Below are 72,089 nucleotides of genomic sequence, written 5' to 3'. Positions count from 1 at the left end.
TTTCCTGTTGGATTTGGGTGCCAGGATTCACACAAGCCCTCCTCTTATTCTCAACTCCTCCCCCCCCAAAGCTCTATCTGGGACCTGTGAACATGGCATTTAAAGTTTTTAGTGGTCCCAGCTAGTAGAAACAGTCCAAAAGCTGTTTGCCAGGTCTGTATGCAGCAGAAGGTAACGCTCCAAACCCTGGCTCTTGTGGCCACCCTGAGGCAAGGCAAAGGATGTGCCCAACCTAAATCCAAGCCACAGCAGCTTGCTTTAAGTGTGGCAAGCAGGACCACTGGTCCCGGCAGGGCCCCTGCCAGCGGCTGCCCACTGAGCCCTGCCCTGACTGCAAACAGCCCAGTCTCTAGCAGAGTGATTGCCCCCTTTGGGCAACAGGTGTTTCCTCAGTGCCTCTACGTGGAGGACAAGCCGCCTGAATGGGAAGGCCAATCCAGCCAGGTGGGTGCATCCCTCAAACTCCTAGCACACGGCCTGGACTCGGAGAATCCAGGGTATGCTGCAACAAGTGGGTAAGTCCATCTCATTTTTTGTGGACACAGGGGCTACCTTCTCTGTTTTGCCATCACACTCTGGGCCTCTAGTTCCCTCACCGGTTTCGGTTATGGGAATGGATGGGACCTTCCTTTCTCCTTCTTACGCCACTCCTGACATGCAGTTCTGCCTCAAGCTTGCCTCCTTACAGGACCACTGGCAGTCGGAACCACTGGACTCCATCTCCAGCTCACCAAAAGGCTGGACTCTACAAATTCCCCTATTACTCCTGTTTTTTAAAAATCCTTACAGTACCGCATCCGTGAAGTCACGGTCAAACAGATGTTCTTCCTGACACCCCTCAAAGCCACCACCTTTTGATCTCCCCCTTCCCATGATGCCCCTATTCAGCAGGAAGTAGCCAGATGAATAAACGGCGCCCTTTTTTCTATTTAACACAAAAAGGTCAGAATGTAAGGTCAGTGGATAATGGGAAAGGTCAGACCCGCAAACTTTGGCTAGGACTGCCCACAACCAAGCACACCAAAAAAGGCTTTGCAGGAACCCTTTGGAATAAAGGGACCATTTAGGCCCTGTCCGGTTGGCTCAGTGGTAGAGTGTCGGCCTGGTGTGCAGGAGTCTCGGGTTTGATTCCTGGCCAGGGCACACAGGAGAAGCACCCATCTGCTTCTCCACTTCTCCCCCTCTCCTTCCTCTCTGTCTCTCTCTTCCCCTCCTGCAGCCAGGGCTCCATTGGAGCAAAGTTGGCCTGGGTGCTGAGGATGGCTCCTTGGCCTCTGCCCCAGGTGCTAGAGTGGCTCTGATTACAACAGAGCAATGCCCCAGATGGGCAGAGCATCGCCCCCTGGTGGGCATGCTGGGTGGATCCTGGTTGGCGCATGCAGGAGTCTGCCTGACTGCTTCCCTGTTTTCAACTTTAGAAAAATACAAAAAAATAAAATAAAATAAAAGCGACCATCTGCCAGCCAGTGAGATTTCACTATGTCATATTAGCCCAGCTTCCCTAGAGGACCCCTTTAAATTTGCCCACACGGTCTCTCCATGTGCGGTTTTCCTGACCTCCATCTTCCAGGCCAGTGAATATCATCTGAGAAATGCTCTGTACTGAATAAAGCCTTTTACTATTCCACATTTTGTGGCTCCAACCCCCTCCTTCCTTCTCGGTGGGAAAAATATTTTACAATAATAATTATTTTAAACTCTGTATCTGGCAGTTTATTTCCATCTCTTTTCTTTTTCTGGAGGTTTCTCTTGTTCATTTATTTGGATTGCACTTTTTTGTCTCTCCATTTTGTCTGTGTATATCCTCCTCATTTGGGTATGTTGTTTGTGAAGCTAGCTAAGTCTAGGGTTGGTATTGTCTGCTTCCAATTTTCAGTTGTGTTTTTTCTAGGTCTTCTTGTGTTGGCATCAGCTGTTGTTTGTAATTTGCTGTGGGCTACTTATCTGCTATCACTGTCCCTTTTGCTGTTTGTGTCAGCATTTTTTATGTCTTAGCTAGGTCTGGTGTGAGGAGCCCTTCTTTAAACTTCCACTCTAACAAAGGCTGTTAGGTCCTGAACTGATACTTTTTGGCCACTGAATGTGCCTGCTTTTGTACGTCCCTGTCAGAGTCCTGGTGCAGATCAGTGGGGATTACTGCCTATGACTGGCTCTTATAAACCGATTTAGAGCTACAGGCAATCCAGATCTTGTGACTGCCTCTGCTGGGCCCAGGTGCCATTGTAAATGTCAGGTGCACTCCTAGATTGGCATTTATCTACTCTTGGCCCCTGGGGAAGTTCCTTTAAAAGTTCAAGTTCGGCCCTGGCCGTTTGGCTCAGCGGTAGAGCGTCAGCCTGGTGTACGGGGGACCTGGGTTCGATTCCCGGCCAGGGCACATAGGAGAAGCGCCCATTTGCTTCTCAATCCCCCCCCTTCCTCTCTGTCTCTCTCTTCCCCTCCTGCAGTCAAGGCTCCATTGGAGCGGGGATGGCCTGGGCGCTGGAATGGCTCCTTGGCCTCTGCCCCAGGCGCTAGAGTGGCTCTGGTCGCAGCACAGCGACCCAGGAGGGGCAGAGCATCGCCTCCTGGTGGGCAGAGCGTCGCCCCTGGTGGGCGTGCCGGGTGGATCCTGATCGGGCGCATGCGGGAGTCTGACTGTCTCTCCCCGTTTCCAGCTTCAGAAAAGTACAAAAAAAAAAAAAAAGTTCAAGTTCCCCTGAGATCGCATTCTGTTGCCTCTTATTGCTAGCTAGTTGTTGGGCTCAGTACTATAATTCAGTGATTAGTTACGGTATTAGATGTGGCCTGCTCCTTAGCCTCATGTGTCACTTTATCCAGACTTTATTTTTTTATTTTGGGTTTTTTTTTCAGCACTCAGTACGGTGTAGTCACAGGACTGATGTAGTCACCAGTTGGTGTGGCCCCTGTGCTTTGTTGTGTGGTCCATGGCCCGCTGTCACTGTTGCTGCCTGTGGCATTTGGGCTCTGGCTGCTGCCACCAGCCTGCCTCCATGGCCACCATGGCCTCTGTTGCCACTGAGGGTGGGCCTGCACCGTGGGCAAGTTTGCACATGGGCTTCGGCCCCTGCAGCGTCTGCAGCATCCTCCTTTGCTAGTGGACTTGTGTCTGCCCATTCAGACTGCTTCTGGGGCTGCCCCAGCCCATGCTGCTGCTGAGGACAGGTTTGCTCAGACCTCGTCAGTAGCCACTGTAGGAGGACCTGCACATACCCGCTCCGACCACCCCTGAGGTCTCCTGGCTTCTGCTGCTGCTAAGGGCATGCTCACGCCATGGGCGGGTTTGTGCACCAGCCTGGACCTTCGCAGCAGTTGCTGCGGCTTCTGGTCTTGCTGGTGGGCTTGCGCATGCCCATACCGACTTCATCCACAGTCACTTGTACCTCCGCTGTTGCCAAGGGTGGGCCCAAGCTGTAGGCAGGACTGTGTGCGAGCCCGGACCTCTACAGCAGCCACCGCGGTTTCCTCCTCCATAGGCAGCTTGCACACACTCACTCTGATTACCCTGGCTTCCACAGTCTCACCCTGGCTTCTGCAGCCATACCTTGCCGCATCTGGCTCACCTGCCCCCAGTGAGCACTCAGCAGCACAGGGGGTCGTGTAGCTCTAAAATAGCTTGGTTTCTAAGGGACAAAGCAGCAGCCCAAACAGAACATTGCCTGGTAGGGAGCTTACTTTGTGGATCCAGTTGAAATGCATGCCAGAGTTTGTCTCTGCATTCTTGCTGCTCAGTTAATTTAAAAAAAAAAAGTGGTGAAAGTGGGCAGCCTTGTTTTGTTTTTAATTTTAGAAAAAATAGGCCTAATTTTTCACCAAATAATACTGCTCACAAAAATTAGGGGATATTTCAAAGTGAACATAAAGCAATAAAAAAAAGCCCTTAGTTTTTTTGTTTTTTTTTTTTGACAATTTTAACAGGGTGATAATGATTAATTAGGGTACATAAATTTAGAGAAAACTACTCTACCCTCACCCAATGTCAGATTGTTTCATGTCATCCTCTGCTTGGTTTTCTTTTGCACCTCCCCCTCTTACATAGCCTCCCTCTTCTTTTGCCTTCCCCTGGTAACCACCACACTGTTGTCCATGTTAATGAGACTCATTTTTATGTCCCACCTATGTATGAAATCATACAGTTATTAGTTTTTTCTGTTTTATTTCACTCAGTATAATGTTATCGAAGTCCATCCATATTGTGTAAATGAGCCTATGACATTATTTATGGCTGAATAGTATTCCATAATATATATGTACCACATCTTCCTTATTCAATCACTGTTGAAGGCTTTTTTGGTTGTTTCCATGTTTGGCCACTGTGAACAATGCTGCAATGAACATGGGTCTGCATGTGTCTTTCCATACCACTGTTTTTTTAGTTTTGGGGGTATATACCCAGTAGAGGGATTGCTGCATCCTATAATAATTCTGTTCTTAATTCTTTGAGGAATCATACTTTCTTCCATAATGGTTGTACTACTTTACATTCTCACCAACAGTGAATGAAGATTTTTTTTTTCTGCATAGCGTCTCCAACACTTGCTGTTACCTATCTTGTTGATAATAGCTGATCTAACAGGTGTGAGTGGTATCTAATTGTAGTTTTGATTTGCAAATGCTCTAATAGCTAATGAAGATGAACATCTTTTCATATATCTGTTGGCCATTTGTATTTCTTCTTGGGAGAAGTGTCTGTTTATGTCCTCTTCCCACTTTTTATTGGATTGTTTCCTTGTTTTTTGTTGAGTTTTATGAGTTCTTTGTATATTTTGGATATTAGGCCCTTATCTGAGCTGTATTTTGACAGTACCATTTCCCATTTAGTTGGCTGTATGTTTTGTTGTCAGTTTTTCTTGCTGTGCACAAAGCTTCTTAGTCTGATATAGTTCCATTCATTTATCTTTGCCTTCACATCTCTTGCCTTTGGAGTCAAATGCATAAAGTGCTCTTTATAACCAAGGTCCATGAGTTTAGTACCTCTGTTTTCTTTGTAATTTATTGGTTTGAGTTTTATATTTAGTTCTTTGATACATTTTGAATTAATTTTAGCCCAAGGGGACAAACTATAGTCGAGTTTTATTCTTTTGCTTTACACTTTTCCCAGCACCATTTATTGAACAGGCTTTTTTTCTCTATTGTGTGTTGTTTGTCCCTTTATCAAAGATTACTTGACCATATATATGTGGTTTTATTTTTGGATTTGATTCTGTTACATTGGTCTGAGTGTCTTTTTTTCTGTCAGTACCATGTTGTTTTGATTATCGTGGCTTTATAATAAAATCTAAAGTCAGATATTGTAATATCCTCAGCTTTGTTATTTTACCTTAGGATTGCTTTGACTACTCAAGGTTTCTTATAGTTCCATATAAATCTAATGATTTTTTGTTCCATTTCTTTAAAAAATGACATTGGAATTTTAATGGGAATTGCATTAATTTTTTTTTTTTTTTTTACAGACAGGGAGAATCAGAGAGAGGATAGGGACAGACAGGAACGGAGAGAGAAGAGAAGCATCAATAATTAGTTTTTTGTTGTGACACCTTAGTTGCTCATTGATTGCTTTCTCATATGTGCCTTGACCTTGAGGCAATAGCAGACCGAGTGACCCCTTTCTCAAACCATCAACCTTGGGTCCAAGCTGGTGACCTTTGCTCAAAGCAGATGAGGCTGCACTCAAACTGGCAACCTTGGAATCTCGAACCTGGGTCCTCTGTAGCTCAGTCCGATGCTCTATCCACTGTGCCACTGCTTGGTCAGGAATTGCATTAAATTTATATATTGCTTTGGGTAATATGGTCATTTTGATTAAATTTTTTCTTCCTATTCAAAAAGAAGTTATATTTTTTATTATTGTAACCTTTTTGATTTCCCTGGACAATGCTTTGTAGTTTTTATTATATATGTCCTTTACATTTTGTATATGTTTACTTCTAGGTATTTTACTTTATTTGTTGCAACTATAAAGGGGATTATATTTTTGAGTTTGTTTTCTGATGTTTCATTGTGGTATATAGGAAGGCAAACAATTTCTGTATCTTAATTTTGTATCCTGCGACCTTAGTGTATTGATTTATTGTTTCTAATAGTCTTTTTATGGAGTCTTTGGGGCTTTTTATGTATAAGGTCATATCATCTGCAAAAGCAAAACCTTTACTTTTTTCCCCCCCAATATGAATGCCTTTTTTTTTTCTCTTGTCTGATTGCTCTGGCTAGAACTTCCAGCCCTATGTTGAATAAGAGTGGAGAGAGTGAACAACCTTGTCTTGTTCCTGTTTTGAGAAAAAGTCCTCAGTTTTATGTCATTTAATAGGATGTTAGCTGATTGTTTCTCATAAGTGGCCTTTATTAATGTTGAGATATTTTCTTCTATATTCATTTTTTTGAGTGTTTTAAACATAAAATGGTGTATTTTTTTTTATCAAATGTCTTTTCTCCATCTATTGATAAGACCATATGGTTTTTGTTTTTTATTTGTTGATGTGTTGTGTTATGTTAACCACTTTACGTATATTGAACCATCCTTGTGATTCTGGGATGATTCCCACTTGATCATCATGAATTATTTTTTTAATGTATTGTATTTTGTTTAGTATTTTAGCATCTGCATTCATTAGGGATATTGGTCTGTAGTTTTTTTTCTGTGTGTTGTTCTTACCAGGTTTTGGTAGGAGGGTTATGCTGTCCTCATAAAATGTGTTTGACAGTATTGCCTCTTCTTCAATTTTTTGGAAAACTTTGAGTAGAATAGGAAACAAGTCTTTGAATGCTTGATACAATTCACTAGTATAGCCGTCTGGCCCTCAGCTTTTGGGGGGGTAGGTTTTTGATAGTTGTTTTTATTTCCTCCCTGATTATGGGTCTCTTTAGGCTTTCTGTTTCTTTATGACTCAGTCTAGGAAAATTGTATTGTTTTAGGAATTTATCCATTTCTTCTAGAATGTTAAATTTGGTGGCATAGTTTTTCATAGATTTCTACAATAAGTTGTTGTATATTTATGGTATCTGTGGTGATTTCTCCTCTTTCATTTTGGATTTTGTTTATATGAGTCCTTTCACTTTTTTTCTTAGTGAGTCTTGCCAAGGGTTTGTCAATCTTTTTGATCTTTTCAAAGATCAAAAGAACCAGCTACTTGTTTTATTGATTTTTTGTATAATTTTTGTTCTCTATTTTATTTATTTTTGTCCTGGTTTTTATTATTTCCTTTTTTCTGCTGTTTTGGGTTGCCTTTGTTCTTCTTGTTCTACTTCCTTAAGATGTAAAGTTAAGTTCTCTCTTGTTTGTTCATATAGGCCTATAGTGATATGAACTTTCCTCTTATTACTGCTTTTGCTGCATCCCAGAGATTCTGATATGTTGTATTGTCATTTTTGTTTGTCTCTGTATTTATTTCTACTTTGACCCACTCATTTTTTAGAAGTTTGTTGTTTAATTTTTACATTTTTGTGGGTTTGTTTATTTCCTTTTTTGCAGTTAAATTCTAGTTTCAAAGCTTTATGGTTAGAGAATATGCTTGGTATTATTTCAATCTTTCTGAATTTGATGATGTTATTTTTGTGGCTCAAGATATGGTCAATTCTGGGAATGTTCCATGTACACTGGAGAAAAATGTATACTTTGGCACTTTGGGATGAACTGGCTTGTAGATATCTATTATATTCAATTGTCCTAGTTTTTGTTTAAGGTTGATATTTCCTTATTGATTTTCTGTTTGGATGAATGATCTAGAGACATCAGTGGTATATAGAGGTCTCCAAGTATTATTGTATTTTTGTTGGTTTTATTTTTAGGTCATTTAGTAGATGTCATATATTTTGGTGCTTCTTGGTTTGGTGCATAAATATTAAGAAGTGTATATCTTCTTGATTTAATGCTCCCTTTATTATTTTGAAATGACTGTTTTTGTCTCTGATTACCTTTGCTGTCTTGTATCAGTATTGTTAGATATAAGTATGGCTACACCTGCTTTTCTTTGGATATTATTTGCTTGGAGAATCATTTCCCAATTTTTCACATTGAATTTGTTTTTATCCTTGTAACTTAGCTGTGTTTCTTGAAGGCAGCATACAGTTGGATATTCTGTTTAATCCATTCAGCTACTCTGTTTCTTTTTATTGGTGAGTTCAATTCATTTACATTTATTGTAATTATTGACACTTGAGTTTTTTTTCTATTGCCATTTAATATATTGCTTTCTGATAGCTTTGCATCTTGTTTGGTTCTTCTTTGTTTTTCTATCATTTGGGGGTTTTTTTTTTTTGGTCTTATTCCATATTTTTTTCATCTGCGTCTTCTTTTTTTTTTTTTTTTTGTATTTTTCTGAAGCTGGAAACAGGGAGAGACAGTCAGACAGACTCCCACATGTGCCCGACCGGGATCCACCAGGCACGCCCACCAGGGGCGATGCTCTGCCCACCAGAGGGTGATGCTCTGCCCCTCCGGGGCGTCGTGCTCTGCCCACCAGAGGGCGATGCTCTGCCCCTCCGGGGCGTCGCTGTGCTGCGACCAGAGCCACTCTAGCGCCTGGGGCAGAGGCCAAGGAACTATCTCCAGTGCGCGGGCCATCTTTGCTCCAATGGAGCCTTGGTTGCGGGAGGGGAAGAGAGAGACAGAGAGGAAGGGGGGTGGAGAAGCAAATGGGCACTTCTCCTATGTGCCCTGGCCGGGAATTGAACCTGGGTCCCCCGCACGCCAGGCCAACACTCTACCGCTGAGCCAACCGACCAGGGCCTGTGTCTTCTTTTTTTAAGCAATGTGTTTCTGTGGTGGTTTTTTTAGGTGTAGTTACCATTGAGTAATAGCAAGGATATATATTATATTTTTTGTAGTACATTATCTCACAAGTGCTTCTGCACACCATCCCCCTTTGCTACTATTGATCTTTTTCCTCTCCCCTTTTTTGTTCTTGTTGTCATAGATTAATCTTGTTTTTATTGTGATCTTAATGGAGCTTTTACTTGTAGTTTTGTTTTGTTTTGTTCTTTGTATCTGGTTGGATAACACCCTTTAGAATTTCTGAAGTTGGGGGTTTTTGGTGATAAATTTTCTTATCTTTTCTGTATCTGTGAATGGTTTTATTTCTTCTTTATATTTGAAGGATAGCTTTGATGGATATAATATTCTCGCTGGAAGTTCTCTTTCAGAACTCCACTCTCTTCTGGCTTGTAGAGTTTCTGCTGAGAAATCTGATGATCTAATGAGCTTTTCTTCATATGTTGTATTCTTATTTTCTATGGATGCCTTGAGAATTTTTTTTTTTGTTATTGGTTTGTGCCAATTTTATTAAGATATGCCTTGGAGTAGGTTTGTTAGGGTTAAGATAACTCAGTAACGCCCTTTGCTTCTTGAATTCAAGGCTCTAATTCTTATCATATGCTTGGAAACTTCTCATCTATTATTTGTTTAAATATGTTCTTCATTCCATTTTCTTTCTTTTTTTATTCTAATATACATATTATTCTTATGTTGCTTGTTTTGATAGAATCAGACAATTCCTGTAGAACTTTCTCATTTTTTTAAATTTGTGAGTCTCTCTCCTCTTCTCTCTGTAATGTTTCTAGTTGCCTGTCTTCTTTGTCACTAATTCTATTCTTTATCTGGGCTGTTCTGTTAGTTAAGCTAGTTTTCTTCTTTTTCAGCTCATAAATAGAGTTTTACTCTCTGTTTGATTCATTTTTATAGTTTTAGTTTCCTTGGTGATTTATTGTTTTTGTTTATTGAATTGTTTTTTGAGCTCTTTAACTTGCCTTTTTGTGCTTTCTTGTATTTCCCTGAGTGTTTTTAGAACTTCAATTTTAAATTTTCTGTCATTAAAGTCCAAGGTATCCAAGCAACTGAAACTTTTCTATAATTTTTTCTTATTTATCTGAACTACATCTTTGTCTTTTCTGTCCATGATATTTGATTATTTTTTTCTTAATGGCATTTGAGAGTGATATTGTTAATAACACTAAGATAATTAAAAAGACAAAATTTGAAAAAATACAGTAAAAAAATGATAATACTGTTGTGCTTAGTGGAAGAAAAAATACATCGAATAGAGTGCCAGAATTGTGAAATGAGAATGAGATAAAAAATGAAGTAAAAAACACACAAAATGTCACAAAGAAAATTTTTGAATCCAGAATAAAATATTTTGTTTGTAAATGATGATTGAAATAGAAAGTGAAAGAGAACAAAAGAAAAATAGAGAAAAGAGTTAAGGTTTTTGGAATGTAATTCTCATAAAAAAACAAGAATAAAAAATGTAACACCTATAGGTGTTATGAAGTTAAAATGAATAGGAAAGAATAAAATGGAAAGAGGATAAAATGACTAAAGTGGAAAGAAAATATAAAAAATACAAAAAGTGGGAAAAAGTTATTAAAAACGTAATTTTTGCCCTTATGACATTCTTGAGTAGAGGTTTGCAATTGATGTGTCACTATGGCTAGGCCTCATTCCCATTGGTAGTTAAGGCTTGTTAGTGTTTGAAGGCTGTGACAATGGGAGAGTCAGTTTTCCTGGTGCCTCTCCTCACGTCACTTTTTCCTGAGCCAGCAGCCTGGGCACCCAGCAGTTAAGTTGTCTTAGCCACTGCTTGCAGAGCAAGAGGCTCTATGAGCTTCCGTTTTTTCTCCAACTCTGCTCAAAGTACAGTCTGGGAAAGCTGTGCCAACCAGAGCCACCAGTGTAAGCAGGCAGAGCATGGAGACAGTTGCTTTTCAGGTGCCTTACTAAGGTCCTGTGGGCACATCTAGTATGCCTCAGTGCTCCACGGGTCTAATATTCACAGGCTTTTCTCCCTTGTGCCTTGTTTGGAAGCCCACAGGCCAGCCCTCACAACTTCCTCAGTGCTCTCTGATGTCTGCTCTGTGGAAATGTTCTTTGTAACCTGTATTGGCTGGTGAAGGCACCCCACCCTGATAGGTTCAGGCCTAGGGAACTCGGCCCTTGAACACTTCTCGTGCTATTGTTTGGGGAGCCGAGACCACACAGAAATTCTGTCTACAGCCCACAGAGATGTCCATTGCTGATAGTCTCCGGCTCAGCCCCTCTGTTCACGAACACACATGCCGACATTAGAGGTGACAGATGGAGCAACTCACACATCACCCATGATCGCAGACCAGGAGTGAACAAAGTCCAAAGTTGCTCTGGTGCCGGCCTCCGCAGGCAACCAGCTCAGCCACCTCTACCAGAATCTGCCACTCATGCTAGCTCTGCATCTGCAATCTCAGGCTCAGCCACCAGCGCACTCTCTCCTCAGCTTGATTGTCTGCCCTAGCCCAGATTCTTCCCTTACCCCCAGCTCTCCTTTCCTCTCAGTTCTAAGTGAAAGCAACCCTTCCTCAGGTCAGTGAGAAAAGTGGAATACTTCATTCTTCATCTAATTTACTTCAGAGTGGATTATATCTTCAGCCACCTTTTTGCCTAATCGTACCTTTTTTGGTGTTTGTGTATTTCAGATGATCCTGAGATTGTTTTTCTGTTTCTAGTTGTTGAATTTGTTGAAATTTCAAGGGGACATATCAGGAGCACCCCTCACCATTTCTCTAACGTCACTCCCAGTTTTTTTTTTAATTAAAGAAGAACATCAGAAAAGCAAACAAGTCAAAGAAAGTTTTTTAATTATGCAAATGAGATGCAAAGCCAAGTTTTATTTCATTGGTGAAAATGCATTATACAAAAAGCTAAAAGTAGTAGAATATCTTCATATCCCCTGACCCCCTAATTTTTGTGAGCAGGGTATTTAATACTAACTAATAGATTGTTATATATGCATTTATTATGCTGATATACTTTCCTTCTGTTCCAATTTTATTGAGTATTTTAAATGTAAAGGGATATTGTATCTTATTGAATTCCTTTTCTGCATCTGTTGATAGGTTCATATGATTTTTGTTCTTTGTTCTTTTGATGTGGTGTATGATGTTGATTGATTTCCATATGTTGATCTATGCTTGTGCTCCAAGAATGAATCCCACCTGATTATTATGTATTATTTTTAATATGTTATTGCATTCTACTTGCTAGTATTTTGGTTAGGATTTTTGTATCTGTACAAAATTTTATTAGAGATATTCATCTTAATTTAATTTTTTTGTGTGTTGTGTTTGCCAGATTTTGGTATCAAGATAATGTTGGCCTTATAAAATGATTAGGGTATATTTGCTTTTTCTCATTTTGGAAGACTTTGACAAGTATAGGAACCGAATTTTCCATGATAGAAGATACAATTCACTAGTTTAGCCAACTGGTCCTGGATTTTTATGCTTTGGGAGGCCTTTGATAGTTGTTTCTATTTTTTCCCTGTCTGTAAATCAGTTCAGGTTTTCCACTTGTTCATGACTCAATCTAAAAAGTTGGGGTAGTTCCAGAAATTTATCTAATTTTCTCTAGGTTGTTAAATTTGGTTGCATATAAATATTCATGGTATTCTACTATAATCCTGGGTATATTTATGATGTCTGGGGTAATTTCTCCTCTTTCACCTTGGATTTTGTTTATATGAATTTTTTCTTTTTTCTTAGTGAGTCTATTCAGAGGTTTGTTGATGTTACTCATCTTTTCAAAGAACCAGTTTTTGTTGTATTAATTTTTTTATAATTTTTTTGTTCTCTGATTAATTTAGTTCTCTAACTTTTACTATTTCCGTTCTTCTTCTGACTTAGGGTTGTTTTTGTTCTTTCTGTAATTTCTTAAGATCTGATATTGGGTTGTTTACTTGGTATCTCTGTGGTTTCTTGATACAAGCCTTCAATGATTTTACTGCATTCCAGGAATTTTGATATGTCATGTTGTCATTTTTTTTTGTCAGTATATATCATTTGAGCTTTGCTTTTATTTCTCCTTTGACTCAGTTATTTTTTAAAAGTATGTTATTTAATCTCCATATTTTTGTGGGTTGAAAAAAATTTTTTTTATTCTATTTTATTTTATTTTTTGCAGTTGAATAGTAATTTCAAAACCTTATGCTCAGAAAGCTTGGTATAATTTTAATCTCCCTGATTTTGTTGATGTTAGTTTTGTGGCCCAGTGTAAGGCCAGTAGCCATAGCCACCATCACAGCTGCCTGGCTCATGCAGGTTCACATTAGATTCGGATAGATTATAATGAAACAATGGAGCCAAGAAATGGTGGGCCATTTTCTTTATTTCTAGTTTTGCACTCAACAAGCAAGTAAAAACAAACACACAGGCACCAAAACCCATTTACACATTCTACAGTTCCACAACCGGGAGAATCTTTTCCGAGTTTTTCTAGAATCAAAGGCCTCACCAGCTTTATTCACCTCTGTTACCCATCATCTTCTCTTTGTATCCCACCATCTTGACTACCTCTCTTCCCTGCAACAACATGGTCTCCTCCAAAATGGCCTCATAGCTTCTCCTTTTAAAACTTTTTGGTGGGACAACACATTTTTCAGCACACATTAGCATAACCAAACCTCTTCCCAAGCATGAACTAGTCTTTCTCTGCTATTTTTTCCAGAAGTGTCATTATAACATTCCTGTCACTTAAAAAGCAGTACATTCTCACAGTGTGCATAACAGAACATACTTTGCCAAAAGTCTAGAATTTACTGCACCACATTAAATTATTTTCAAATAAAGTCTCTTCTACTTATCTTAACAAGTTATCTCAGTATACCAAAACATTTGGGATTTGCAGTGACATGCTGCTGTTTGGTTCAAACACAGTATCATCCTTTGAGGTACAAAAAAGAGGAGGAACAAAAATGCAGAATGTATCCCAAGAAAATTGTTGAGAAAAGCTAAGGTTAAAGGTGCAGATGTTTACCTGTAGCTTAAGAGTACTTTTTTTACACTTGCTGAGATTTCAAGACATCGTAAGAAATAACTTTTCATAAACACTTATTAAGGAATTATGTGACAATAATTAACCACTTGATCTCATCTTTGCTGTTACAAATGTATTATAATGGTATAAGCATTTCCACTTAAAAGGGATTAAACTAAAATTGAAAAAATTCAAGTAACAGGGGTAAGCCATACCTCTAGTAAAGAGAAAACAGATTTAGTTTTTTATATTTATTTTATTTTTAAATTAAAAAAATTTTTTTGTTTAGTGAGAGGAGGGGAGGCAGAGACAGACACCTGCATGCACACCTATGGGGATCTTTCCAGCAAGCCCACTAGAGGGCAGACCCATCTGGAACCCTTGCTCCATTACAACTGGAGCCATTTTTTAGTGCTGAGGTGGATGGAGGTCATAGAGCCATCCTTAGCGCTTGGTGCCAACTTGTTCTAATTGAGCCATAGCTGAAGGAGGTAATGGAAAGAGAAGGAGAGAGAAAAGCAAAAGGTGGAGGAGAGAAGAAGCAGATGGGCACTTCTGTGTACCATGACTGGGAATGGAACCCTGTACATCCACATGCTGGGCCAACACTCTACCACTGAACCAACTGACCAACGTCAGAGATTTAATTTTATAATACTACATTTATGAGGCAATAAAGTGTAAGTATATTTGAAATAATAAGGGAATGCTAGAAAAGAATATGTTATATATATATTAATATACTTGGAACATATGTATTAGAAATAGGAAAGCACTAATTAACTGATGGAGATGAGTGATGTCTAACTGAATATTTGTAGTTATATCTGGAAAAATGCTGATAAAGAAGTGGATAAAAGTGTGGCTGAGCATGTAAAAGTGCTTTTACCTAGAACTAATAGACTATGTTACAAACATAAAAATTGTCTTAGCTATAATTAAAATGTAATGTTCGGCAGTGAATGTTTAATATAACACTGAATTAAAACAGCAACCAAAAAAAATCAATTTATCTCTTATGTTTACCTGATAATTACTATGAATTTGGCTCAAAATTTCAAAATGTAAAACTACATTATTCCATTAAAAAAATAACCATAGGCCCTGGCCATTTGGCTCAGTGGTAGAGCGTCGGCCTGGCGTGCGGAAGTCCCGGGTTTGATTCCCGGCCAGGGCACACAGGAGAGGCACCCATCTACTTCTCCACCCCACCCCCTCTCCTTCCTCTCTGTCTCTTCCCCTCCCACAGCCAAGGCTCTATGGGAACAAAAGATGGTCCGGGCGCTGGGATGGCTCCTTGGCCTCTGCCCCAGGCACTAGAGTGGCTCTGGTCATGACAGAGTGATGCCCGGATAGGCAGAGCATCGCCCCCTGGTGGGCATGCCAGGTGGATCCCGGTCGGGCGCATGCGGGAGTCTGACTGCCTCCCTGTTTCCAGCTTCAGAAAAATACAAAAAAAAAAAAGGTTAAAAAAAAAATATATTTTTTTCTGGAGAAATTTTGTAAAAGAGCTCTGTCAAAACTGGTTAATCAAAAAATATGTTCATTGCATCTGATTTGTATTTGTGTTTATGTAAAAAAATAATATAATTTAGTTTGATACTGTAAGTGGGTCAACTATTGTATAAAAGGTAATGGCTATTATTTACCTTTTTAAATCTTATGCTTTAGACCTTGAAAAAATTTCAGGCATCTTATTGGCTTCATTGACATATGATAAATTACTTTTCTCTTTAGTTTTCTAAGCTTTATCTAAATATGCATATATTTTCTACCCTCTAAACTAAATTGTGTAATATTTTATTGGTGTGGAGATGATATCCTAAGCATATACATGATGTATTTAACATTAGGTCAATTATTAATTTTATTAAGTGAGAGTGGGGAGGCTGACAGAAATGACTCCCACATGCACCCCAACTGGGATCCACCTAGCAAGCCCCCTACAGGATGATGCTCTATCTGTGACCACTGCTCTGTTGCTCAGCAATCAAGCTATTTCAGTGCCTGAGGCAAGGCCATGGAGTCATTATCGGCAGCCAGAGCCAACTTACTTGAGCCATTAGAGCCATAGCTGCAGGAGGGGAGGAGAGAAAAAGAGAGAAAAAAAGAGGAGGAGTGGCAAAGCAGATAGTTGCTTCTCCTGTGTGTCCTGTCCAGGAATCAAACCTGGGACATTTATACACTGGGCCAATGTTATATCACTGAGCCAACTGGCCAGGGTCAATTAATAAATTATAAAATTTTATCTTTTTCTTACTAGTTTATGTTTATGTTTGCTTAAATGTAACTGAAAATTAATTTTTAAATTTTTAAAGTGACACTTATTTTGACCTGTTGCTGTTGTTTCCTGCACTTACTATATGCATGTACTGTGGAAACTGCTTTAAATATTTTTAATTGAATCATAACTTAAAAACAATGAAATGATTACGCTTTCTTAAAAAAAATGTGGCTACATGCTCAGCAAAGGCATCAAGATCATTTCTGGTTACAATGTAAAAATGGGACCTAGATAATAGCAAGGGGATATTTCTATCAGGCCAGTGACTGGGTGTGGTATTAAGTTTTGACACTGGCCCCATTGTTGGCAATACCAGGCAGTGTGGAGAATACACCTAGAGTTATAAGCATGTCCCCAAGTGCAAGGGTCAGTCTAATATAGGATAAAACTGGCTATCTGTAAAAATCAGAGACTCAAATTGTAATCTACTATACTGGAAAAGCCTCTCCTCAGCAAGGGAGTTGTCAGCTTTATTTATTGTGTACCAATCACTACAGTTACATTAAACAAAATCTTGGGGACTCGAGCCCATTATTTGGGTGCAGTTAGTAGTGTATTTTTGCTGCTCTATACAAAGCGCAGTGGGAACCCACATGTATACATTACAGTAGTCATTCAGTTAAGTCCAGTCCATACCGCATGATGCAGAGATGGTTATGGTGGAGGAGAGGTCTTTTTGACTACATGTGCATTCCTTAACCCACAAGCTTAAACATATGCCTATGAGTCTTGTTGAATGTAGGCTCAGTGGCACTCCATTGACTAAGTCAGGTACACTCAGTGCAGTTTGCAAAGTAGATCTGCTAGGGAAGGCCTTCAGCAGTGGATGAAGATTTAGAGCATACACAGCATTTGCTTTGATTCTGGACTTCCATGAAACAACCCTCATAATGTGAAAATGAGTCAAAGGCACCTAAATAAAAGTGGCAAGACAAATGAGGTGGAATAATGCATAGAACATCTTTGTTATCTGGCAGGATGCACTGTTGTGTGATCCTGCATCAAAAGCATTACATTCTGTTAAGCCTGGCTAAACTGATAATCTGGCCTATGTTTGCCTCCATCCCTATTTTCAGGAAAAGAAAAATAAGATAATTACTGATATGACATCCAGAGGCAATGGGTAGGTATTATGTCTGAAAATAGGATTACTACACCTGACGGTGGTGGGCCATATCCCTAAAATAATTGGCTGTAAGTACAGGTTGCTCTAATCCCTATCATTAGGGTAGAGGGAAGAATTGCTTGAGGGTAATTTTATTGCCCAACCCTAAATTAAGATGAATCACCTCAAGGAAACATCCTGAGATTCTGGTAAAAAATATTTTGTTGCCCGTTATGGCTTGAGGTCTGGGCTTGCACAAATATGAAGACAAAAATGGTGTCTACTTTATAAAACTGAGATTCATGAACCTATATAGATACAGTGAAGTGGTGGGGAACCTAATGAGACAGAGTGAAAGGAGTAAAGAAGAACAAATATATGGTGATGGAAAATGATTTGACTTTAGGTGATGAATATATAACATAATCAACAGTTTAAATACAATACAAATGTTTACCAGAAACCTATGTACTCTTATTGATCAATGTCACTCCATTAAATTTAATTTTATTAAAAAAATTAATATAAATAAATAGAAAATTATATCTTAAAAAAACTGCCTTCCTCAGTTGGATTAGTAACCTTTGTAGGTTTGCCCATCCTCCCCATGTCTCCTCATTAAGCACCTGAAAGGCATTTGCTAGTCATTAGTTTGGTTGATTTAAGGATTAGCCCAGACAGGTTGCCTTATTCTCTTCCTTCCTCTTAAAAAAAAATCTATATCTATAGTTATACCTTCTATCTATCTATCTATCTATCTATCTATCTATCTATCTATCATCTATCTATCTATCTAATCTATCTATCATCTATCTATGTATCTATCATCATCTATCTATTATATATACAAAAGTGCAAGTGAAAATAAATTTATCCTTTAGTGCCACCTACTAGATAATAAGAGAAAGACTACTTATCCATATACCAGAGAACTGAAACTAATACACAGATACCTAGACATAGAAGAAATTTATCAAATATTTGAATAACCAAGGTAATGAGTCACCTCAGAAAGAAAATTTAAAATCTCCACAAATTCAACTTAGACACAGAAATACATGGCTTAAATTCCAGAAAATTTAAAGTTGCATTTCTGACAAAATTTGAGAAAATACAAGGAAAAAGATAGTTTATGAATTCAGAAGTAAAATAACAACAAAAAGAGTATTTTACCAAATAGATTTAAACTTTAAAAAAGCCAAATAGAAAATTTTGAAATAAAGAACTCAATAAAAGAAATAAAGAATTGAGGCCCTGGCATGTTGGCTCAGTGGTTGAGTGGAGGCCCAGCCTGTGGAAGTCCTGGGATTGATTCCTGGCCAGGGCACATAGGAGAAGCGCCCATCTGCTGCTCCAACTTTACCCTCTCCTTCATCTCTATCTCTCTCTTACCCTCCTGCAGCCAAGGCTTCATTGGAGCAAAGTTGGCTGTGGCACTGATGATGGCTCCATGGCCTCTGCCTCGGGTGCTATAATGGCTCCAGCCGCAATGAAGCAATGCCCTAGATGGGCAGAGCATCGCCCTCTGGTGGGCATACTGGTTGGATCCCAGTTAGGAGCATGTGGGAGTCTGTCTGACTGCCTCCCTGCAAAAATAAGGGGGGGGGGGTGAATTAAAATAATTTACATAGGTAATACAGCTGAACTGATAAGAAAAAGAATTAGTGATATGAAAGATAAAAATTAGAAATAATGCAGTGGAAAAAGAGAGTTTTAAAAAATTTTTTTTTAGATTTTATTCATTTTTACTGGAGAAAGAGAGAGAGAGAGAGAGAAGAGGGGAGGAGCAGGAAGCATCAACTCCCATATGTGCCTTGACCAGGCAAGCCCAGGGTTTCGAACCGGCGACCTCAGCATTCCAGGTCGACACTTTATCCACTGTGCCACCACAGGTCCGGCGAGAGTTAAAAAAAATTGAAATAACTCTACAAAAAATATATGACTATCCAAAAGAACAGTATTAAAAAAATAGGTATACCAGAAGTAGAAGAAAGAGAGAAGGTAACAGTGAGCCTTTTTGAACATATAATAACTTTCCAAACCTGAAAGAGCTTGATTCAATAAGAAGCACATAGAACACCAAATTATCTTAATCCAAAAAATTCCTCTCCAAGGCATATTTTATTAAAACTGTCAAAAAGTACTGATAAAAAAAGAATTCTCAGACCTCACCAGTTTGCATACTCAAAGTATTGTTCCAAATGGACAAGGTTGCAGGTACAGTCCTGATTCAGACCATACCATGAAAGGAACTAAAGTCTGTTGATGAGTGGGACATAAAAAATGAATGCTTTCTTTCCTCCTCTGCTTTTTCTCTTAAAAAAAATTTTTTTTAATTTAATATGATGTCAGAGTAATGGTAGCATGAGAGATACTTCTGATCTCTCCCCTTGAAATTTTAACAAATTATGCAACTATACTACAGTGAAGGAATACCAGCTGGGCATGCATGTGTGCCTGAACAACCCACACACCCAAAGGTGGGGAAGGTTGAAAAGGAGATAAAAAGATAAAACCCATTTTTGGGCTCCCCAGAGAAGGCTGAAATGACTGGTTTTCTCTTTCTCTATTGGCACAATGGGGAGAAAAAGTCAGGCTATCTGGGTTTTGTCTTCTGGTATAGGAGAGGGAAGCCTGAAGTGACTGGGTCTTCTGCTGGAAGGAGCAAAGAGATAGAGGTCATAATACTAACCAAAGCAGTGGCAGAACAAAGAGTCATAACCAGTGTTCCCATTGTCTGCCTGCAGCCAGCACTCAGAGAAGATACAGAGAAAACCAAAGTGACAGCCCACCACCTTCCCAGATACTGCCTCTCTAACCTTGTCAGTACAAAGAGTGACAGAAATAGGCCCCACAGTTAACCTTCTAGAGCCACTCTCTACCCTAAAGAACAAAGGCACTTCATGTCTGGTGTCCTGGTCTGTTGAAATGTGGGGAGGAGCACCTGAAGTCCTGTGATTACCATTGCTAAAGCTGTAAAGCCCTCACAACACACCCCACCCACCAAAGTGACTGTAGCCCTGCCTATATTATTGCAACAGTAACATCTCAGCAGAGGTCAGCCCAGGAATTTTACAAAGCTAAAACTTGTTATAGAGTGATACCTACTGGAAGAAAACAAAAACCTTTCAAAATTTAAACTTTTCCCCCTTTTTTCTTATTTCCTTATTCTTTTTTCTCTTTTGAATTTTATTTCATTTTTATATTTTTATTTGTTGTGGTTTTGTTCATTCTTTTGTTGCCTTTGCTTGTATTTTGTGGTTTTCCTTTTTTACTTGTCATTATTTAAAATTTTTTAATATATTTCATATTTATTCAATTTTTATTTTTTATTTTTAGTTGTTTAGTTCTTAACAATACCATTAATATGCCACCAAGAAAGAATAAATCAAATACCATAAATACATGATAGACAAGTAGTTGCAGAAAGAAAATAAAAAAGTCTCCAAAGCAATCTTCATCATATAGAACCTTAGAGTTAAATGATAAGGAATTCAAAATTGAAGTTATGAAAATATTCAATTAGATGTGAGAAAACACTGATAGGAAATGTAATGAGCTCAAAAAAATTAATAAATAAAATGTATGCTTTACCAAATAGTTAAACATTTTAAAAAGAGCCAAACAGAGATGAAGAACTCAATGCATGAATTGAAAAATGAGGTCAGGAGTTTAGCTAATAGAAAAGGCCAGATAGAGGATAAAAACAATGACATCTAAGACGGGGAACTAGATATGGGAGAGAAAAAGAAAGAGTCTCATGACTAAAAAATGATAGAGCTGTACAAGAATTGTCTAACTTTATTAGAAAGGGCAGTATAAGAATACTGAATAATTAGAAAAAGAGAGTAAGAAGGGAATGGAGAGCTTTTTCAAACAAATAACTAAGAATTTCTCAAGCCTATGGAAAAAGAGCCTCAAGTCTAAGAAGCAAACAGAATGCTAAGTTACCTCATTCCAAACAGACCTACTCCAAGGCACACTGTAAGAAAATTGTCAAAAATCAATGACAAAGAAAGAATCCTCAGGGCAGCCAGGGAAAAGAAGAACATAACATATAAAGGAATTCCCATTAGGTTATCATTAGACTTCTCAGAAGAAACTCTACAAGCCAGAAGAGATTGGACCCAAACATTGAAAGTACTGAGAGAGAAGAATTCCAGCCAAGAATATTTTTCAAATATGAAGGAGGAAAAAAAGCTTTTTCAAACATACAGAAGCTGAGGAATTTCTCACCAGAATTCCCCTGTTGCTGAAAATATTCAATGGGATTGTTTGACCAGATACAAAGGACAAATCTACAAGTAAAATTCCAACAAGGTTACAATATAAATGGATATTCTGTGACAGCAAAAAACATAATGTGGGGGTAAGAGTCTGAATTTACAAAGCAAGATCGGAACAAAAGCATTCATAAGATAATTATAATATATATGTAATATATATAATATATATATAATTTCAGTAATCTAATTTTACCACCTACAATAAAACCAAAAGTAAAATACATAGCTTAAAGAAAAAAAAAACAGAAGATAGAAGTATGAAATAACACACACACACACACACACACGCACACCTGACAAACCAAAAAGGGAAAAAACATAGAAGAAACAGAGCTACCAGAAAACAAAACATAAAAATATTGTATTAGCCTGACCAGGCGGTGGTACAGTGGATAGAACATTGGACTGGGATGCAGAGGACCCAGGTTCGAGACCCTGAGGTCGCCAGCTTGACTGCCTGTTCATCTGGTTTGAACAAAGCTCACCAGCTTGACCCAAGGTGGCTGGCTCAAGCAAGGGTTACTTGGTCTGCTGAAGGCCCGCGGTCAAGGCATATATGAGAAAGCAATCAATGAACAACTAAGGTGTCGTAATGAAAAACTGATGATTGATGCTTCTCATCTCTCTCCGTTCCTGTCTGTCTGTCCCTGTCTATCCTTCTCTCTGACTCTCTCTCTCTCTCTGTATCTGTAAATAAATAAATAAAAAATACTTGTTAAAAAAAAACATTGTATTAAATTCTCATGCATTAATAATTACCCTAAATGTAAGTGAACTGAATTCACCAATAAAGAGGCACAAAATAGCAAATTGAATCTAAAAACAAAACTACACCTTATGCTGCCTTCAGGGGACACATTTAAACTGCAAGGACAAAAGTAGATTCAAAGTGAAAGTCTGGAAAACAATTCTATAAGCAAACAAAACCCGAAAGAAAAGCAGGTGGCCATAGTTATATCTAGCAATACTGATTTTAAGACAACAAAGATAACAAGAGTTAAAGATGAATATTTTATAATGGTAAAGTGGATACAACATCAAGAAAATATAACAGTTTGGGCCCTGGCCAGTTGGTAGAGAATCAGCTCAAATGTATTGATGCCTTGAGTTTGATTCTGGATCAGGGAACAGGGAAAGCAACCATCTACTACTTCTCTCTCCATCAACTTTCTCTCTTTCTCTTCCTCTCCTGCAACCAGAGCTCAGTTGGAACAAGTTAACCCTTGGTGCTGAGATAGCTCCATGGCCTCACCTCAGGTGCTAAAATATATTGGTTGCTGATCTATGGAGCAACGGCCTCAGCTGGCCAGAGTATCACCTAGTAGGAGGCTTGCTAGGTGGATGCCAGTCGGTGTGCATGCAGAAGTCTTGCTTTTTACCTACCTACTTCCTACTTAAGAAAAATAAAGCCCTGGCTGGTTGGCTCAGTGGTGGAGCATCGGCCTGGTGTGCGGGGGACCCGGGTTCGATTCCCGGCCAGGGCACATAGGAGAAGCGCCCATTTGCTTCTCCACACCCCCCTTCCTCTCTGTCTCTCTCTTCCCCTCCCGCAGCCAAGGCTCCATTGGAGCCAAGATGGCCTGGGGGCTGGGGATGGCTCCTTAGCCTCTGCTCCAAGCGCTAGAGTGGCTCTAGTCACAGCAGAGCGATGCCCCGGAGGGGCAGAGCATCACCCCCTGGTGGGCAGAGCATCGCCCCTGGTGGCCGTGCCGGATGGATCCCGGTCGGGCGCATGTGGGAGTCTGTCTGACTGTCTCTCCCCGTTTCTAGCTTCAGAAAAAATACAAAAAGAAAAAGAAAAAGAAAAAAGTAAAATGAAGAAGACATACCACTTTAATATATTTGCACTAAATCAGGGATCACCAATATATAAAACAACTACCAACAGAAATAAAAGAAGAAATAGACAAAAATGTAATTATAGTTGGGGACTTTAATATAAATATAAGGTCTACCAGAAAATTCTGTTTGTTTTTGGAATAAAACAAAATACGAAATTTTCTTACCATCAATAAACTTTATTAAATAATATAATTGCCATTATTATTATTAATGATTTCTTGCCAGCGTGAGGGCAATTTGTATATCCCATTTTTGAAAAATGTTTTATCTTTTGCTGCAAAAAATTGAACCAGTGCTTGTTTGATATGTTCTTCATTTTTGAATTTTTTGTCCTTCAAAAAATTTTGTAAGGACAAAAACAAGTGATAGTTGGAGGGTGCTAAGTCCAGGGAATATGGTGGATGTGACAGACATGCTTCTGTAGCACTTCTTCCTTGTTGAAATTTGTAAAAATTACAGTGGCGTAAAGGAACTTTATCAGTAGCCATGGGTACACTATTGCTTCACACATAAGACTAACGTGAGTCAACTTTGTTTTAATTTGCTATGTCAGTATGTATACATTAAGTGATAAAAATAGAGGCACACATGTGCCAAATAAACATGTGCTTATGTGTCAAAACTTGTGAGAGAAACGGACAGAACTTTCTGGTAGACCTTATAGTTTATTATTAGCTCTACCTATATTATCCAAAGAAAGAATCAATAAAGAAATACCAGCCTAAAAAAAAAAAAAGAAAGAAAAAGAAATGTCAGCCTTATGTGATACACTAAAACAAGTGGACATAACTGACATTTATAAAACTCTTCACCCATAACACCAGAGCATACATTCTTCTCCATCATATGAGGAATATTTTCTGAAACAAGTCATTTATTGGGCCACAAAACTAAACTAAAAAAATTCAAAAAGACTGAAATTGTACCAAGGATATTTCTCACAACAATGCTCTGAAATTAAACTCATCTGCAAAAAGAGAAAAAACCCCACAAAAATGGGTAATTAAACAACATACTTTTTAAAAATGATTGGGTCAAAGAAGAAGTAAAAAGATTAAAAAAGATACATAAAGACAAGTGAGAATGACAATACATCAAAACTTTTCAAGTGCAGCAAAAGCAGTGATACAAGAAAAGTTTATATGTAGGCCTATCTCAAGAAACAAGACAGATCACAATTAAACAACCTAATATTACATCAGAACTGAAAAAAAAAAGAATAAAGGCAACCCAAAGTCAGTAGTAGAAATGACATAATAATGTCAGAGCTGAACTAATTTAGAGAACAAAAATATTGAAAAAATTAATACTACAAAGAGGTGGTTCTTTGAAAAGATCAATAAATAGACAAAACCCTGGCTAGATTCACTAAGAAAACAAAAATAAGTTATGTAAATAAAATTTAAAATGAAAAAACAGGAGTTATCATGGACATTATATATATATAAATAATCATAAAAGAGTACTAAGAAAAATTATATGCCACCAAAATTAAAATTCTAAAAGAGATAAGTCTGTAGAACTATACAATCTTCCTAGATAAGAAAAAGTTGAAAACCAAAATAAGAGCAACAAGCAGGGAGGAAATACAAACAACTATCAAAAATCTCCCAAAACTAAAGTTCAGATGTTACATCAGAGAAATGGTGGTGTGAGAGATACTCTCAATCTCTCCCTTTGAAGTTTCAACAAATTCTATAGCTATAGACAGGGAAAAAAACCTCAGGTGAACCTGAAATATACACACACCAGCCAGTCAAAGATATGACTGTGCAAGAAGGCAGGTCAAAGACAGAATCCTCTCACGGAAGAAAAAAGCCAGAGAATTGAGCTATTCTCTTTCCTCTCTAATCTGAGGGAGGGAGGCACTGCTAGCACAGGCTTTGTCTGGGAGCTGGGAGAAGAGGAAAGTCTGATGGGAAGGAGCTGAAATAAGACCAGCAACCAAGTCCCGGTGCAGGACTAGTTCCCAGCACCTGAGCAACTATTCATGTTTGCAGGCATTGGGCCTACACAAATCTTGTGGTGCTTTCAGAAGAGCTGCACAGGAATAGTCCATGGAGATCTAAGGCTACAGGACACCAAAGTGCACTTTATCTGCCCATGTGCCCCACTAGCCTGTGTGGCGCTGAGATGCTCTTGATCTGCAATCTGTACCCCACTTGCTCCCACAGCTCAGGCACCAGCTCGCGGTACACAGCCCCTGCCCTGTCCAGGGCTGTGCTTTGAGTGCTTAGAGTGCTTAGAGTGGTATTGGAGAAACCAGGCTGTGTCACCCCAGCCTCCCAATCTGTCATTGCTTCCCTTGCTGTGTGAACAGTGGTGGTGGTAGAGCCCCCTCAGCTGGGTCTTCGGCTGCTCTCTCCTGTGAGAGGTGGGGGTGCCCTGGTGTTGGATACCCTGCTCTGTTGGGACATGGGGGGCACAAGAGAAACTAAGTTGCCATTGCTTAGAGCCATAAAATTGAAAAGCCCTAACAAGTCTATCCTACCAACACGACTGAAACCTTGCTTCAATCATTACCACAGTGATGCTTCAGCAGAACTCTGCCCAAGAATTTTGCAGAGATTTTTATATTGGCTTCATAAAATGTGTTAAGGAGTATTGCTTATTATATTTTTAAAAGACTTCAAAAAGGATATTAACCAACTTTTCTATAAATATTTGGTAGAATTCACTAGCTTAGCTGTCTGGTCCTGAACTTTTGTGATTTGGGAGGTTTTTGAGAGTTGTTTGTATTTCCTCCCTGCATATGGGTCTGTTTTTGCTTTCCACTTCTTTGTGGCTCAGTCTAGAAATTGTATAGTTCTACAAATTTATCCATTTCTTCTAGATTGTTGAATGTCTGACATACACTTTTGCACAATATTCTACAATGATCTTTTGTATATCTCTGATATTTGAAGTAATTACCCCTTCTTCATTTTGAATTTATTTTACGTGACTTCTTGCTGTTTTGTCCTCAGAGAGTCTATCAAAGAATTAATCAATGTTATTAATCATTTTAAAGGTCCACCACTTTGTTGTATTAATTTTATTGATATATTTTCTATTTTTTATTTATTTCTATTCTAGCTTTTATTATTTTCTTATTTTGCAAATTTTAAGTTGATTTTGTGCTTCTTTTTGAAGTTTCTTAAGATGTGATGGTGAGCTATATACTTTGGGTCTCTCTTTTATATATTTATATATATAAACTTGTAATAATATGAACTACCCTATCATATACCCCCCCAAATTTTGCTGTATCATGCTGTCATTTTTATCTGTGTGTGTGTGTGTGTGTATATATTTATCTCTGCTTATATTTTTTGACAGCAACATTTTTTAGAAGTATGTTTTGTAATTTCTACCTTTTTGTGGGTCTCTTTACTTCCTTTTTGCAGTTGAATTCTAATTTAAAGCATTATGGTCAGATAATATGCCTGATATACTTTCAATCGTCCTCAATTTGTTTTATTCATTTTGTGGCACAACATGGGGTCTATCCTTGAGAATGTTCCATGCACACTATAGAAGAATGTATAATCTGATGTTTTGGGATGATATATCCTATACATTTTGATTATGTCCATTTTGTTCATTGTGTTGTTCAAAGCAGATATTTCTTTATTGACTTTCTGTTTGGATGATCTGTCTAAAGCCATAAATGGAGTGTTGAAATCTTCAAGTATGATTATGACTTTGTTTCTATTTTTAGGTCACTTAGTGAATATTCTATATATTTTGGTGTTGTCTTATTTGATTCATGTATATTAAGAAGTATTTTCTCTTCTTGATACAAAGTCTTATTTTATCATTATAAAATGATAATATTTATCTCTGGTTACCTTTATTGCCTTGAAGTCACCATTGTCAGATATAGTATGGCTATATCAGCTTCCTCTTTTTTGTGCGTATTTTTCTGAAGCCAGAAACGGGGAGGCAGTCAGACAGACTTCTGCATGCACCTGACTGTGATTCACCCAGCATGCTCACCAGGGGGCGATGCTCTGCCCATCAGGAGCATCACTCTGTTGCAACCAGAGCCACTCTAGCACCTGAGGCAGAGGCCATAGAGCCATCCTCAGCGCCCGAGCCAACTTTGCTCCAATAGAGCTCAGCTGCAGGAGGGGAAGAGAGAGACAGTGAGGGAGGAGAGGGGGAGGGGTGGAGAAGCAGATGGGCGCTTCTTCTGTGTGCCCTGGCCAGGAATCAAACCCAGACTCTTGCACGTCAGGCTGATGCTCTACCACTGAGCCAACAGGCCAGTGCCTATATCAGCTTTTAAAAAAGATTTTATAGCCCTGGCCGGTTGGCTCAGCGGTAGAGCGTCGGCCTAGCGTGCGGAGGACCCGGGTTCGATTCCCGGCCAGGGCACACAGGAGAAGCGCCCATTTGCTTCTCCACCCCTCCGCCGTGCTTTCCTCTCTGTCTCTCTCTTCCCCTCCTGCAGCCAAGGCTCCATTGGAGCAAAGATGGCCCGGGCGCTGGGGATGGCTCTGTGGCCTCTGCCTCAGGCGCTAGAGTGGCTCTGGTCGCAACATGGCGACGCCCAGGATGGGCAGAGCATCGCCCCCTGGTGGGCAGAGCATCACCCCATGGTGGGCGTGCCGGGTGGATCCCAGTCGGGCGCATGCGGGAGTCTGTCTGACTGTCTCTCCCTGTTTCCAGCTTCAGAAAAAAAAAAAAAAAAAAGATTTTATTAGCTTGGAGCATCATTTAAAAATATTGCATTTTGAGTTTATTTATTTTTTCTTTCTTTCTGTGTCTTTGGAAGATAGCATATGGTTGGGTTTTGCTTTTTGATCCAGTCATCTAACCTGTGCCTGTTTATTGATGTATTAAGTCCATTTACATTTAGGGTTATTATTGAAACTTGACAATTTTCTATAGCCATTATGTATATTATTTTCTGATAGTTCTATGTTTTATTTTGTTCTTCTTTTTTGTTTTACTGTCATTTGTTTTTGTTTGGTGGTATTTCATACATTTTACTGCCTCTTCTTTTTCAAGCTATGTGTTTCAGTAGTGGTTTTTTCTGTAGATGGTTACTTTTAGATTAGTAAAAGAAAAATTGTCATGTACACACAGGTCCATTATTATATGAGTGCATGTGCACTTCATCCTTTTTTGCAACTACTGATATTTATCCTCTCCTTTTTTATGTTATTGTTACAGACTATTCTTATATTTATTGTGTTCCTGTTGGAGATTTTATTGGTAGTTTTGCTTGGTGTCCTTTAGATGTGCTTGAATAACCCTCTTTTGTAATTCCTGCAGTGAGTTTTTTCTGTTGATAAATTTTCTCAGCTTCACTATGTCTGTAAATATTTTATTTCTTTTTCATATCTGAAGAAATAGCTTTGATGGATATAGTATTCTTGGCTGAAAATTTCTCTTTCATTGCTTTAAATGTTTGGGTCAACTCTTCTGGCTTGTTAAACTTCTCCTGAAAAATCTAAAGCCTAATGAGCCTTCCCTTACATTTTATAGTCTTCTTTCCTCTAGCTGTTTTTGAAATATTTCTTTGACATTGACTTTTGACAATTTAATTAGAATGTTCCTAGGGGTAGGTATGCTCAGAATAAGGTAACTCAGTTTTCTCTTTGATATTTGGATTCAAGGCTCTACTTCATTTTGTAGGCTTGGGAAGTTCTCATCAGTTATTTGTTTAAATGAGGTTTTCATTCCTTTGTCCCTCTCTTTTTCTTCTGATCTACCCATTATATGTACACTGTTGTTGTTGTTGTTGTTGGTTTTTTTTTTTCCCTGATAGGGTCAGACATTCTTGTAGAGCTCTTTATCTTTTTTGTTTTTTTGTGTTTTTTTTTGTATTTTTCTGAAGTTGGAAACAGGGAGGCAGTCTGACAGACTCCGGCATGCACCTGACCAGGATCCACCCACCAGGGGGCGATGCTCTGCCCATCTGGGGTGTTGCTCTGTTGCAACCAGGGCCAGTCTAGCACCCGAGGCAGAGGCCATGGAGCCATCCTCAGCGCCCGGGCCAACTTTGCTCCAATGGAGTCTTGGCTGTGGGAGGGGAAGAGAGAGACAGAGAGGAAAGAGAGGAGGTTTGACCTGTGGTGGCACAGTGGATAAAGCGTAGACCCGGAAATGCTGAGGTCGCCGGTTTGAAACCCTGGGCTTGCCTGGTCAAGGCACATATGGGAGTTGATGCTTCCAGCTCCTCCCCCCTGTCTCTCTCTCCTTTCTCTCTCCCTCTCTCTCTCTCTCTCTCTCCTCTCTAAAATGAATAAATAAAAAAATTATTAAAAAAAAAAAGGAAAGAGAGGAGGAGGGGTGGAGAAGCAGATGGATGCTTCTCCTGTGTGACCTGGCCGGGAATCAAACCCGGGACTCCTGCATGCCAGGCCGACACTACCACTGAGCAACTGGCCAGGGCTTTTTATCTTTTTAAAAAATTATTGAGTCTCTCTCTATGTCTCTCTGTAGTATCTCTAGTTTCTTGTCTTTGATATGATTAATTCTCTCTTCTGTCTGGCCTGTTCTATCAGCCTAACATGTTATCTCATTTTTCAATTTAGGTACTGAGTTCTTACTCTTTTTTTTTTTTTAATAATTTTATTTTTTTAATGGGGTGACATCAATAAATCAGGATACTTATATTCAAAGATAACAAGTTTAGGTTATCTTGTCGTTCAATTATGTTGCATACCCATCACCAAAAGTCAGATTGTCCTCTGTCATCTTCTATGTAGTTTTCTTTGTGCCCCTCCCCCTCCCCCTTTCCATCTCCTTTTCCCCCTCCCCCCCGTAACCACCACACTCTTATCAATGTCTCTTAGTTTCACTTTTATGTCCCACTTACGTATGAAATAATGCAGTTTCTGGTTTTTTCTGATTTACTTTTTTCACTTCGTATAATCTTATCAAGATCCCAACATTTTGCTGTAAATGATCTGATGTCATCATTTCTTATGGCTGAGTAGTATTCCATAGTGTATATGTGCCACATCTTCTTCATCCAGTCATCTATTGATGTGCTTTTTGGTTGGTTCCCTGTCCTGGCCACTGTGAACAATGCTGCAATGAACATGGGGCTGCATGTGTCTTTACGTATCAATGTTTCTGAGTTTTTCGGGTATATCCCCAGTAGAGGGATTGCTGGGTCAGAAGGTAGTTCTATTTTCAGTTTTTTGAGGAACCACCATACTTTCTTTCATAATGGTTGTACTACTTTACATTCCCACCAACATTGTATGAGGGTTCCTTTTTCTCCACAGTCCCTCCAACATTTGCTATTACCCATCTTGTTAATAATAGCTAATCTAACAGGTGTGAGTCATTGCAGTTTTGATTTGCATTTCTCTAATAGCTAAAGAAGATGAGCATCTTTTCATATATCTGTTGGCCATTTGTACTTCTTCCTGGGAGAAGTGTCTGTTCATATCCTCTTCCCATTTTTTTATTGCATTGTTTGTTTGTTTGTTGTTGAGTTTTAGGAGTTTTTTGTATATTTTGGATATTAGGCCCTTATCTGAGCTGTTGTTTGAAAATATCATTTCCCATTTAGTTGGCTTTCTGTTTATTTTGTTATCAGTTTCTCTTGCTGAGCAAAATCTTCTTAGTCTGATGTAGTCCCATTCATTAATTTTTGCCTTCACTTCTCTTGCCTGTGGAGTCAAATTCATAAAATGCTCTTTAAAACCCAGGTCCATGAGTTGAGTACCTATGTCTTCTTCTATGTACTTAATTGTTTCAGGTCTTATGTTTAGATCTTTGATCCATTTTGAGTTAATTTTTGTACAGGGGGAGAGACTGTAGTCCAGTTTCATTCTTTTGCATGTGGCTTTCCAGTTTTCCCAGCACCATTTATTGAAGAGGCTTTCTTTTCTCCATTGTGTGGTTTTGGCCCCTTTATCAAAAATTATTTGACTACATGTATGTGGTTTTATTTCTGGACTTTCTATTCTGTTCCATTGGTCTGAGTGTCTACTTTTCTGCCAATACCATGCTGTTTTGATTGTCGTGGCCCTATAATATAGTTTGGGCCCTATAATATAATATAGGTATTGTAATGCCCCCAGCTTCATTCTTTTTCTTTAGGATTGCTTTGGCTATTCGGGGTTTTTTATAGTTCCATATAAATCTGATGATTTTTTGCTCTATTTCTTTAAAAAGTGTCATTGGAATTTTGATGGGAATTGAATTAAATTTGTATTTTGCTTTGGGTAATATAGCCATCTTGATTATATTTATTCTTCCTAACCAAGAATAAGGTATATTCTTCTATCTCATTATATCTTTTTTGATTTCTCTTAACAATGGTTTATAGTTTTCATTATATAAGTCCTTTACATTCTTTGTTATGTTTATTCCTAGGTGTTTTATTTTTTTGTTGCAATTGTGAAGGGCATTATTCTTTTGAGTTCGTTGTCAGTTGTTTCATTGTTGGCATATAGAAAGGCTATTGACTTCTGTATGTTAATTTTGTATCCTGCGACCTTACTGTATTGGCTTATTGTTTCTAGTAGTCTTTTTGTGGATTCTTTGGGGTTTTCGATGTATAGGATCATATCATCTGCAAAAAGTGATACCTTTACTTTTTCTTTTCCGATATGGATGCCTTTTATTTCTTTGTCTTGTCTGATTGCTCTGGCTAGAACCTGTAGTACCACATTAAATAAGAGTGGAGAGAGTGGACAACCCTGTCTTGTTCCTGATTTAAGGGGGAAAGCCTTCAGTTTAGTGCCATTTAATATGATGTTAGCTGATGGTTTATCATATATGGCCTTTATCATGTTGAGATAGTTTCCTTCTATACCCATTTTGTTGAGAGTCTTAAACATGAAATTGTGTTGTATTTTATCGAAAACCTTTTCTGCGTCTATTGATAAGATCATGTGGTTTTTGTTCTTTGTTTTGTTGATATGGTGTATTACGTTAACCATTTTACGTATGTTGAACCATCCTTGAGATTCTGGGATGAATCTCACTTGGTCATGATGTGTTATTTTTTTAATATGTTGTTGTATTCGATTTGCTAGTATTTTGTTTAGTATTTTAGCATCTGTATTCATTAGAGATATTGGTCTGTAGTTTTCTTTTTTTGTGCCATCCTTGCCTGGTTTTGGTATGAGGGTTATGTTGGCCTCATAAAATATGTTTGGAAGTACTGCTTCTTCTTCAATTTTTTGGAAGACTTTCAGTAGAATAGGAACCAAGTCTTCTTTGAATGTTTTGTAAAATTCACTGGTATAGCCATCAGGGCCTGGACTTTTATTTTTGGGGATATTTTTAATTTTTTTTCTATTTCTTCTCTATTAATAGGTCTGTTTAGGCTTTCTGCTTCTTCTTGACTCAGTCTAGGAAGGTTGTACTGTTCTAGAAATTTATCCATTTCTTCAAGATTGTTGAATTTATTGGCATAAAGTTTTTCATAGTATTCTACAATAATTCTTTGTATATCTATGGTGTCCGTGGTGATTTCTCCTCCTTCATTTTGGATTTTGTTTATATGAGTTCTTTCTCTTTTTTCTTTGGTAAGTCATGCCAAGGGTTTGTCAATTTTGTTGATTTTCAAAAAACCAGCTCTTTGTTCTATTAATTTTTTCTATAGTTTTTCTGTTTTATATTTCATTTATTTCTGCTCTGATTTTTATTATCTCCTTTCTTTGGCTGGTTTTGGGTTGTCTTTGTTCTTCTTTTTCTAGTTCCTTAAGGTGTGAAGTTAAGTAGTTCACTTGGGCTTTGTCTTGTTTGTTCATATATGCCTGAGGTGATATGAACTTCCTTCTTATCACTGCTTTTGCTGCATCTCATAGATTCTGACATGTCGTATTGTCATTTTCATTGGTCTGTATATATCTTTTGATCTCTGCACTTATTTTTTCTTTCACCCATTCATTTTTTTAAAAGTATGTTGTTTAGTTTCCACATTTTTGTGGGATTTTTTTCTTCTTTTTTGCAGTTGAATTCTAGTTTCAAGGCTTTATGATCAGAAAATATGCTTAGTACAACTTCGATTTTTCTCAATTTGCTGATGTTGTTTTTGTGGCCCAACATATGGTCAATTCTTGAGAATGATCCATGTACACTGGAGAAAAATGTATACTCAGTCACTTTGGGATGAAATGTCCTGTAGATGCCTATCATATCCAGATGCTCTAGTGTTTTGTTTAAGGCCAATATATCTTTGTTGATTCTCTGTTTGGATGACCGATCTAGAGCTGTCAGCGGTGTATTGAGGTCTCCAAGTATGATTGTATTTTGGTCAGTTTTTGTTTTAAGGTCAATAAGTAGCTATCTTATATATTTTGGTGCTCCTTGGTTTGGTGCATATATATTAAGAATTGTTATGTCTTCTTGATTCAGTATCCCCTTAGCCATTATGAAATGGCCATTTTTGTCTCTGAGTACTTTTGTTGTCGTGTAGTCAGCATTATCAGATATGAGTATTGCTACGCCTGCTTTTTTTTGGATTTTATTTGCTTGGAGTACTGTTTTCCAGAGTTTCACTTTGAATTTATTTTTATCCTTGTTACTTAGATGAGTTTTCTGTAGGCAGCATACAGTTGGATTTTCTTTTTTAATCCATTCTGCTACTCTGTGTGTTTTTATTGGTGAGTTTAATCCGTTTACATTTAGTGTAATTATTGACACTTGTGAGTTTCCTATTGCCATTTTATATATTGCTTTCTGTTAGTTTTGTGTGTTGTTTGATCCTTCTCTTTCGTTTTTCTATCTTTTGTTTTTATTTGGTTGTATTCCATACACCTTTCATCTGTTACTATCTTTTTTATCTCATGTGCTTCTGTGGTGGTTTTTTCAATGGTGGTTACCTTTAAGTAATGAAAAGGGTTCCTACCCTGTTCTTTGTAGTGCACTATTTTGTGAGTACTTTTGCACTCCATTGTCCTTTGCTACTGTTAATCTCCATCCTCTCCCCCCTTTCTTTTTGTTGTTGTCACAGTATAAATTTGGTTTTATTGTGTTCTTCTTGGAGCTTTTACTTGTGGCTTGTTTTTTTTTGTTTTTTGTTTTTGTTCTTTGTACCTGATTGGAGAACCCCCTTTAGTAATTCCTGGCGTGGGGGTTTTCTGATGATAAATTCCCTCATCTTTTCTGTATCTGTGAATGTTTTTATTTCACCTTCATATTTGAAGAATAGCTTTGATGGATATAGTATTCGTGGCTGAAAATTCCTGTCTTTCAGGACTTTAAATATTGGGGTCCACTCTCTTCTAGCTTGTAGAGTTTCTGCTGAGAAATCTGATGATAATCTAATGGGCCTTCCTTTATTTTTTGTATTCTTCTTTTCCCTGGCTGCCTTGAGAATTTTTTCTTTGCCGTTGGTTTGTGCCAATTTCATTATGATGTGCCTTGGAGTAGGTTTGTTGGGGTTAAGAAAACTCGGAGTTCTGTTTGCTTCTTGAATTTGAGGCTTTAGTTCTTTCCACAGGCTTGGGAAGTTCTCATCTATTATTTATTTGAGTATGTTCTCCATTCCATTTTCTCTCTCTTCTCTCTCTGATATACCTATAATTCTTATGTTATTCTTTTTGATGGAGTCAGATAATTCTTGTAGGGCTATCTCATTTTTTTTTAATTTTTGAGTCTTTTTCTTCTTCTCTCTGTTGTGCCTCAAGTTGCTTGTCTTCTATTTCACTTATCCTCTCTTCTATCTGGTCTGTTCTATTACCTTAGCCTGTTACCTCATTTTTTGGCTCGTGAATTGAGTTTTTCATCTCTGCTTGATTTGTTTTTATAGTTTCAATTTCCTTGGAAATATATTCTTTGTGTTCATTGAGTTGTTTTCTGAGCTCCCTAAATTGCCTTTCTGTGTTTTCTTGTATATCTTGGAGGATTTTACGATTTCTATCTTGAAGTCTCTGTCATTTAGCTCCAAGGTTTCCAATATATTAAATTTTTTCTCCATAGATTTTTCCTCATCTATCTGTTATCTCTCTTTCTTTTGTATCCATGATATTCGATTTTCTTTTACTGAATGGCATCTGAGGGTGGTTTTGTTGATAGTATTAATGAGATTTAATAAAGAATAAATGTTAAAAGAATAAAAAAATCGAAAAAATGTGTTTTTTTAAAAAATTAATAATGAAATAAAAAAAAATAAAATTAAATAAAAATTAAAGAAAAAGGAAATTATTGCCCCCCTCTTTTTTTTCCTCTCCTTTCCTCTCCCCTCTTTCTTGAGAAAATCTTGTGGTGAACTGTGAATTGTATTGTATTAAATAGAACAAACAATGCCTGTAATTGAGGGCCTGGATTGGGGAAAAGTAATAAAGCGGCAAAAAAAAAAAAAAAAAAAAAAAGAAAAGAAAAGAAAAAAGGGGGGGTATGGACTCAAAAAAAGCAAATAAGGAAAAAATTTGGATCAAGAATAAAATGATTTGCGTTTAGGTGTTGGTTGACTAATAGTTATGATGAGAGGAATAAGAGGGAAACAGGAAAATGGGGGGACAAATTAAAAAATTATTATTGTATTTAGTGGAACAAGAGCTAGATAAAATGGAGATCCAGGGATGGGAGCACTGCTAGTGAGTTAAAAAGGTGAAGTAAAAACCCCCCAAAATGCCACAAACATAAGTTTGAGTCCCAGATAAGATATTTTGTTCGTTATTGAGGTTTGAATAAGAGGAGAGTAAAGGAGAAAGGAAGAAACTAATATAGAGGTAGAAAAGAAAGAGAGAGAGAGAAAAAGAGAAAACCACTAATAGAAAAAAAAAGAAAAAAGAGGAGAGAGAGATAGAGAGAGAGAGTTAAGTGTTTTGGAGTGCAACACTCATAGAGAGAAAGGAATAGGAAAGAAAAGATAGTGGGAGATGTAACATTTATGGGTAGTGTAGTTCAAGGACAGGAGAGAGTAAGACTGGCAGAGAGTTAAACAACCAAATTGGAGGAGGAAAAAATAATCAAGAATGAAGATAAGAGAAAGAAACGAACAAATATAATAAAATGGGATAGGTTATAAAGTCTGCGGATTATTCTTGATTTGGGGAGGTTATCTTCTTGCTTTTTCTTTTCTCTCCCTCTTCCTGGTCGGTGACTCTGTACCCTGGGTTCTGCCCCTTTGGCATGCTCAGGTAGAGGTTTGCAGTTGATAAGTCTCTATGGCGATGTCATGTATTGTGTTTTAGTCTCGTTGGCAGTTGAGGCTCATTAGCATTTATAGGCTCCGACAGTGAGAGAGTCCGTGTTCCTGGAGCCTTTCTCCTAGTCTTTCCTTCCTCAATTAGTAGCCTGATGATCCAGCTATGGGGTTGCTGCTGCCTCTGCCTGGATAGTAAGAGGCTCAAAGAGCTGGCAACTCCCACTCTATTCCCACTCAGCGCAGGGCTCTGGGTAAGGCTCAGTCAGTCAGAGCTGCTAGCATAATGAGGCGGGGCTTCCGCCCACTCAAAGACCTCTGGCTCTGCCACTCTGTCCAGTAACATGGGCAGGCACCCACTCCTGGGGCACTTGGAGGAAACGCTCGCTATCTGCGCGCGCAGACCAGGATGTCAGGCTGGATGTCTCGCCCTCTGAGTGAAACCCTGCCCGCATTGAAAAGTTCCAGCATTGGAATTGGCTCTGGCTCTCGCTCCGTCCCCGTATGCGGCTTTTTCAAGGTGCTGGGTCGGCCTGAGACTCTGCTTTCGGCACACACCAAGGCCCCTGACTCTCCCTCTCTGTGTGGTAACATGGGCGCACACTGCCGAGGCACTCAGAGGAATCTCTCTCTCACTATCTGCACACGCAGACCAAGATATCAGGCCGGCCATTTCACCCTCTGAGTGAAACCCCCACCAGCACGAAAAAGTTCCAGCATTGGAATTGGCTCTTGCTCCCTTCCCATGCGTGGCTCCCTCAGGGCCCTGGGGCGGCCCGATATTCTGCTTTTGGCCCACACAAAGGCCTCTGACTCTGCCTCTCTGTGGGATAACACGGGCACCCACTCCCGGGGCTTTGGAAGAAATCTCTCGCCCACTATCTGTGCACGCCGACCAGGAGATCGGGTAAAATGGCTGCCCTGCTTGTCTTTCTTTGTCTGGGTTTGGCGCGAGTGTTAGCTTGTATTGCCCGGATTGTCACAGGAACAGTTTTTCCTCGGCTTGGATCTCCCTGCCACAGCCTGGTTCGGCCGTTTGTGCTGCGGCCTGGATCTATTCACCCCCTTTGCCTGCCTTAGTTTCTATATTCTCAGTTCCCAGTGAAATCTGCCCTGTTTAGGTTAGTGAGAAAGGCAGAGCATTTCTTACTCCCTATTTCCTTCGGGGTTTGGTTATATATTTAACCAATTTTTCACTCAATCATACCTTCGGGTGTATTGCGAAACATCTGGAGGCTCCAAGGATAGGTTTTTCTGTTTCTGGTTAAAGATCTTATTGAGTTTGGGGGGAGATTTATTGGTATCACTTCCTACCCCGCCATTACTCTGACATCATTCCCGCATTTATTTTTTTGAGTTTTTACTCTTGTTTGTTTGTTTTATAAAGTTTTAGTCTCCTTGGTGAAGTACTCTCTTTGTTTATTAATTTGTTTATAAACCTCACTAAATTGCTATATGTCTTTTCTCACAACCCATTGAGTATTTTTAGAAATTTTATTTTAAATTTTCTGTAATTTAAATTTAAGCATTGCATGTAATATAGACTTTTTTTTTTTGGAGATTTTTAATTATCTGTCTGAACTAAGTTCTTTTACATTCATATTAGATTTCTTTTTCCTTAATGGCATTTCAAAGTGGTATTGTGAAGAAACCTACTAAGAAACAATTTTAATTTCCAGTAGGTGTCACTGTACTACAGTTTTGGTTTTGTAAAGTTCTTGAACAGAACTGAGCTGACATGTTACTGTCCTGGTTATTAGGCAGAGTCACAGTAGCATTGGTGTGAGAGCTTAATTTTTTTTTTAGTTTATAGCTGTGTGGCTTTATGGCTTTAGCAGTGGAGGTTTCATGTCTCTGGGCACTCATTGAAATATTTAGGCAGACCAGAGGATTAGACACAGTGTACTTCTGTCTTTCAGGTGAGAGTGTGGCCTCAGAGAATAAGCTCTGTACCACATCTTCTTCACCCAATGCTCTATTGTAAAGCCAGTATCCATGGCCACCATCACAGCCACCTGGCCCATGCAGGTTTGCATTGGATTTGGACAGACGGTAATGAAACAACAGAGCCATGAACTGATGGACCATTATCTTTAATCCTCGCTTGCACCTGGTGGGCATGTAAAAACACACACTGGGCTCCCAAACCCACTCATTTAGCACCTACAAAGCTACTGCCTTATCTGAGTTTCCTAGAATCAAAGGTTTCTAGCTCAGTAGTCTCATTCTCCTTTGGTCCCCATCTCCTTCTCCCTGCACAAACTCTGCTCTAACTGGTTTCTCTTTCAGCACTCCGCCATCTTGGCTGCCTTTCTTCTCCTCCACATGGCCTTACTCTGCTCTTCTCCCTGCTCTCCTCTCTAATGCTAATCTCAGAAACCAAGAGAGAGCAAGCTCCTGGCCCACTTTATAGTGCAGAAATCAAAACCTTTAATCCAATATATGAAATAGGGAAGTCTTTAATACAAAGTCACTTATCTGAGGCATGATGGGATTACACAACCCCACATCAAAAAGGATGGGAAAGGCTTAGTCCTAACACAAGCCTCAAGCTAAAGAATCCTGCCTTCCCTCAGCCCACCTCCAACACACATTAATATTACCTGGGTAATGGGCTTCCATGTGGGCAGCGCCATCTTAAACAAAGTGAGCATAATATATTTTATCTGCCAAACATCTATCAAGAAATACTTTGGGTTTTTTATGTCTTGTTTACTGTGAAAAATGCTGTGGTGATGATGCAGGTGCATGTGTCTTAATGTATCTATGTTTTTAAGGTTTGTTTTTTTTTGGTAGATACCCAGTAGAGGGATTGCTGGATCATATAAAGTCTAGTCTTTGTATTTGGGGAACCATCATGATTTCTTTCATAATGGTTGTACCAGTTTCATTCCCACTGGCAATATACAAGACCTCCTTTTTCTCCACAGCCTCTTAAAAGGTTATTATTACAGGTCTTGTTGATAATATAGATCAAACAGATGTGAGGTACTATCTCATTGTAGTTTAAATTTGTCTTCCTTGACAAGATAGTTAAGGTGAACAACTTTTTATATATCTGTTGCCCACTTGTATTTTTTTTTAAATCTCTTTTCAGGTTGTCTCCACATTTTTTTTAATCAAACTGTTTGCTTGTTTGTCATGAGCTTTGTGAAGTTTTTAAAATATATTTTGGATGTTAAACTCTTATCAGAGCTTTTGTTGGCAAATATCATCTTTCATTTAGTTTAGTGCTTTTTTGTTTTGTTGTTAGTTACTCTTGCTTTGCAAATGTTTTGTAGTTTGACATAGTTTCATTCATTTATTTTTGCCTTTACTTCCCTTGCCTTTTGAGCCTAATTCATAAATTGTTTTCTATGAAGGTCCATGACTTTAGTACCTTTTCCCCTCTATGTTATATACTGTTTCAGATAATATATTTAGGTCTTTGATGCATTTTGAATTAATTTTAATGCAGGGGGAATAACTAGTTTCATTCTTTTACATGTATATAGTCTTTTAATTTTTCCAATACTATTTATTGAAGATGCTTTTTTTCTTTTTCTGTATGTTTTTAGTTGATTTGTCCATATAGAAGTGGTTTTATTTCTTGACTCTAAGTTCTGTTTTATTGGTCTGTATGTCCTTTCTTCTGCCAATACCATGCTGTTTTGATTATCATTACTCAACAGTATACTGTATTGTGAAATCAGGTGATATGATACCTCTGGCTTTATTCATTTCTCTCAGGTTTGCTTTGGGTATTCAAGGTTTTCAATGGTTACATAGAAATCTGATGATTTTCTTTGTTCTATTTCTTTAAAAAAGAACACTGGATTTTTATTGAGATCGCATTGAATTTGGATATTTCTTTGGGTTATACGCAATATTATTTATGCTGATTCTTCCAATCCATAAATATGAAATATATTTTTATTTTTGTGTCCTTATTCAATTTCTTTTAATAATTTTCTTCTATTTTTTGGAAGACTAAGAGAAGAATAGGTACCAAATCATTGCATTTTGGTAGAATTCACTACTGTAGCCATCTAATACTGGACATTAGTGTTTTGGAAAGGTTTTGATAGTTGTTCCTATTTATTCCCTTCTTATAGGTCTGTGTAGGTTTTCCACTCCTTTGTGACTCAGTCTAGGACAATTGTGTAGTTCTAGAAATTTACGTATTTTTTCTAGGTTGTTAAATTTGATGTCATGTAACTTTTCATAGTATTCTATGAGGAGCCTTTGTATACCTATGATATCAGTGGTAATTTCTCTTCTTTTATTGTGGATTTTGTGCATATCAATCCTTTCTTTTTTCCTCAGTGAGCCTACCCAGGGTTTGTCTTTCTTCATCTTTACAAAGAATTAGGTGTCTATTGTATTAGTTTTTCTATAATTTTTTTATTTTCTATTATATTTAGTTTTGTTCTGATTTTTAAAATTTTCTTTCTTCTGCTGATTTGGTGTTTCATTAGTTCTTTATTTTTAATTCCTTCAAAAGTGATGTTAACTTATTTATTTTGAACCTCCCTTGGTTTTTTAAAAATATAGCACGTAATCATGTAAACTTTTCTCTTATTACTACTTTCACTAAATCTCAGAAATTTTTTAAAGATGTAGTGTCATTTTTGTTTTGTATGCATATTTTAAATTTTCTTTCTTGCTTGAAAAAGTCATTTTTAAAAGTATTTTGTTTAATTTTCACCTTTCTGTGTGTCTCCTTACTTCCTTTTTGCAGCTGAATTCTAATTTCAAAGCATTATGGTCAGAAAATATACTTGGTATAATTTTAATCTTCTTTAATTTGTTAATGTTCATTTTGTGGCACAACATGGGGTCTATCCTTGAGAATGTTCCATGCATACTGGAGAAGAATGTATAAACTGAGATTTTAAGACAATATAGTATGTAAATTTCTTTTTTTAAATTTTCATATCTTGCCTGACCTGCGGTGGCGCAGTGGGTAAAAGCATCAACCTGGAATACTGAGGTCGCTGGTTCAAAACCCCGGGCTTCCCTGGTCAAGGCACATATGGGAGTTGATGCTTTCTGCTCCTCCTTCCCTTCTCTCTCTGTCTCTCTCTATATATATGTGTCTCCTCTCTCTAAAATGAATAAATAAAATCTAAAAAAATAAATAAATAAAAGTTCTCAATGAAAATGTGTCCCTTGTTTAAAAAAAAATTTAAATTTTCATATCTTGGTGTTTTATTTATTTTTAAATTTTATTAATTTTAATGGGTGACATTGATAAATCAGAATACATGTTTAGAGAAAATATCTCTAGGTTATTTTGACATTTGATTATGCTGCATTCCCATCACCCAAAGTCCAATTGTCTTCTGTCACCTTCAAACAGGCTTTCTTCATGTCCCCTCCACCAACCCCCTTCTTTTCCTCCCAGACACACAATAACCCCCACACTCTTGTCCATGTCTCTGAGTCTCATTTTTATGTTCCGCCTATGTATGGAATCATATAGTTCTTAGTTTTTTCTGATTTATTATTTCACTCAGCATAATGTTATCAAACTCCATCCATGTTGTTGTAAATAATCTGATGTCATCATTTCTTATGGCTGAGTAGTATTTTATAGTATATATGTACCAAAGCTTTTTAAACCACTCGTCCACTGACAGACACTTGGGCTGTTTCCAGATCTTCACTATTGTGAACAATGCTGCCATAAACATGGGGGTGCATTTCTTCTTTTCAAACAGTGCTATGGTGTTCTTGGGGTATATTCCTAAAAGTGGTATACCTGGGTCAAAAAGCAGTTCGACTTTTAATTTTTTTTTTTTTTCATTTTTCTGAAGCTGGAAACGGGGAGAGACAGTCAGACAGACTCCCGCATGCGCCCGACCGGGATCCACCCGGCACGCCCACCAGGGGCGACGCTCTGCCCACCAGGGGGCGATGCTCTGCCCATCCTGGGCGTCGCCATGTCGCGACCAGAGCCACTCCAGCGCCTGAGGTAGAGGCCACAGAGCCATCCCCAGCGCCCGGGCCATCTTTGCTCCAATGGAGCCTTGGCTGCGGGAGGGGAAGAGAGAGACAGAGAGGAAAGCGCAGCGGAGGGGTGGAGAAGCAAATGGGCGCTTCTCCTGTGTGCCCTGGCCGGGAATCGAACCCGGGTCCTCCGCACGCTAGGCCGACACTCTACCACTGAGCCAACCGGCCAGGGCCGACTTTTAATTTCTTGAGGAATCTCCATAGTGTTTTCCACAGTGGATGCACCAGTTTGCATTGCCACCAGCAGTGCATGAGGGCTCCCTTTTCTTCACATCCTTGCCAGCACTTATTCTGTGTAGTTTTGTTAATAAGCGCCATTCTGACTGGTGTGAGGTGATATCTCATTGTGGTTTTACTTTGCATTTATCTAATGATCAGTGATGTTGAGCATTTTTTCAAATGCCTATTGGCCATCTGTATTTCCTGTTTGGAGAAGTGTCTATTCATTTCTTTTGCTCATTTTTTGATTGGATTGATTGTCTTCCTAGTATTGAGTTTTACAAGTTCTTTATAAATATTGGTTATTAACCCCTTATCAGACGTATTGTCAAATATATTCTCCCATTGTGTAGTTTGTCTTTTTATTCCTTCTTATTGTCTTTAGCTCTGCAGAAGCTTTTTATTTTGATATAGTCCCATTTGTTTATACTGTCTTTTATTTCACTTGCCCATGGAGACAAATTGGCAAATATATTGCTGCAGAGATGTCAGAGAGCTCACTGCCTATTCTAAGATGCTTATGGCTTTACGGCTTACATTTAAGTCTTTTATTCATTTTGAGTTTATTCTTGTGAATGGTGTAAGTTGGTGGTCTAGTTTTATTTTTTTGCAGGTAGCTGTCCAATTTTTCCAACACCATTTTTTGAAGAGAATATCTTTTTTTTTTTTTGTATTTTTCTGAAGCTGGAAACGGGGAGAGACAGTCAGACAGACTCCCGCATGCGCTCGACCGGGATCCACCCGGCACGCCCACCAGGGGCTACGCTCTGCCCACCAGGGGGCGATGCTCTGCCCCTCAGGGGCATCGCTCTGCCGTGACCAGAGCCACTCTAGCGCCTGGGGCAGAGGCCAAGGAGCCATCCCCAGAGCCCGGGCCATCTTTGCTCCAATGGATCCTTGGCTGTGGGAGGGGAAGAGAGAGACAGAGAGGAAGGAGGGGGTGGGGGTGGAGAAGCAAATGGGCGCTTCTCCTGTGTGCCCTGGCCGGGAATTGAACCCGGGTCCCCCGCACGCCAGGCCGACGCTCTACTGGTGAGCCAACTGGCCAGGGCGAGAATATCTTTACTCCAATGTATGCTCTTACCTCCTTTGTCAAATATCAGTTGTCTATAAAAGTGTGGGTTTATTTCTGGGTTCTCAGTTCTGTTCCATTGATCTATATGCCTGATATTATGCCAGTTCCAGGCTGTTTTGGGTACAGTGGCCTTACAGTATAACTTAATATCTGGAAGTGTGATACTTCCCATTTTATTCTTCCTTTTCAAGATTGCTGAGGCTATTTGTGTTCTTTTTTGGTTCCATATAAATTTTTGAAATATGTGTTCTATATCTTTGAAGTAAGTCATTGGTATTTTAATCGGTATTGCATTAAATTTATGAACTGCTTTGGGTAATATAGACATTTTAATAATGTTTATTTTTTCTAACTATGAGATTGGTATATGCTTCCATTTGTTTGTATCTTCCCTGATTTCTTTTATTAATGTTTTATAATTTTCTGATTACAAGTCTTTAATCTCCCTGGTTAAATTTATTCCTAGGTACTTAATTTTTTTGGTTACAATGGTAAAGTGGATTGTTTTATTAATTTCTCTTTCTGACTTCATTGGTAGTGTATAAAAATCTCTCTGATTTCTAAGTATTAATTTTATATTCTGTCGCCTTGCTAAATTCATTTATAAGGTCCAGTAGTTTTTTGACTGAGAGTTTAGGTTTTTCTATATACAATATCATATCATCTGCAAATAATGATAGTTTTACTTCTTCTTTTCCAATTTGGATGCCTTTTATTTTTTTTTCTTGTCTGATTGCTGTGGCTAGGACTTCCAGAACTATGTTGAATGAGAGTGGTGAAAGGGGGCACCCCTGCCTTGTTCCTGATCTTAAAGGGATTGCTTTTAATTTTTGCCCATTGAGTATGATGTTGGCTGTGGGTTTTTTATTGATGGCCTTTATCATGTTGAGATATGTTCCCTGTATTTTCACTTTGCTAAGAGTTTTGATCATGAGTGGGTGCTGGATTTTATCAGTTGCTTTTTCTGCATCTATTCACATTATCATGTGGTTTTCCTCCTTCCTTTTGTTTATGTGATGAATCACATTGATTGATTTGTGAATATTGTGCCAGCCTTGCCTCCCAAGAATAAATCCCACTTGACCATGGTGTATAATTTTTTTTATATATTATTGGATCTAGTTTGCTAATATTTTGTTGAGGATTTTAGCATCTAAATTCATAAGGAATATTGGCCTATAATTTTCTGTGTTGTCTTTGCCTGGTTTTGGAATCAGAATTATACCTCGCCTCATGAAATGAGGATGGAAGTCTTCCTTCCTCTTGAATTTTTTGAAATAGCTTGAGAAGGGTAGGAGTTAGTTCTTCTTTCAGTATTTGGGAGAATTCACTTGTGAAGCCATCAGGCCTGGAACTTTTTTTGGGGGGGGGTGTTGATAACTGTTTCAATCTCATTTGTTGTAATTGGTCTGTTTAGGTTTTTTGATTCTTCCAGATTAATTTATGAAAAATTATATGTTTCAAGGAATTTGTCCATTTCATCTAGGTTGTCTAGTATTTTTGGCATACCGTTCTTCATAGTACTTTTTTACAATATTTTGTATTTCTTTACTCTCATTTCTAATTTTATTTATTTGAGTCCTCTCTTTTTTTCTTGGTGAGTCTGGTTAAAGGTTCATCAATCTTCTTTACCTTTTCAAAGAAACTGCTCCTGATTTCATTGATCCTCTGTATTATTTCTTTAGCCTCTATGTCATTTATTTCTGCTCTGATCTTTATTATTTCCTTCCTTGTACTAGCTCTGGGCTTTACTTGCTGTTCTTTTTCTAGTCCTTTTAGATGCAGGATCAAGTTGTTTATTTGAGCTTTTTTTAGCTTCTTGAAGTATGCCTGTAATGCGATGAACTTCCCTCAGGACTACTTTTGCTGTTTCCTGTAAATTTGAGTTGATGTATGCTCATTATCATTTGTTTCTAGGAATTTTTAAATTTCTTCTTTGATCTCATTGTTAACCCATTTGTTATCTAATAACATGCTATTTATTATAGTTTCCAAGTATTTGAGTATGTTTCAATTTTTCTGTTGTGGTTGATTTCTAGTTTTATGCCATTATGATCAGAGAAAGTTCTCGGTATGAATTCAATCTTCTTAAATTTGTTGAGACTGATTTTGTGTCCTAACATGTGGTACATTCTAGAGAATGTACCATGAGCACTTGAAAAGAATGTATATTCTGCTGCTTTAGGGTGAAATGTTTTGAAGATGTCTATTAAATCAAGTTGATGTAGTATGTCCTTTACGTCTGCTGTTTCTTTGTTAATTTTCTTTCTTAAGGATCTATCTAGTGATGTTAGTGGGGTATTGAAATCCTCTACTATTATAGTATTGCTGTTGATCATGCCCTTTAAATCCATCAAAGTCTGCTTTATATAGGTGCTCCTATATTAAGAGCGTAGATATTTATAATAGTTATATCTTCCCATTGGATTGCTCTTTTTACATTATGTAGTGACCTTTATCTCTTACTATAGCCTTTGTTTTAAAGTCCATTTTGTCTGATATAAGTATTGCTACTCTAGCTTTTTTTTCATTTCCATTTGCATGAAATATTTTTTTTCATTTTTTTATCTTCAGTCTATGTGCATGTTTTGTTTTAAGGTGTTTCTCTTGTAGACAGCATATGTATGGGTCCTGTTTTCTTATCCATGCAGCTACCCTATGTCTTTTGATCGAATAATTTAATTCATTCACTTTTAAGGTTATTATTAATATGTAATTGTTTATAGCCATTTTTCTGAAAAGCTTTTTATATCTCCTTCTATTTTAAACAATAGCCTTGCTGGATAAAATAGTCTTGGTTGTATTACTTTTCTGCATTACTTTGAATGTTTTTGCCATTCTCTTCTGGCCTCAAGTGTTTCTATTGAGAAGTTGGAAGTCATTCTTATGGAGCTCTTTTGTAGGTGATAGTCTTTTTTTCTCTAGCAGCTTTTAATATTTTCTCTTTATCACTTAGCTTTGGCATTTTAATTACGATGTATCTTGGTGTAGATTTCTTTGTGTTTCTCTTTAATGGAGTTCTCTGTGCTTCTTGAACTTTGTAAATTTTTTTTATGTCCATTCGTCCAGTATGTTGTTTAAGGCCAATATTTCTTTATTGACTTTCTGTTTGGATGATCAATCTAAAGCCATAAATAGAGTGCTGAAATTTCCAAGCAAAATTGTGACTTAGTTTCTATTTTCAGGTCAGTAAGTGGATATTTTATATATTTTGGTGCTGTCTTGTTCTATGTATATATATTACGAAGTATTTTGTCTTCTTGATACAATGTCTTACTTTATTATTTAAGAAATGAACTTTTCAATATGTATCGTTTTTGTCTTAAAGTCATCATTGTCAGAAATGTGTATGGCTACACCAGCTTTTTATTAGCTTGGAGAAACACTTACCAACCTGCACTTTGTGTTTACTTTATTCCTTTCCTTTTGATGTGTCTATTGAAGACAGCATATGGTTAGTTTTACATTTTGATCCAACTGTCTACTTTTTGCCTGTTTATTGGTCTGTTTAGTCCATTTACATTCAGGGCTATTATTGACTCTGAGAATTTCTTATAACTATTTTATGTGTTGTTTTATGATAGCTCTGTGTCTCATTCTGTTCTTCTCTTTTGTTTTTCTGTCGGTTGTTTTTTGTTTGGTGGTATTTCATACATTTCATTCTCTGTTTCTTCTTCTTCCAAACTGTATTTTTCGGTAGTGGCGCTTTCTGTGAGTGGTTACCTTTATGTTATTAAAAGAAAAATTGTCATGTTTACAAGGATTTATTGTTATATGAGTGCTTATACACTCTATCCTTTTTTGCTAATCTGACTTGTATTCACTTCTGTTTAATGTTTTTGCTGTCACAAGTTATTCTTGTTTTAATATTGGTCTTTTCACAGATTTAATAATAGTTTTATTTGTTGTTTTGTCTGTGTGTCTGGTGGAATAGTCATTGTTTGTGCTTCCTGCAGTGGGCGTTTTCTGGCAATAAATTCCCTCAGGTTTTTAATGCCTGTAAACTTTTACTCCTTTCATATTTGATGAAATAACTTTGATGGATATAGTATTCTTGGGTGAAAATTTCTTTCCGTACTTTAAATGTTTGGGTCAACTCTCTTGTGACTTGTTGGTTTTCTTCTGTGAAATATGATAACATAATAGTGGGCCATTCTTTATATGTTATAGTCTTTTCTTCCCTAGCTACCTTGTGAATTCTTTTTTTGATGTTGACTTTTGATGATTTTATTAGGATGAGACTTGGAGTGTGTTCAGATTGAGATAACTCAGTTTTCTGTTTAATATTTATATTTGAGTCTTTAATACTTTTCGCAGGCTTGTGAAGTTCTCATCAGTTATTTAATTGGAATTTCCATCCTTTTGTTTCCTCTCTATGTCTTCTGACATGCTCATTATTCTTACATTGCTTTTTCTGATGGGGTCAGACAGTTCTTTTGGAGCACTCTCATTTTTTTTTATTCTTGAGTCTCTTTCTGTCTCTGTAGTATCTCTAATTTTCTGTCTCAATGTGACTGATTCTCTCTTCTATCTGGGCTGTTTTATCAGCCTAACTTTTTTCTTATTTTTCAGTTTATGTACTGAGTTTTCCAACCGTGTTTGTTTCTTTTTTAAAGTTTCAGTCCCCTTGGTGAAGTGCTCTTTCTGTTCATTAATTTTTTTTTTTTTTTGGTCAATAAATAACAGTGTTTTCTTGCAACTCATGGAGTATTTTTAGAATTTCTATTTTAAATTGTCATTTAATGCCAAGGATTCTATATAATTAAAACTTTTTTTGAGGAGGAGCTTTTTATTATTTTTCTGAAACAAAGCTCTGTCTTGTGTAACACTATTTCATTTTTTCTTTCTTTATAACATTTGACAGTTGTATTGTAAAGAACCCTAACAAAAACCAAATTTTTCTTCCAGTAGATATCACTGTACCACATGCTTTGGCTCTGTGAAATTATTGGGCAAACCTGACCTGAGATGTTGCTGCTGTGTGATATACACAGGGCCACAGTTGCATCGGTGAGTGGGGTATGTTGTGAGAGTTATAAAGCTCTATAAAGAAAACATAAAGTCTCAGTTTACAGCTGTGAAGCTATTTAGCTTTAGCAGCAGTCATTTCAGAATTTTGGAACTTTATTCCCATGTCTCTGCAAACCAGGTGATCAGATGCAGAGCACTTCCATCTCTCTGGGGATAGAATGGCCACAGAGAGTCAGCAGTGTATCACCTCTTCTCCATCCAATGCTTTATCAGGGAACACTTTAGTTGTTTCAATGTCTTGTCCACTGTGAATAATACCTTGATAAATTGGGGTGTATCGATGTGTCTTTCTATGCCAATGTTTTCAATGTTTATTCATAGATACCCAATAGAGGGATTGCTGGGTCATATAAGAAGTCTAGAATTGCATTTGGGTAAACCACCATGCTTTTTCCATAATGGTTGTACCAATTTCCATTCCCACCAGCAGTGAATTAGGGTAATTTTATTCCACAGCCTCTCCAACACTTGCTATTACAGATCTTGTGGATAATACCAATCTAACAGATGTGAGTGTTCATCTTATTGCAGTTTTAATTTGCAGTTTTTGATTCGCTAGTGATGATGAGCAACTTTTCATATAGCTGTTGGCCATTTGCATGTTCTTTTGGAAGAAGTGTCTGTTCAGGTCCTCTCCCCATTCTTCATCAGACTGTTTGCTTGTTTGTCACTGCGTTTTGTGAGGTCTTTATATATTTGGGACATTAAGCCCTTACCAGAGCTATTGTTTGCAAATATCATCTTTTATTTATTTTGCTGCTACTTTGTTTTGTTGAACATTTCTCTTGCTGTGCAAATGTTTTTTTTAGAACAACATAGTCCAATTCATTTATTTTTACATTTACTTCCCTTGCCTTTCAGGTTAAATTTATAAACTGTTCTCTACAGCCAAGATTTCTTTTCTATGTAATTTATTGTTTCAGATACTATATTTAGGTCTTTGATCTGTTTATAATTAATTTTTTTTTTTGCAAACAGACAAACCATAGATGTTGCACTCTTCTGCATGTGGCCTTCCAATTTTCCCAGCACCAGTTATTGAAGAGGTTTTCTTTTCTCCACTGTGTTTTTGGCTGCTTTGTCAAAGATAATTTGTCCATATTGATGTGGTTTAGTTACTGGGATTTAGACTCTGGTCCATTGTTCTGTATATCTGTTTTTCTGCCATTACCATGCTGTTTTGATTACTGGTGCTCAGAAGTATAATGTAAAGTTTGCTGGTGTGATACCTCCAGCTTCATTTGTTCCCCTCAAGATTGCTTTGGCTCCGGTGTTTTGCATTGTTCAATGCAAAACTGTTTTCTTTTATTTAGTTCTATTTCTTTTAAAAAACATTAAATTTCTTTTGTATCTTTCTGAAGTGAGAAGTAAGAAATCAAAGAGACAGACTCCCACTTGCGCCTGACCAGGATACACCTGGCAGACCCACCAGGGGTGATGTTTTACTCATCTGTGGCATTGCTCCATTGCAACTGGAGCTATTTTAGTGCCTGAGGTGGAGACCATAGATCCATCCTCAGTGCCTGGGACCAACTTTACTACAGTGGATCCTTGGCTACAGAAGAGAAAGAAAGAGAGAGGAAAAAGAGTGGGAGGGTGTAAAAACAGGTGGGCGCTTCTCTTGTGTACCCTGGCTGTGAATCAAACCCAGGATTTACACACGCAACACTGACTCTCTTCAACTGAGCCAACTGTTCAGGGCCTAGACTTTTTTCATTTTTAACAGAGACAGAGTTAGAGAGAGAAATAGACAAGGACAGATAGACAGGAAGGGGGGAAGATGAGAAGCATCAATTTTTCATTCAGCACCTTAGTTTATTGATTGATTTCTTTTATGTGCCTTAACTGCACCACAGCCTGGTCTGGCAAGCACATTAGATTTTTGAAAGAGAGTGTATTAAATTTGCATATTGCTATGAATCATATTGCCTTTTTACATGTGTTGGTTTTTTTAGACCATGAAGATAAAATATTTTTCTATTTCAGTGTCCCTTTTCAATTTCTTTCAATAATATCCTTCGATTTTTGGAAGACTTAGGGAAGAATAATTTGGTACAAGTAACATGTATTTGGTACCTGTTTTTGTTAGAGTTCACTAGTGTAACTATGTGGTACTGGACTTTAAGGTTTTGGCAGGTCTTGATAGTTGTTTTTATTTCATCCCTTCTTATAGGTTCATACGTTTTTTCCATTTTTTTGTACCTAAGTCTAAGAAGATTGTGTAATTTTAGAAATACATCTATTATCTCTAGGTTGTTGAATTTGGTATTATGTAATATTTCATAGTATTTTACCAGGGGCTTTTTATATCTATGATGTTTGTGGTAAACTCTCTTTTTTGTTATAAATTTTGTTTACATGAGTCTTTTCTCTTTTTTTCTTAGTGAGTCTAGCCACGGGTCTGTCAACTTTCTTTATCTTTTGAAAAATCAGCTATTTGTTGTACTAATTTTTTTACAGTCTTATCTTCTCTATTTCCTTTAGTTCTCTAATTTTTACTGTTTCCTTTTTCTTTTGATTTTGTGATGCCTTTGTTCTTTATTTTCTATTTCCTTAAAATGTAATGGTAGGTTATTTACTTTAGATTTCTTTTATTTCTTGATATAAGCTTATAATAATATAAATCTTTTTTTACTGCTTTCACTACATCCAAAAATTTTAAATAAATTTTGTTATAATTTTCATTTTTATGTATGTATGTAAATATGTATCATATTTATTTTTACCCAGTCATTTCTTAGAAGAATTTTGTTTAAATTTTTTTTTGAGGATCTCTTTACTTCCTTTTTGCAGTTGAAGTTTAATTTCAAAGCCTTATGCTCAGAAAATATACTTGGTATACTTTCAATCTTCTTGAATTTTTTGATGTTCACTTTGTGGAACAACGCAGGAACATAGGCTCTATTCCTGAGAATTTCCCATCCCACTAGAGAAGAATGTATAATCTGATATTTTTGGGTGATATATCCTTCAAGTTTCTATTATGTCCATTCTGTCCAGTGTGTTGATTAAGGCCTATGTATTTTTTCTTGACTATCTGTTTGAATGATCTATCTAAAGCCATCAACGGTATGTTGAACTCTCCAAGTATGATTGTGACTTTGCTTGTTTCTACTTTTAGGTCAGTTAGTGGATATTCTATATATTTTGGTGTTATTTTTTTTTTGTTTGGTGCATATATATTAGGAAGTTTTCTGTCTTCTTCGGACAATGCCTTATTTCATCATGATAAAATGCCCATTCTTATCTTTCATTACTTTACTGTCTTGAAGTCAGCATTCTCAGAAATGAGTATGGCTACACCAGCTTTTCTGTAAATTTTATTAGCTTGTAGAATTATTTACCAAACTCTCACTTTGAGTTTATATATTTTTTTCCTTTATGATGTGTATGTTAGAGGCAGTATATGGTTGGATTTTGCTTTTTTACTCAACTGTTATTCTTTACCTCTTTATTGGTGTGTTCAGTCCATTTAGGTTTAGGGTTATTATTGACAATTGAGAATTCTTTATAGACAATTTATGTGATGTTTCATGATAGCTCTGTGTCTTTTTTGTTCTTTCCTTTTGTTTCACTGTTGGTTGTTTTTGTTTGGTGGTATTTCATATGTTTTCTTTTTTTTTTCTTTCAAGCTATATATTTTGGTAGTGGCACTTTCTGTGGGTACTTACCTTTAGGTTATTAAAAGAAATATTGTCATGTTTACAAGGATTCATTGTCAGGGCAGTGCTTGAGCACTAGATCCTTTTTTGCTCCTCCTGACTTGTATCCACTCCCCTTTAATGTTATTGTTACAGATTATCCTTGTTTTTATTTTGATCTTTTCAGAGCACTTAATAGTTTTGTTTGGTTTTGTTTTTTGTTTCTGGTAGATTAATCCCTTAATATTTTCTGCAATGGGTATTTTATGGTGATAAATTTTCTCAGCTTCTGTGTGTGCAAAAATATTTTGTCTCTTTTATTTTGAAAGAATAACTAATAGATATATTATTTTTGGCTGAAAATTTCTCTTCTTCAGTACTTTAAGTGTTTGGGTCAACTTCTGGCTTGTTGAGATTCTTCTGAGAAATCTAATAATAACCTAATGAACCTTTCCTATATATTATAGTCTTTTTTTCTCTATCTACCCTGTAAATTCTTTCTTTACATTGACTTTTTACAATTTCATTAGGATGTACCTTGGAGTCATTATTCTAAAATTGAGGTTACTTGGTGTTCTTTTTCTTTTTTTCTTTTTTGACAGTCCAATGCTCTCTCCACTGCTCCACCACCTAGTTAGGTTGGTGTTTTGTTTGATTCTTGCATTTGAGGCTCTCTTTTTGCAGGCTTGGGAAGTTCTCATCAATTATTTTTTTAAATGGGATCTCCATTTCTTTGTCCACTCTCTTTTTCTTCTGATGTACCTCATTATTCTGCCTTTGCACTTTCTGATGGAGTCCAACAGTTCTTATAGAGTTCTTTTTTTTTAAAAAAATTAATTCTTGAGTCTCTCTCATCTTCTCTCTGCATTATCTCTAGTTTTCAGTGTTTGACATGACTGGTTCTCTCTTCTATCTGGCCTGTTCTATCAGACTAACTTGTTATCTCATTTTTCAGTTTATGTACTGAGTTCTTTATCTCTTTTTTAGTTTCAATCCACTTGGTGGATAACTTTTTCTGTTTACTGTAGTACTCCACCCCACTGGGAATCACCAGTGTTGTGTGGAAAAACCTACTCAAAACACAAACTGATACAAGAGGAGGAGGGGGAGGCCTGCCAAGAGAGGCAAATAAGGCCTCCTGAATTTCTTTCTCTCACATTTTATTGATCAAAAGCCAACAAAGGTAACAGGATTACAAGAGAGAAAGATCAAGGAGTAAGGGGAAAGAATGACTAATGGACTTTTTTGCTGACAAGGAGAAAGGAATAATTTTGGTCAGTATATTTGTATTCTCTTGATAGTTAACAAGCACAAAGAAAGGGCTAACTAGAACTCTAGGCTATTTTCTAAAGCCCGTTTACATGCATTCCTTTGTGTTTACACAAAGGTCACCCATTCACACTGTTTCTTGGTGTTTGCATCCAAGAGATATTCACTCATATATTTTAACTAAAGTTCCCCAATCCAAGTCATAGAGGTTTCAAGGTTAGATGGGCGATTTTTTACCTCTACTTCTTTTTTTTTTTCTTTTCTGAAGCTGGAAACAGGGAGAGACAGTCAGACAGACTTCCGCATGCGCCCAACCAGGATCCACCCGGCACGCCCACCATGGGGCAACGCTCTGCCCACCAGGGGGCGATGCTCTGCCTATCCTGGGTGTTGCCATGTTGCGATCAGAGCCACTCTAGTGCCTGAGGCAGAGGCCACAAAGCCATCCCCAGAGCCGGGGCCATCTTTGCTCCAATGGAGCGCCTTGGCTGCGGGAGGGGAAGAGAGAGACAGAGAGGAAGGTGCGGCGGAGGGGTGGAGAAGCAAATGGGCGCTTCTCCTGTGTGCCCTGGCCGGGAATCAAACCCGGGTCCTCCGCACGCTAGGCCGACGCTCTATTGCTGAGCCAACCGGCCAGGGCTGCCTCTAATTCTTTTTTTTGTTTTAGTAAAGGTCAACAGAGAGATAGATGGCTAGGTGGTTGTAGTGTAAGGTAAAGAGCAAGCATAGAGAAAAACAGGTTTTTAGGGGGTTACAGTCATCTCTATATTTTGTAAAACTTTTTAGCACTTCTGGTTAGATGTTTCAAAGGGTACCAGTTGATGTTAGACACTCCTTGATTGACTGGAAGCAAGTGAGGTATCTTTATTTTCTGCGTTTATTTCCAGAGATGGATTCATTATCAATTTCTGGACCTGTGGAACTCGATTGCTATCTAGGGGATGATGTTAATTCAAGTTGAGATTTCTTATTTTTTGCTGTTATTCAAAGATATCTTGTTGATGACAAAATTGGAACATACATTAGACCTCAAGTTAGTAATTTAATTGGATTCTGCCACTCAGGGTCAGCTAATAGTATATATTCTAGTACAACATGAGAGGCTTAGGCCATTTCTTGGCTGATATAAAATTCCTCTCAGCTGCAGTAAGACCAGAGGAAGAAATGTTCAAAAATTAAGGGTAAAAAATGCCTTACAGAATCACCTTGTGTGGTAAGTCTTTCCTACTGATCCCCTCCTTCTTTGTTAAGTTTTCAAGGTGTGGTGAGAACATTAAATGCAGGCCTGTCATTTTTTATTATAAGAACATTTTTAATATCCCAATTTTGTAAAGCTATTTGGAATGTCTTAGATGTATAGAAAATTTTAGGCCACTGTCTGTCTCAATTACTTGAGGGCAGCCAAGAATAGAGATGCACCCAAAGAAGTGAGAAATAACATGACAAACTGCCTCCTTAGTAGCAGGAGTAGTGTGAATCATGCTTGAATGGGTATCTACATAATAAAGAAAAGATTCCATAACTATTTCTTTTGCCTGTTTACATTACATGGCTGTAGTAGAGATAACCCTTTCCCAGAGTCAGAGCCCTTTTCCTACTGAAACAAGTTGCTGACTATAACATTTTGTAGGTCTATGATGATCTCCATGTTATTTATGTAAGCTTGATTTTAGTAATAAAAATTTGCACCTAATTGAGACAATAACCAGTGAAACCCAGAAATTCTTTAAGCTGCTTTGTGTTTGAAAGATGGGCTTCCTCTGATTTTTGAGGGTTAATTACTAATCCATTTTTAAATGTGATATACCCCAAGTATTTCAATAAAGGTAAAGAATCAGAGCTTGGCCTAGAGCATCAAGTATCATATCTATTAATTAGATTGAAATGCCTGGAAAATTCAGTACTTTCAAATCAGCTTTTAGTATCTAAAACAATAGATGGGACTCTCTGTATATCCCTGGGGCATTACTGTCTAACTGAACTTGTAACCTTCCCAGGTGAAAGCACAGAGGTATTCCTCACCTTTTGTTTTACACACATACTCAATCAGGCATTACATGACTTTATTATCATTGAAAGATACCGTCCTTCCTTATGAATACATAGTAATAGATTATGTGGATTTGGAACCACTGGATGTCTGGGAATAATTATTTTTATTTGATATTCTGTATGAATCTATCTTACAGGAATGCAAAAATTAGAAGGGCTTGTACACAGAATTATAAATTCACCTTTTAGGAAATCTAGTATAATGCTCTTAATTATAGCCATTTGTGCAGCAGATCTTAAAAAATATTGGCAAATCTTGCCAATATCTGTACTGTTAAAGTTCCAAAGTTGCATTGGAATGTCCTGCAATAAACCTTTAGTCTTAATATTATTTTCCTTTCATAGAAAGTTTTTAAAAATTATTTTCACAATGGGTGCAGTTTTTTATTTACTTTTAAATACATTTTACCCTTCTGAAGGATAATGTGGGATATCATTGGTTTTAAGAAAGTTTAATCTGTTAGGTTAACTGGGTCAAATTTGATTAACAAAACATATATTGAGGAGGGAGCAAGTGTTCCTTCTCCCTGGAGAAAGGAGAAACCAGAACAATATAAGGGTAAGAAGTCAGCAGGGATAACTGAGTCAGCCAGTTATAAATTAACTACATTCCATAGTGCTCTAAATGGTTGCTTGGAGTTACTTGGAACACAAAGCAAGAAAAGCAGAATCTGTATATTGGTATGTCCAGTGATCTCAGATCCCTTTCCCCCTTGCTGATCCCACTGAAAATCCTCCACCCTCATTGAGTCCTGGGAAATCTTAAACAAAGGAATTATACACCCATTGCTTGGATACTGTGAATGTATATAACCTGTAAGAAAATCTAATGCAGGGATTTCATGCTTTCATGCTACTAACCTCATGTACTCCACTGGCTACTGAGAAATTCTCCTTTCTCTATAAGTTAAGTCATCTGAGTGTCTTACCAGCCATTGAGTGTCGCTTTCTGCAACAGTATTACCCCTTAATATTCCCTCATTGGAGAGGGACAGACTTTGATTTAATAATCATTGGTTTTTACATATTTCTATCATTTACAAATCAGCTCTGCTCTGAAGTAGAATGTAACTTAGTAATATAGAATTAAGAACAGATAAAGTAGCCCTCAATATTTACAAGGACCATAGCATTTTCCCTATGTAATGATAATTTTAATTTCTTCTAAATTCTTATTAATAATAAAGAAAAATGCTCTTCCATTTTCCTTGGGAAAATTATATACTTCTCTTTTTAATGCTATTCAAATATATATTTTAAATTTTATTTCAGCTTCCTATAATTTTAAGTTGACCTGTTTTTTTACAATAAAAATACTCTTATTGAACTTGTGGAGCATGGCAAGATGTTGATGAAATAGGCAGATATACCAACATCCACCTCCCAGAACAAAGTGGATTACAACTTAATTTTAAAAACCATCATCTGGAAAAACCAACTTTGGACTAAACTGAGAGGACTCTTTAACCAAGGAACGCTGAAGAAGCCACACAGAGACTGGTAGAAAAAACAAATGAAGAGAGGGCTGTCCAGCTCCCTGGAAACCTGAGAGACATGCATGGTGGGAAGTGAGTTTAGTGGAGAGGGGACGGCCCTGGGCCCCAAGAACAAAGCCTCAGCCTGCAGCCCCAGAGCCTAGAAGAAGCATATGGACATATTTAGCTGCAAAACAAGTCAGGATACTGTTTTTGAGAAAGAGACCGATTTCTGAGACCCAGGATTTATTTTAAAGGAACAGTGCAGAAAACCTCTTTCACAACCATGCACCAAAGGCTCCAGGGGATGGAGAGAGAAAAGGATACCAAAGTAGCAAAAAGAGAGTGTAATCTAGAAGGCACAGGCAGAACTGCTTTGAGGGAGAGCCACCCTAACCCTTGGGCTGAGTCTCTCCCCAAATCTGAAGTGAATATTTCCCCTGAAACAAGCAATACCAGCAAAAGGAAGCAGAACACCAGCCAAACAAGCTCTTCCATGGAACTCAGAGCAGAGTCACTTAGAAGGAGGGAGCCTTAAAGAGTATTGAATGCTAGAGTCTGAGGTGTAGTGCCACCAACCACATTGCTGAGGGCTAGCTGGAGGGCAGGCAGTGGTAAGATGCTGAAGTGCAGGCCCGTTGGTGGGGGCAGAAGTTGGACGGCCATGACTGAGGCCCAGGGTTTGCTCAATCTCACCCCCTGGGGGAGGAATGGACTCATGCAAACAGTCCGGCCAGCTGCAGGCCTACCTGAAATCACACCCATAGGGAAAAGGTAAAAATCTGGGATCTGCAGAGACACATGATTGAGCATGGGCATGTGACCCCTCCAGGTCCACATAGCCAGGCCATGTGGCCTGACACATGAGCGCAAATCCACCTGTAGGGGTGGGACAAAAACCCAGAAATAGACAAAGACCCCCGGCTGAGCAAATGTGCTCACCCCTGCCTGCGGTGCCAAGGCTTGTGGCCCTGGGTGTGGCACACAGACCTACCCATAGAGGTGGTGCAAAGATCAAGACTTGTAGACCCATGATCGTGAACACAGCCCTTCCCATGAAGGAGAAGCAGAAACAATAGCGAAAGGCACATATGGCTGGTGCTGGCAACACCCATATTCGAACACCCAAGGTAGCAGCAAAAAAGGTGGTGGGCCTGCAGACAGACCACACCTAGGGAACACAAAAGTCACACCCATCAGATTCCAGTGGCCACACCTTTTTTATGCACAGACAAAATGGGAAGACAGAGACATGCCACCCAATTGAATCAGAAAAGGATGAATGAGTCAGATATAATCAAATTACCAGATCAGGGTTTAAAATCATGATTGTTAGGATGCTCAAAGATCTTAGAACAACAATAGGTGATCATAACAAACAACTAAATAAAGCGATAGAGGATAAGATAAACGAAGGCTAGAAAGCAGAGCAGCAAAAAGAAAAGAGACTCAAAATGTCTAAAGAAACTCTAAGAGAATTCTATGACAACATGAAGAAAAATAACATTTGCATCATAGGGGTTCCTGAAGAAGAAAAAGAACAAGGGATAGAGACTTTGTTCAATAAAATCATAGCTGAAAACTTCCCAAAATTGATACAGGAAAAAGTCACACAAGTTTAAGAAGCACAGAGAATTCCATTAAAGAGAAACCCAATGATATACACCAAGACACATCATAATTAAAATACCACAGCTAAGTGATAAAGAGAATATATGAAAAGCTGCTAGAGAAAAACAGGCTATCACCTACAAATGAGTCCCCATAAGGATGACATCAGAAACACTTGAGTCTAGAAGGGAATGGCAAGAAATATTCAAAGTAATGCAGAACCAGAGTCTACAACCAAGACTACTTTATCCAGAAAGGCTATCATTTAAAATTGAAAGAGAAATAAAAAGCTTCCCAGAAAAAAAACCCAAGGAATTTATTACAACCAAACCAATGCTACAAGAAATGTTAGAGGCCTGTTGTAAACAAATCAAAGTGGGAAAAGAATATAGCAAAAGAGAAATATAGCTTTAAAGAATAAAATGCAATAAACAATTACATATCATTAATAACCTTAAATGTAAATGGATTAAATGATCCAATAAAAAAACATAGGGTAGCTGCATGGATAAGAAAACAGGACCTGTACGTATGCTGTATACAAGAGACACACCTTAAAACAAAAAAAATGCACATAGACTGAAAAGAAAAGGATAAAAAATTTATGCAAATGCAAATGAAAAAAAAGCTGGGATAGCAATACTTATATCACACAAAACAAACTTTAAAACAAAGGTTATACTAAGAGATAAAAAACATTACTACATAATGTAAAAGGAGCAATCCAACAGGAATATATAACCATTATAAATATCTAAGCACCTAACATAGGATCACATATATATATATATATATATATATATATATATATATATATATATAAAGCAGACTTTGAGGCATATAAAGGGCAAGATCAACAGCAATACTATAATAGTAGGGGATTTCAATACCTTACTAACATCACTAGATAGATTCTCAAAAAAGAAAATTAACAAAGACACAGCAGACTTAAAAGACACAGTAGATCAACTCAATTTAGTAGATATCTTTAGAACATTTCACCCTAAAGCAGCAGAATATACATTCTTTTCAAGTATTCATGGTACATTCTCTAGAATAGACAACATGTTAGGACAGAAAGCGGTCTCAACAAATTAAAAAAATTTAAATCATATCAAGCATTTTCTCTGATCACAATGGCATGAAACTAGAAATCAACCACAGTACAAAAACTGAAAAATACTCTAACACTTGGAAACTAAATAGCATGTTATTAATAACAAATGGGTTAACAATGAGATCAAAGAAGAAATTTTAAAAATTTTCTGGAAATGAATGATAATGAGTGTACAAAAATTTTAAATTTATGGAACTTAGAAAAAGCAGTTATGAGAGGAAAGTTAATAGCATTACAGGCATACCTTAAGAAGTAGAAAAGGTCAAATAGACAACTTAACCCTGCATTTAAAAGAATAAGAAGACCTGACCTGTGGTGGTACAGTGGATAAAGCATTGACCTGGAACACTGAGGTTGCCAGTTCAAAACCCTGGGCTTGCATGGGCAAGGCACATATGGGAATTGATGCTTCTGCTCCTTTCCACTTCTCTCTTTTACTCTCTCTTACTCTTTTTCTCTCTTTCTCTCTCTCTGAAAAAATAATATAAAAGTCCTTAAAAAGTTTTTAAAAAATTAAAAATATAAAGAATAAATAGATAAAAGAACAAGGAAAAGAACAGCAAGTAAAGCCCAGAGATAGTAGAAGGAAGGAAATAATAAAGATAGAGTAAAAATAAATGACATACAGGCTAAAGAAACAATACAGAGAATCAATAAAACAAGGAACTGGTTCTTTGAAAAGGTAAACAAAATTGATAAACCTTTAACCAGTCTCACCAAGAAAAAGAGACAGAGGACTAAAATAAAATTAGAAATGAGAGTGGAGAAATAGCAACTGAAACAATAAGAATACAAAGGATTGTAAGAAAATACTATGAAAAACTGCATGCCAAAAATTTAGACAATCTAGTTGAAATGAACAAATTCCTTGAATCATATAATATTTTAAAAATTAATCAGGAAGAGTCAGAAAACCTAAACAGACTAATTACAACAAATTAGATTGAAACAGTTATCAAAAAACTTCCAACAAACAAAAGCCCAGAATCCAATGGTTATACAATTGAATTCTACCAAATACTGAAAGAAGAACTAACTCCTATCCTTTTCAAGCTATTTCAAAAAATTTAAGAGGAAAAAAGACTTCCAATTTTTTTTATGAGGCAAGCATAATTTTGATTCCAAAAGCAGGCAAAGACAACATAAAGAAAGGAAAATAAAGGTCAATATCCATGATGAATATAGATGCTAAAATCCTCAACAAATTGTTAGCCAATCATATCCAGAAATATATAAAAAAATTTATACATTATGATCAAGTGAGATTTATTCTGGGAAGGCATGGTTGGTACAATGTTTGCAAATCAATCAATGTGATTTATCACATAAACAAAAGGAAAAAGAAAATGACATGATAATTTCAATAGATTCAAAAACATTTGATGAAATTCAACACCCATTTATGATCAAAACTCTCAGCAAAGTGGGAATACAGGAAACATACCTCAACATGATAAAGGCCATCTATGACAAACCCACAGCCAACATCATACTCAATGGGCAAAAATTAAAAGCAATTTTATTAAGATAAGGAAGATGGCAGGGATGGCCCCTTTCACCACTCTTATTCAACAGAGTCCTGGAATTCCTAGTCACAGGAATAGGACAAGAAGAAGAAATTAAAGGTATCCAAATTGGAAAAGAAGTAGTAAAATTATTATTATTTGCAGATAATATGATATTGTAAATAGAAAACCCTAAAGTCTCAATCAAAAAACTACTGGACTTGATAAATGAATTCAGCAAGGTAGAATATAAAATTAATACTCAGATTTCAGAGTTTTTTATACATTAACAATAAACTGTCAGAAAGAAAAAATAAAGAAATAATCCCCTTTACTATTGCAACCAAAAAAAATAAAGTACCTAGGAGTAAATTTAATGAAGGAGAGTATAAAGACTTGCACTCAGATTATTATAAAATATTGATAAAAGAAATCAAGGAAAATACAAAAAGAGGAAGCTATACTGTGTTCCTGGATGGAAGAATAGACATTAAAATGTCTATATTACCCAAAGCAATTAATAAATTCAATGCAATGCTAATTAAAATATTAATGACATACTTCAAAGATATAGAACACATATTCAAAATATTTATATAGAACCAAAAAAGAACACAAATAGCCTCAGCAATCTTGAAAAGGAAGAATCAAGTGGAATGTATCACACTTCCTGATATCAAGTTATACTACAAGGCCATTATACTCAAAACAGCTTTGTACTGGGATAAGTACAGGCATATAGATCAATAAAACAGAATAGAGAACCCAGAAATAAACCTACAACTTGATGGACAACTGATATTTGACAAAGGAGATAAGAGCATACAATGGAGCAAAGATACTCTCTTCAACAAATAGTGTTGGGAAAATTGGACGGCTTCCTGCAAAAAATGAAACTATACTACCAAGTTACACCATTCACAAAAATAAACTCAAAATGGATAAAAAACTTAAATGTAAGCCATGAAACCATAAGCATCTTAGAAGAAAACATAGGCATTAAGCTCTCCTACATCTCTGACAGCAATATATTTGCTGATTTATCTCCATGGGCAAGTGAATTACTAGACAGAATAAACAAATGGGACTATATCAAAGTAAAAAGGCTTTTGTACAGCTAAAGACAATAAGAACTGAATAAAAAGACAAACTACACAATGGGAGAACATATTTGACAGTATGTCTGATAATGGGTTAAGAACCAAAATTTATAAACAACTTGTAAAACTCAACACCAGGAAGATAAAATCCAATAAAAAAATGGGCACAAGAAATGAATAGACACTTCTTCAAAGAGGACATTTAGATGGCCATGAGGCATATGAAAAAATGCTCAACATCACTGATTATTAGAAAAATACAAATTAAAACCACAATGAGATCACCTCACACCAGTCAGAATGGTGCTCATTAACAAAACAACACAGAATAAGTGCTGGAGAGGATGTGGAGAAAGGGGAACCCTCCTGAGCACTGCTGGTGGGAATGCAGACTGGTGCATCCACTGTGGAAAACACTGGAGATTCCTCAAAAAATTAAAAATCAAACTGCCTTTTGAACCAGCTATTCCATTTTTAGGAATACACCTCAAGAACACCAAAGCACTGTTTCAAAAGGACAAATGCACCCCCATGTTTATGGCAGCATTGTTCACAATAGCAAAGATCTGGAAACAGCCCAAGTGTCCATCAGTGGACAAGTGGATTAAAAAGTGGTGGTACATATATACAATAGAGTACTATGGAGCCATGACTAAGAAGGAAATCTTACCTTTTGCGACAACATAGATGGACATGGAACTATTATGTTAAATGAAAGAAGCCCGGCAGAAAAAGAAAAATATCATATGACCTTACTCATTTGAGGAATTCAATGAACAATGTAAACTGAGGAACAGAAATGAGATAGAGGATAGATTAAAGGGAACAGAGGAAAAGAGAACAGAGGGAAAGGGGATGATAAAATGGGATTATGCTGAAGGAAGGGGGAAGGGTGCTTCCAGGAATGGGGCAAGAGAGATGTTGAGGGGAATAGGGGGAAGGAGGATGCATTTGGGGCAACACTACAATCTATGTAAACACAATAAATTAAAATTTATTTTAAAAAGACTCTTATGTGCATGGTATATAATCCCTAGCTATACATTCAAGCTGTCCACAGTTAGAATAAAAGAACCTTGTCATCATTGCTGTAAAAGTTGGAGCTAAGTAAACATTGTTGCTTGGCTTCTAGAAACCTGTAAATATATTATTTTGAATAGGTCTGAATAGCTTGAATCAAATGTAGCCAGAATTAAACAGTTAAAATGTAAAATTTCATTGTGAACCCATCGGAGTCCTAGATAAAATTGTGGGAATATTTTACATAGGTTAATTCTATTCATAGACAGTTGCTGGCTTCTCTACCTGAAACCAGATTTTCTTCCAAGAGTGATGCTAGAATTTCTGAACTATTCTTATCTGCATTCCTGTTTGTATTTTCCCCTTGGTCAGGAGGGACTGGTAGTAGAGGAGGCAACAATGGGAGAGAAAAGAAGAAAGGAGGATGAGTCCAAACAAAGAAGCTCAGATTTCGATTAGTGAAGAAGCTGTAGAAGGAGAGGAATGGGAGATTAGCGTTTATTTACTTCAAAGGCCTTCACTTTTTTAGAGACAGTCTCTTAATTTTTCTTTTTTGATTTTTCTGAAGTTGAAAACGGGAGGCAGTCAGACAGACTCCCGCATGCGCCCGACTGGGATCTACCTGGCATGCCCCCCAGGGGGCAGTGCTCTGCCCATCTGGAGTGTTGCTCTGCCACAATCAGAGCCATTCTAGCGCCTGAGGCAGAGGCCACAGAGCCATCCTCAGCGCCCGGGAAAACTTTGCTCAATGGAGCCCTGGCTGTGGGAGGGAGAAGAGAGACAGAGAGGAAGAAGAGAGGGAGGGGTGGAGAAGCAGATGGGAGCTTCTCCTGTGTGCCCTGGCCAAGAATTGAACCCAGGACTCCCACACGCCAGGCCAATGCTCTACCACTGAGCCAACCAACCAGGGCCGATTCTGTCTCCAATTTTAATCAGAAAGTTTGCTTGAACTTTTTGTCACTGAGCTTTGTGAGGTCTTTATATATATATATATTTGTATTAACCCCTTATTGGAACTATTCTTCACAAATATCATCTTCCATTTATTTGATTGTTGTTTATTTCTCTAGCTGTACAAAAGATTTTTAGGTTAACATAGTTCCATTTATAATTTTTGCCTCTACAGCTAGTGCTCGACTTACGACCATGATTGGTTCTGACAGACCGGTTGTAACACGGTTTGGTCATAAATTGAGTAGGCTATATATACAGTACTGCAAAATGATGTTATACAAATCTTTAAGTCATATTTTATCATAATTTTCTCCATTTGGTGGATGGGCCTACTTTGTTACTTTGTTATAACTGTTGTTCACTTGGGTGCAGAACTTTTCACAGTTTCATGAATTCTTTATCTTTCAAAATTGTTGACACAGTCAAGTGTGATAACTTATCATGTGCGATCACATTCACTTTCATTCCTCCTTTGTACTGCTTAATTACCTAAACTTTTGTGTCGAGATTGATGGCCTTTCTTTGTTTCTTGGCAAGCTGAGGCATAGACAAAGACAATTTCCTTTTGGTAGACATCTTGGGATGGGTTTGATAAAAAATATCCAAGATACAAAACACAAATTGCTGTACCAAGTCAAATGGTTGTAAGTTGCATAGGTCAAAAGTCAATCAAAACCTGTACTTCCCTATCTTTTGGGGTCTAATTTATACATTGTTTTTCATAGCCAATGTCCATGAGTTTAGCACCTGTTTTCTTCTATGTCATTTACTGTTTCAGATGATATGTTTAGGTCTTTGATCCACTTTGAATTAATTTTTTGGGGAAACTGTAGTCTTTTCATTCTTTTGCATGTGGCTTTTCAATTTTCCCAGCACCATTTGTTTATTTACTGTGAGTTTTGGGCCGCTTCATTGAAGATGAGTTGTCCGTAGACATTTGGTTTTATTTTGGGGCTCTTGATTATGTTATGTTGGTCTATGTCTGTTTTCTTCCAATATTATGCTGTTTTGATTACTGTGTCTCAATAGTATTATATGAAATCAAGTAATGTGATGTGATACCTCTGGCTTCATTCTTTTTTTTCAAGATTGCTTTGGCTATTCAGAGATATTTATGGTTTCATACAAACTTGGTAATTTGCTCTATTTTTTTTTAAAAATTGGAATTTTGATAAAGATAGCATTAATTTTAATATTGCTTTGTGTCATATTGCCATTTTAACTATGTGGATTCTTCCAGTCCATGAAAATAAAATATTTTTTCATTTTGGTGACCTTGTTAAATTTCTTTCAATAATGTTCTTCTATTTTTGTTAGAATTAGAGAAGAATAGATATCAAATCTTTGAGTTTTTATTAGAATTCTTTAGTATAGCTACATGGCCCTTGACTTTTGTGTTTTGGCAGAATATTCTGTGGTAGACTACAAGTGGCAAAAAACCTTTGTAAGTTCGAGGCTTAGCAAAATGCTAAGTTCTCTCCACCACCACCTCCATATTGGCTATGAAGCTGAGTATTTCCATTCATCCCCACTTCACTTGCTTGCTTAAGTTGCTAAAAGCAATTTGTATGCCTTTCCTCTCACCCTCTGTTTGTTCAGATGTTGGTTGATTTTACTTATGCATGGTGGGGGATTCTTGTTTATGCCTTAAGAGAGTTCCTGTTTTGCCTCAAATATGTGACTTTGTATCAAAGACTTCATTATTTGCATATGGCTATATAATAAAGCAAACTGGGGGCTATTTGTCTCTCAGATATTGCCATCAGAATTGAAGAGGCCTCCTGATCCCAAATTTTTTCCTTGGTAAGTCTGTTTTCTTAATTCTGCTCTGTTCTCACTCAGGACCCCAGATTACTAGCCATCATGATACGAAGTGAAACAAGTAAATCAGAAAAAACCAGGAACTGCATTATTCCATACGTAGGTGGGACATAAAAGTGAAACTAAGAGACATTGACAAGAGTGTGGTGGTTACGGGGGCAGGGGGGAAAGGGAGAGGGAAAGGGGGAGGGGCACAAAGAAAACTAGATAAAAGGTGACAGAGGACAATCTGACTTTGGGTGATGGGTATGCAACATAATTGAAAGACAAGATAACCTGGACTTGTTATCTTTGAATATATGTATCCTGATTTATTGATGTCGCCCCATTAAAAAAATAAAATTATTAAAAAAATAGTAATAAATTATGGAAGAACTAGGGTCAAAAGTAGGGGACCTTTTTGTAAGAAGAATTATGCAGCTAGAATGTTTTTTACAATATATTCAAGATGTATGTGCCTGGTTCCTGAAGAAGGGAATGGTTAGTTCTACTAAAAGGGAAAAAGTAGGTAAAGTTCTGAAAAGGCAGTAGTGTGAGTAGACTGTGGCAGGTGGTTCTGTACTTTGAGGCTTGGGGGCTAAGGAATGTGGGATAGTGTGGCTGCTTCTAGTTCTCTCCAGGTGCTTGGTCTGCCACTCAGCTAAAATTGAGGTAGAAGAGAAGTCTTGTCATGGTCTTCCTGAGATACCAGTTAAAGCAAATATGAAATTTGAGAATGGCTAGGAGACTCAGCTCTTTAAGTTATAGTTTTTCCTGTTATTGTCTTATTTTCTTTGTTGTGTTAACAACAATCCTCTGAACTATTATTCTGTTTCTTTTCTTTTCTTTTCTTTGCCTGGAAATTTAGGCAGGGGATCCCTGGTGGATTTGATTATAAAATTTCTCATGCAGCTGCTGAGAGCAAATTTTCCTGGGGAAATTTTGTTTAGTTCTACCCTTCAATACTTCTGTCAGAAAATGCCCTGACTAAAATCAGGCAGGCCTCTTTCTAATCTGGTTGTGCTCTGAAATCCTGGATTTCTCTCTGGTTGTCTAATTCTTCTAATTCTTGTTTCTGTTTAGTTTTTGTTTAATGTTGTTTTTAAGTCCTGAATTAAGTTTTTGCATAAAAAAATTGGAAATGCCTGTTCTAATATTGAAAAACTAAAATGATTTTAGAACTTGTAAGGAGTGCTCATTTAAATGTAAATAGATGAGATGTAGGTCCTTAAGATTTACTAATTTGGTTAGTGCATTGTGAGGTGTTTTCAGAGTTAGGAGCCAAATAGCAATTCAAGTATTAGGATTAATCAAAGTTATATGTTATACTTGTGTTTTTGTGTATAAATTCTCTTGTTTATGTATAAGGTTATACTCAGGTAGGTAAAACAAAGAAATTGAGCAAAATTAAACAGGGCCCTAATAAGCAATTCAAGAATTTGTCTCAAGCTGCTTTTGGCAGTTAGAAGAATAGTATAAAGATGCTAATTTTGCTTCTCTAACCACATCCTATAAAAGGGGCCCTAAGGAAATCAAGGACTTGGCTTCTCTGATTTTGCCTATTGAATTCAAAAGATAGGTCAGGAATGCCCTGAAATGGAACTAACAATACATGAGCATAAATTTAAAGGACTTTTAGATACTGGAGCTGATGTGTCTGTTGTTTCTAAGCTACATTGGCCTCCTTCCTGGCCCACTCATGCAGCAGCCACAGAATTACACAGTATAGGGCAGAGTAAATCCCCTCAACAAAGCTCTAGTTTTTTTACAATGGAAAGATAAAGAAGGTCATTCTGGACTTTTTCAGCCTTATGTGCTCCCTAGATTGCCATTGAATTTGTGGGATAGCTATCTCTCCCACAGCACCCTAGGGCATACATAATTCATTATATAGATGATATTCTTATTGCTCATCCAGATAAAGATACTGTATTGACCATTTTGCAACAACTAGAATATTCTTTGAAAGAATCAGGACTTTATATAGCTCCTGAAAAGGTATAGCAATCCTTAATTTCTCGTATTTAGGACAAATTATTGAGGGACAACAAATTTGTCCACAAAAAGTAGAAATCAGGACAGATCATTTGCAAACTTTAAACAATTTCCAGAAATTATTAGGAGATATTAATTGACTTAGACCTTCCTTTAGATTTACTATCGGGGAACTTAAGCCACTTTTTATGTTTTTAGAGGCTCAGCTAAACCAGCTTCTCCTTGGTTACTTATAGCCATAAAACAGCACACTTTAAAGCTTGTAGGAAAATTTTTGCAACAAGCACAACTAAAACACATAAATTCTGAATAATCAATTGCCTTAATAATTTGTTCCTCAAGTTACATTCCAACAGGACTATTATGACAAGCTTCAGGTCCTACTGAATGGATTCATTTAGCTGTTAATCCTAAGAAAGTTTTGTCTCCATATTTTGATCTTGTCGCCTCCTTGATTATCAAGGGGAATAGGCAACTCTTACAGCTTAAAGGTTTTGAGCCTCAAATTATTGTTGTACCTTTTCAAAGGATCAATAACAATGGCTCTTGGAAACTTTCACTAAATGGCAAATTGCTTTTGAAAATTTTCAGGCCAAGTTGATTCTCACTACCCAACTGATAAAATAGTTCAATTTTTATTTATTACACATTTGTCTTTCCTAAGACAATTGTTAATGAGCCCATTCCTGAAGCACCTACAGTCTTTACTGATCAGTCCAGCTCAGAAATAGCAGGCTTAAAAATCAGTGGACAAGTTTATACTGAAACAGTTGCCATGAAATCAGCTCGGAGTAGATTCACATGCCATTATCATGGCTTTTCAGCATTTGCCATACTCCTCCTTTAACCTGTATACAGACAGCAGATATTTACTTATGGTTGTTTCCACTCTAGAGACTGCTATCTTAGGGACAACTGCTGATGAGGAACTATTTCAGCAGTTTCTCCTTCTTCAAAGACTTGTACATCAACATAAAGCTCCATGTTTTATAGGACATATTCGAGCTCACTCCATGCTCCCTGGAGCATTATTACAACAGAATGCCCTTGTTGATCAAACTACCCAAAAGAAAATTAGTGGAGCAACCATGACAGATCAAGCAATGCAGTCTCATACTATTCATTGCCAGAATGCTGCAGCCTTGTGTAAACACTTTCAACTTTTTCGGGAGGCAGCATGACAGATTGTTAAATCCTGTCCAAGGTGTCTTATACTACAATCTGTCCATTTAAGAGTTAACCCTCAAGGACTTCTACCAGGACAATCTTGGCAAATGAATGTTACTCATATACCTTCATTTGACAAACAGTGCTTTGTCCACGTTACAGTGGATACTTATTCTAGATTTACAGTAGCCTCAACTAGAACAAGTAAGGCTACTAAGCATGTTTTATCTCATTATTTGTATGTATTTTCTATTTTAGGACTTCCTAAACTGATAAAAAACTGACAATACTCCTACATATGTAGGAAAAGCATTCGCTATATTTGGTCAAACCTTTTGAATTATGGGTATTTCTCACAATTTTTAAAGTCAAGGTATTAGTAAAGTGTACCTAGAAAATATTTAAGGTCAATTTAAAAAAATATAAAATGGGGAGTCATATTCTGGAACTCCTACAAATCTTTCTTATAATGCCTTTTACTTTAAAAAATTTCTTTTGAATGCTGATGTACAGGAGATGCCAAACCTCTTTCTCCTGCAAACTTCTAACCTCTTTTATTTGATCCAGCTAATAATGCTGTTCTATCTTTTTCCAAATAGCTCTAGATATATGGAAAAGATTTTCATAGGTAGTGAGGACCCTCACACCCCACAGCAAGATCTTCTGAGCATGGTTTTTAAGGTCTATACCATGGGTCCCCAAACTTTTTTACACAGGGGGCCAGGTCACTGACCATCAGACCATTGGAAGGCCCAACTATAAAAAAAACTATGAATAAATCCCTATGCACACTGCACATACCTTATTTAAAGTAAAAAAAAAAAAAACAGAATGGGAACAAATACAATATGACATGCTTCTCAAGCTGTGATGCTTGTGTCCGGCATCATCAGAAGTAGTACTGTACATGAGCAACGCTGCAGCTTTGTGGCACTGACCACCAATGAAAGAGTTGCCCCTTCCAGAAGTGCAGCGGGGTCAGATAAGTAGCCTCAGGTGGCCGCATGTGGCCCACAGGCTGTAGTTTGGGGACCTCTGGTCTATAATGACCAAGAGGCAGACAAACAAAGCCCAGAAGAGATCAGGTAAAATACCAGATCTTGGCATATGCCCTTAAAAGCTCCAATGCCCTGAAGGGGCTTCATAGGACTCCATCTGGGCCCTGCTTCAATTTTTGAAAAGAAAGGTCATTGAGCTAAAGCCTGCCAAGCTTCTTGGCTCCCACCAGGGACATGCCTTTGGTTTGGGGACAAAGGGACACTGGAAGGTACGCTGCTCTCTTGCTCCTCTAAGGGAAGGTTCTGTCTCTTCCAGCCCTGCTCCAGCCACCTGTGACCTAACCTTGTCCAGCCTGCTGGGATTTGCCACTGAAAGCTAAAGGTGCCCAGGGCCATTGCCCCATCTCACATCACTGTAGACAAGCCTAGGGTATTTTTTCCAAGTAGTAGGTAAACTGATCTCATTTCTTATGGACACAGAGGCCACTTACTATGTCTTGCCTGAATACTTGGGTTTTTATTCATCCCTCAAAGTTCTCTATTGTGTTTGTTGATAGTCCTATTTTCTGCTGCTTTGTTTGTCTCCTTTATTCCTCTTGCCTCAATGCCCCATGCCTATTTTAGGCTGGGACATGCTCCTAATTTAGATGAATTTAACTCTGCCACCCAGAATAATGTATCTCAAGGTTCTTCTCACCACCTCCATGGCTGCAAAACTCCAGGAATGGGCCCCCTGGTCTCATCTATCTAGGCTGAGGAGAATAGGGGCTCCATCTCCAAACATATATGCAGATGGCTTTTCAAATATACCTGGATCATTACCAGCTAGAAGCAGTGATCTTTGGGACTTGGACACTAGCTACAAAGTGTAGAAATGTGACAACAATTCCAGTGCCATGTAGACTTTTCCTTAATGTATTTCCTGGACTTCTCTTTGTGACAGCTCTTAATGGGACTAAAGTGGGGTTATGTTGCATCTGAAGGGAAGTGGAATGTTGATGGTGCTAACATGGACTTGGTGAAATTACATTAACATATTAAGGACATTTAAAATAGCAAAGACTCTATTATAGATCCTGCTGTATTGGCTAAAAATTTGCTTGATGATCTAAAAGACTTTAATCTCTTTAATGTATTGGAATACTTGTTTGGATATCTGTTAGTACTGGTTATACTAATTTTGTGTTTATTCTGTATTTTTTCAGTTTGCCTCCAAATTAGAATCTGGAAAACTAGGAAACCAGATAAGTGCAAATCTCAGCACACAAAATATAAATAAAAAAGAAAAGGAGGATATATGGTAGAATGCAAGTGGCAAAAACCTTTGTAAGTTCAAGGCTTAGCGGAAGGCTAAGTTCTCCCCCCCTTCACCTCCATATTGGCTATGAAGCTGACTGGGTATTTGTACCCACTTCACTTGCTTGCTTAAGTTGCTGGAAGCAATTTACATGCCCTTCCTCTCACCCTTTGTTTGTTCAGATGTTGGTTGATTTCACTTATGAATGGTGTGGAGATTTCCGTTTATGCCTTAAGAGAGTTCCTGTTTTTGCCTCAAATGTGTGACTTTGTATCAAAGACTTTCTTATTTGCATATGTCTATATAATAAAGCAAACTGGGGACTATTTGTCTCTCATATATTGCTGTCAGCATTGATGAGGCTTCTCAATCCCATGATCTCATCCTCTTTTCTCTGTGAGTCTATTTTCTTAATTCCGCATGG

The sequence above is a fragment of the Saccopteryx bilineata genome, unplaced genomic scaffold (genome assembly GCF_036850765.1).
Source record: "Saccopteryx bilineata isolate mSacBil1 unplaced genomic scaffold, mSacBil1_pri_phased_curated manual_scaffold_21, whole genome shotgun sequence".
Lineage (NCBI taxonomy): Eukaryota > Metazoa > Chordata > Mammalia > Chiroptera > Emballonuridae > Saccopteryx > Saccopteryx bilineata.
Note: the sequence above shows the minus strand (reverse complement) of the source record.